Source organism: Pseudophryne corroboree, chromosome 3, assembly GCF_028390025.1.
Source record: "Pseudophryne corroboree isolate aPseCor3 chromosome 3, aPseCor3.hap2, whole genome shotgun sequence".
Classification (NCBI taxonomy): domain Eukaryota; kingdom Metazoa; phylum Chordata; class Amphibia; order Anura; family Myobatrachidae; genus Pseudophryne; species Pseudophryne corroboree.
In genome coordinates this window covers 793,777,286-793,849,374 of record NC_086446.1, presented here as the reverse complement: position 1 = coordinate 793,849,374, position 72,089 = coordinate 793,777,286, and the positions used below count along the sequence as shown (strand labels likewise).

Genomic DNA, 72,089 nt, shown 5'->3' with positions numbered 1-72,089 from the left:
TTTACTCACAGGTGAACGAAGCTTTTCAATCGCTCTGCTGACTGACAGAAAGTGGGAGTTTCTGGGCGGAAACTCGCCGTTTTCAGGGAGTGTGCTAAAAAACGCAGGCGTGCCAGGTAAAAACGCAGGAGTGTCTGGAGAAACGGAGGAGTGGCTGTTCGGACGCTGGGCGTGTTTGTGACGTCAAACCAGGAGCTAAACGGACTGAGGTGATCGCAATCTAGGAGTAGGTCTGGAGCTACTCAGAAACTGCAAGGAAATTGCTTTCGTTAGCAATTCTGCTAATATTAGCAGAATTGCTAATCTTTCGTTAGCAATTGCTAATCTTTCGTTAGCAATTCTGCTATGCTAAAATACACTCCCAGAGGGCGGCGGCTTTGTGTTTGCATTTCTGCTAAAAGTAGCTCCTATCTTCAAGTGTGTGTCAGCAAATACCTTGTTTTTGGTTATGTTTTCTACAAAAGCCAATGTAACATCTTACTTTATTGTATGTCATGTTTTTTTCCCCCCTATATTTTCCATGTGTAGTTTGGACTTGGTGTGTCATAGAATTGTCCTGCAATAATGTATTCCTTTTGCACATTTTGAAAGTTTTAATTTTGACTAGGTTTGAGATTTATGGGGGTCATTCCGAGTTGTTCGCTCGGTAAAAATCTTCGCATCGCAGCGATTTTCCGCTTAAAGCGCATGCGCAATGTCCGCACTGCGACTGCGCCAAGTAAATTTGCTATGCACTTAGGAATTTTACTCACGGCATTTTCATCGTTCTGGCGATCGTAATGTGATTGACAGGAAATGGGTGTTACTGGGCGGAAACAGGCCGTTTTATGGGCGTGTGGGAAAAAACGCTACCGTTTCCGGAAAAAACGCAGGAGTGGCTGGAGAAACGGGGGAGTGTCTGGGCGAACGCTGGGTGTGTTTGTGACGTCAAACCAGGAACGACAAGCAGTGAAATGATCGCAGATGCCGAGTAAGTCTGAAGCTACTCAGAAACTGCTATGAGGTGTGTAATCGCAATATTACAAATACATCGTTCGCAATTTTAAGATGCTAAGATTCACTCCCAGTAGGCGGCGGCTTATCATGAGCAAATCTGCTAAAATTCACTTGCGAGCGAACAACTCGGAATGACCCCCTATGTTATCCATGTGCAATGTTGTGAAAACAGTGGTTGTCATGTTAGAGGCTGGAGTAGTGGAAAGTGGTTTGAAAACCACTTATTACTGAATGTTTTCTTTTTTGACAAAAAAAAGACTATTTGTTTGTTCAGTTTGAGGCTGTATTTGTACCCAGACACAACACTGGTTTTTTTTTAAATAATTTTTTTGATGTTGTATTTTTGGTTGCCTCATATAGTGGTAATGTGTGTTTGGAGTGCCACATCACAGAGCAATTTCTATATTGCATATGTAATATTTGACCTTTCATTACCAAATGAAGATGTGTGTGCTTTTGGTTGTTATTGTCTGTATTTCGACTTGTGTCCTATGTCTGTGTCCTGTACATGTTTTCCAGTGTTGCACTTTCCATAGTGCATATGGCTATTGGACAATCTTTATTGTTTTATGTAGTAGTTTCTTGGTTTATGGTCCTTATGTTTTAAAAAAATGCAAAACACGCTCTTTTTATTTAATTAATGTTTATAAGCATAATGGGTGGATGTATCCACAATAGCATGATTACAGGATTTCTTATTTTGGTTTTACAGTGTTGGAAAAAAGCAGTACTGGTTGTCCTACAGTAACTCCCATGACATCTGATGATGATGACGCGGCGGAAGCAGGTAAAGTGTCCATTGTAGTATAGGGTATGTTTGTAAAGGAATGGCCATAACAACATTTCACTTTCAATACTAGGTCCATCAAAAGAAGTCTGGAGCAGCAGAAGTTGGACTTCAGTAACACAACAGCCAAAAAAAAAATGGGGCAGCAAAGAAAGCAAGGTCTGATGTCCAAGGCCAACCACAGCAGGCTACCCAGCCACGAAGATTATCGACAGTATGTTCGGGCCCCACACTCCAAATTTTGGGCACACCTCCAAGACGTGAACCACACTCCCCTCAGCTTGATTGTGAGTATCAAACTGTAAAAATTCAAATTAAAATATATTACTCAAACTTTTACTTAAACGCATTAAGTCCAAACACATCAAAATATGATATACTTACCGAAGTCAGTAAAAGATGAAATGGAATCCGATCAAAATGGCCTTTTATTATTATTATTATTATTATTATCCTTTATTTATATGGCGCCACAAGGGTTCCGCAGCGCCCAATTACAGAGTACATAAACAAATAATCAAACAGGAAAACAGCAACTTACAGTTGACGACAATATAGGACAAGTACAGGGTAAATAAACATAGCTACATCAGCAGATGACACTGGAATAAGTATCAGGTGGCAGAAGACTGCTGGATTTGGTACATCTGAAGATTATTAAAGTAAGAAAAGGGTAAGCACATGAGGGAAGAGGGCCCTGCTCGTGAGAGCTTACATTCTAAAGGGGAGGGGCAGACAGACAGGGGTGAGACAGATGGGGTACATAGAGAGCGTGGAACAGAGGTTTAGGATGAGATTTGGCTTGATTTGGTGAAGAAGTGGGTCTTGAGAGCCCGTTTGAAGTTTTGTAGAGAGGTGGAGAGTCTGAGGGGGAGAGGTAGGGAATTCCAGAGAAGTGGTGCAGCACGTGAAAAATCTTGGAGGTAGGAGTGGGAGGAAGTAATCCGTAGGCAGGAGAGTCGGCGAGCATTAGCAGAGCGAAGAGGACGGGTGGGAGTGTAAAGCGAGATAAGATCAGAGATGTAGATTGGAGAGGAGTGGGTGAGGGCTTTGTAAGCAAGTGTGAGAAGCTTGAAATGGATTCTAAAAGGGAAGGGGAGCCAGTGAAGGTCTAGTAAGAGAGGAGAGGTGGACGTAGTGCGTTTGGTGAGGAAAATGAGCCGGGCAGCAGCATTGAGGATAGATTGGAGTGGAGAGAGGTATTTGTCAGGAATGCCAGTCAGGAGGAGATTACAGTAGTCCAGTCTGGAGATGACCAGTGAGTGGATAAGAGTCTTAGTAGCATCCTGGGTCAGAAAGGGTCTGATCCTGGAAATATTTTTTTGATGAAAACGGCAGGTTTGTGAGAGGTGCTGAATGTGTGGTTTGAAGAAGAGGGAGAAGTCAAGGATTACTCCAAGACAGCGCACTTGGGGGGTAGAGGAGATAGTAGTGCCATCAATAGTTAATGAGATTGTAGGAGGTGAGGTTATGCGGGAGGGAGGGAAGATGATCAGCTCGGTCTTAGACATGTTAAGTTTAAGAAATCGCTGGGACATCCAGGAAGAGATAGCAGAGAGACAGTTGGAGATACGAGTGAGGAGAGTAGGGGGGAGGTCTGGAGAGGAAAGATAGATTTGAGTGTCATCAGCATAGAGATGATATTGAAAACCAAAAGAACTAATGAGCTTACCTAGTGAGGATGTATATAGAGAGAAGAGGACCAAGGACAGAACCTTGGGGTACCCCTACAGTTAGTGGAAGTGAGGGGGAGGTGGAGTCATGAGAGGAGACAGAGAATGAACGGTCAGAAAGGTAGGACGACAACCAAGAGAGGGCAGTGTCCCGCAGACCAATGGAGTGAAGGATTTGCATTAGGAGAGGATGGTCCACAGTGTCAAAAGCAGCAGAGAGATCAAGTAGAATAAGTAGAGAGTAGTGTCCCTTAGATTTAGCAGCATGGAGGTCATTGCATACTTTTGTAAGGGCAGTTTCAGTGGAGTGGAGAAGACGGAAGCCAGACTGGAATGGGTCAAGCAGTGAGTGTGAGGAAAGAAAGGAAGTAAGGCGGTTGTAGACAATACGCTCAAGGAGTTTGGAGGTAAAAGGGAGGAGAGATATGGGTCGGTAGTTGGAGAGAGTGTTTGGATCAAGGGTAGGTTTTTTAAGAATAGGAGAGATGAGTGCGTGCTTGAAGGCAGAGGGGACAGTGCCTGATGAGAGGGAGAGATTGAGAAGGTGGGAAAGATGGGAACAAGCAGAAGAAGAGAGGTAGTAAAGGAGGCGGGAGGGGATAGGGTCAAGTGGGGAGGTGGTGAGGGGACAGGAATGAATGAGGGCCATGACTTCCTCTCCAGATGCATGGGAGAAAGATGACAGAGTTGGTGCGAGGGATGGGGAGGGTTGGTAAGGGATGGGAGTAGGCTGGTTACTGATGGTCTGGTGTGATGTGATGTCCTGACTTATGGAGTCAATTTTGGATGTGAAGTAAGTGGCAAAGTCAAGAGCAAAGAGTGAGGAAGGGAGACGAGGTGGAGGTGGGCAGAGGAGTGAGTTGAGAGTGGCAAAGAGGTGCCAGGGGTTGGAAGACTGGGAGGAGATGAGGTTCTTGAAGTATGACTGTTTAGCAAGAGAAAGGGCAGCACTGAAGGATGAGAGCATAAGTTTGAAATGGAGGAAGTCTGCCTTAGAGCGTGATTTCCTCCAGTGTCGCTCAGCAGTACGTGAGCATTTTTGCAGATATCTGGTGCATTTGGTGTGCCAGGGTTGAGGTGTTAATTTGCGAGGGTGAATAGTGGTTGGTGGAGCAACAGAGTCAAGAGCAGAAGTAAGGGAAGCATTGTATGTGGAAGTGGCTTGTTCAGGGCATGAGAGAGAGAGAATAGGAGAGAGAAGTGAGTCAAACAGGGAGGAAAGGAATGTGGTGTCAATAGCTTCAATGTTACGCTTAGTGATGGTAGCCTTAGGAGGTAGAGATGGGGAAGTCGAGAAAGATAGGTTAAAGGAGAGCAGGTGGTGGTCAGAGAGGGGAAATGGGGAGTTGGAAAAATCAGAAATATCACAGCCTTGTCCACATCCTGTAAATATATGTATGTCCACTTCAGCCATACAGTAGCACATTGTGTGTAAGATGCTGCAACAGAAACTCATGTTTATTTTGTGAAAATAGTACAGTAATTTTACAATTTAACACATGTGTGTTTGAACTATCATGGCCAAATACATATAAAAACATTACTATGTTTGTTTAAATACAAATATAAGGTAACACATTATAGATTTCAAAGTGTTTTTATGGTGGAGTATGTGTGATCTACAAGAAAACTAATGTGTTTGCTTTCACAATGAAGTAACCAGACCCATTTGCCACAAACAGGCATATGTATGTATTTAAGTTATGAGTGATGATGTTGCTATGCAGGATATCTGGAAGCAACAGTCAATGACATGTGTTCAATGTGTAGTGATTTGTTAGAATTGATCAAACATATGGCTAGCTAATGTTTTTTTAATATAATTTCTGCTTCTAGTCCTGGTAACAGCATCCCTCCGCAACATCAGCAAACAAGCAGCAGTTCTGGTACGACTACTCCAAATATCACGCCAATGTCATCACCACCAAGACGCTCCACCAGAGCACGCCAACATGACAGTGGTAAAGGCAAAGGGCAGGACAAGCAGCCAACCAAAATCAATTAACATTGAAAACTCACATTTTATATTTCAGAGAAGTAATTCAAAATACTTAGTAAGTATATGTTTGTTAAAAAAGATATAACACTTAGCTCCTTGACAATTTGAACAACATCATTAATTAGAAGTGGTACAAACAGCAACAGGAAATTCGTATGCACATTTATTCTTTACCATTGTTGCCATTTTTTGGAGGAGGGAAATGTTTGTGATGCACATAGATGTTAGCAGGAAGTTACCAGACCACTTGATTTTTTTTCTAATCATTACTCTTTCTAGATTCCAATCAATCTCAGATCCTGCACACACAATAATTAGCAGCCAGCAAGAATGTCTTTCGCAGGAAGTAACCAGACCACTTGATTTTTTTCTAATAATTACTCTTTCTAGATTCCAATCAATCTCAAATCCTGCACACACAATAATTGGCAGCCAGGCATAATCATCCATGACCAATGCAACTTACAATGTGAATTAAAACTGGTTTACATTTCTTCTGTAGACGACTTTACAAGAAAAACACAATAGAGTTGTGTAAAAGTGTCCTAATATGTTTGTGTACATTTATAATTTTTCATAACCAAAATGAATGACATTATTGTTGTGGCATGTTTGTGTGTGTAAAAAATGATGAATCATATTTAAAAACCTAAGGCACAACCCACAAAATAAAAAAGATTTTAACTTTTAACACTAATGTGTGTAATAATGGATATATGTTGAAAAATGTGTATTGACTTTTAAAACTCCAAATTTACTCCAGCAAACATAAGGCAATAAATTATTTTGGATGAGACAAGTTTGTGTCCCTTTTATAGGCATGATAAGTCAGGTGTGAATGATTTGTAAGTGTCAGCACATGTAAACACGGCTGAAAAAAGCAGGTCTATTTTTTTGCCGCTTTTTTTACCGAATCGCAAAAAAATACGACCACAATTGAGCACTCAGAAACTAACACCCAAATACGAATGAATAGTGAATTCCCGTATTGTATGAAATAACAGCCGCGTTTGACCGATGGTCTATTCATTCGTATTTCTGAACTTTGCTAATCAAACCATTACGAATAGTCCAAACACTGCCGAGATTGGTGCTTAGTGAATTCCCGGTCAAACTCGAATTCTTAGTAAATATTGGCCCATGTCTGCACCGGCCCCTGACCTCTTGGACTCCTCCACCTTGCGGTTCTCTTTTACAAAGACTGTCCATATATTGGCAATTTTCTTCCGGACCCAGGCCACCGAGGCAGCAGAGTAGGTGGGCTTCGCGTACTTCACCAGGCAGTTATAGGCAGCCTCCCTCTTCTGTTTGCTGCTGTAGTCTGGTGAGGACGTCAGCCACAGACACTCCTCATGGTACAGGCTGATAAAGCCCAATAGGAAATCATGGCTCTCATAGGACATCTGCAGAATGCAAAAAACTAAAAATGAATAAACATGAAAAAAGTTCCATTATTCTGGTTTAATAAAGTTTGTTTTCTAGTTTCTGGTGTGAGTTATCTGAAATATGTTCTGAGAATACATTGGTGTGCAGGGTGCAGCAGCATAATGGTGGGCTGTGGCTTGCATTGGAACAGCATAATGGCGTTTAGGGCATGGCCCGTGGCTTTCAGTGGGGCAGCATTTTGGGCAGTGGGCCGGTATATGGTAAGTGCAGCAGCATAATGGTGGCCAGTGGCGCAGTATAATGGCATTTAGGGCGCGGCCAGTGGCTTGCAGTGGGGCAGCATTTTGGGCAGTGGGCCAGTATATGGTGGGTGCAGCAGCATAATGGTGGCCAGTGGCGCGGTATAATGGCGTTTAGGGTGCGGCTGCCTGGGGTTTGCAGTTCGGCAGCATTTTGGGCAGTGGGCCAGTATAATGATCAGTAGAGCAGCGTAATGGTGGACAGTGGTGGTAAAATAGCATAAATATCATTGGTGACCAGTGGCGCAGTATAATGGCGTTTAGGGCGTTGCCGCCTGGGGCTTGCAGTGGGGCAGCATTTTGGGCAGTGGGCCAGTATAATGATGGGTAGAGCAGCATAATGGTGGGCAGTGGTGGTAAAACAGCATAATAGTCATTGGTGGCCAGTGGTATAGCCTGCCTACCTTGTCCGCTGTTTGGGAGCTCAGCAGCGTGCTTGCAGCCTCCTCTCCGCTCATGTGCGCAGTGGGGGGAAGAGGAGTGTCCAGGAAGTCGGCTCCTGTCTTCACAGATCACACATCGCAGTGTGATAAATCGAAAGTGGTAAAAAACAGCATGCGATCGCACCGCGATTCGATAAAAATAAAGTGCAGCACATACTATCTTGAGACGCGAGATTCAACCGGCGTGACAGCGCATCGCGTCGCAAGGTACCTAAAATGTGCATACAATCCTTCAATTTACCTCACAGATGCGGTCGAAATCGAAGGATAGAACCGATAATCTCACAAGGTCTGTCTGTCTGTCTGTCTGTCTGTCTGTCTGTCTGTCTGTCTGTCTGTCTGTCTGTCTGTCTGTCTGTCTGTCTGTCTGTCTGTCTATCTATGGAATATAGTTATAACACATATGGTCACACTATATAAACCCCCTAATTTACAGTTGTACATAGTTTCTTTGTATTATACAGTAAATGCCATATAAAGCCTCATTACCAGTGATAGGAGCAGCGTGGAGACATTATTGTGTGGGGCCTCTCTCCGCTCCCCCATTGTATTGATTCTCCATTGTTAACCTTTCTTTATCACTTGTTTGGGCTCTGCACACATCAGGAAGAGGCGTTCAGAACAGGCAGAGGCCGCGCTGGCGAAAGGTCAGATGTTGGGGGGAGGGGTGGAGGCGCCATCTTGCAGGAAGGCTTGTGTAATGAACACACAGACAGCGGGAAAAGGTTACAGGAGTACATGGCAGGTGGGAGCCTATCGCTCCTAACAGTGCTGTAAATAAGGACGACCGCGCTGGAAAATGACAGTGTTTACGGTTCCCCGGCACTTCTGTTTGCATTTGCTTTATGTTTTCACAGTGTGCATGGCCAGGACGGGATGAAGTAAATAGATTTGTGGCTGAAAATGTGTCAACTCCCCGTCGTCAATCTGCCTGCGTCCTGATTGTGTTCTTACAGAGGGCCTGATTTGGATTTCTACGCATTACCCCAGGCCACAGCACCCCGGGTGGCCGCCCTGCTACCCCGCAGCTAAAACTGCCACTGTTCCCTGGGCCTGTGCAGTCCCATACTAATCGGAATAAGGACCAGAGTCACGGTAGTGATTTCAGGCTCATGCATGCAGAAGTGTATTAGAAAGTATAGAGCAGGTATGTCCAAACTGCGGCCCTCCAGCTGTTGTGAAACTACATATCCCAGCATGCCCTGACACAGTTTTGCTGTCAGAGAATGCTAAAGCTGTGTCAGGGCATGCTGGTTTGTGTAGTTTCACAACAGCTGGAGGGCCGCAGTTTGGACATGCCTGGTATAGAGGATGTCCCTAGGCTGACTGGGCGGTAGATATTCACGGGTCTATTCATGAAGCAGTGAAATGTATGGAGAAGTGAGCCTGTGGAGAAGTTGCCCATGGCAACCAATCAGCACTGAAGTAACATTTATAATTTGCATACTATACAATTGTACGGAGCAGCTGATTGGTTGCCATTGTCAACTTCTCCACAGGCTAACCTCTCCACTCTTTTCACTGCTTCATGAATAGACCCCGAAACACTAGAGATGAGCGCCTGAAATTTTTCGGGTTTTGTGTTTTGGTTTTGGGTTCGGTTCCGCGGCCGTGTTTTGGGTTCGAACGCGTTTTGGCAAAACCTCACCGAATTATTTTTGTCGGATTCGGGTGTGTTTTGGATTCGGGTGTTTTTTTCCAAAAACACTAAAAAACAGCTTAAATCATAGAATTTGGGGGTCATTTTGATCCCAAAGTATTATTAACCTCAAAAACCATAATTTACACTCATTTTCAGTCTATTCTGAATACCTCACACCTCACAATATTATTTTTAGTCCTAAAATTTGCACCGAGGTCGCTGTGTGAGTAAGATAAGCGACCCTAGTGGCCGACACAAACACCGGGCCCATCTAGGAGTGGCACTGCAGTGTCACGCAGGATGTCCCTTCCAAAAAACCCTCCCCAAACAGCACATGACGCAAAGAAAAAAAGAGGCGCAATGAGGTAGCTGTGTGAGTAAGATTAGCGACCCTAGTGGCCGACACAAACACCGGGCCCATCTAGGAGTGGCACTGCAGTGTCACGCAGGATGGCCCTTCCAAAAAACCCTCCCCAAACAGCACATGACGCAAAGAAAAAAAGAGGCGCAATGAGGTAGCTGTGTGAGTAAGATTAGCGACCCTAGTGGCCGACACAAACACCGGGCCCATCTAGGAGTGGCACTGCAGTGTCACGCAGGATGGCCCTTCCAAAAAACCCTCCCCAAACAGCACATGACGCAAAGAAAAAAAGAGGCGCAATGAGGTAGCTGACTGTGTGAGTAAGATTAGCGACCCTAGTGGCCGACACAAACACCGGGCCCATCTAGGAGTGGCACTGCAGTGTCACGCAGGATGTCCCTTCCAAAAAACCCTCCCCAAACAGCACATGACGCAAAGAAAAAAAGAGGCGCAATGAGGTAGCTGTGTGAGTAAGATTAGCGACCCTAGTGGCCGACACAAACACCGGGCCCATCTAGGAGTGGCACTGCAGTGTCACGCAGGATGTCCCTTCCAAAAAACCCTCCCCAATCAGCACATGATGCAAAGAAAAAGAAAAGAAAAAAGAGGTGCAAGATGGAATTATCCTTGGGCCCTCCCACCCACCCTTATGTTGTATAAACAAAACAGGACATGCACACTTTAACCAACCCATCATTTCAGTGACAGGGTCTGCCACACGACTGTGACTGATATGACGGGTTGGTTTGGACCCCCCCCAAAAAAGAAGCAATTAATCTCTCCTTGCACAAACTGGCTCTACAGAGGCAAGATGTCCACCTCATCTTCACCCTCCGATATATCACCGTGTACATCCCCCTCCTCACAGATTATCAATTCGTCCCCACTGGAATCCACCATCTCAGCTCCCTGTGTACTTTGTGGAGGCAATTGCTGCTGGTCAATGTCTCCGCGGAGGAATTGATTATAATTCATTTTAATGAACATCATCTTCTCCACATTTTCTGGATGTAACCTCGTACGCCGATTGCTGACAAGGTGAGCGGCGGCACTAAACACTCTTTCGGAGTACACACTTGTGGGAGGGCAACTTAGGTAGAATAAAGCCAGTTTGTGCAAGGGCCTCCAAATTGCCTCTTTTTCCTGCCAGTATAAGTACGGACTGTGTGACGTGCCTACTTGGATGCGGTCACTCATATAATCCTCCACCATTCTATCAATGTTGAGAGAATCATATGCAGTGACAGTAGACGACATGTCCGTAATCGTTGGCAGGTCCTTCAGTCCGGACCAGATGTCAGCATCAGCAGTCGCTCCAGACTGCCCTGCATCACCGCCAGCGGGTGGGCTCGGAATTCTGAGCCTTTTCCTCGCACCCCCAGTTGCGGGAGAATGTGAAGGAGGAGATGTTGACAGGTCGCGTTCCGCTTGACTTGACAATTTTGTCACCAGCAGGTCTTTCAACCCCAGCAGACCTGTGTCTGCCGGAAAGAGAGATCCAAGGTAGGCTTTAAATCTAGGATCGAGCACGGTGGCCAAAATGTAGTGCTCTGATTTCAACAGATTGACCACCCGTGATTCCTTGTTAAGCGAATTAAGGGCTGCATCCACAAGTCCCACATGCCTAGCGGAATCGCTCCGTGTTAGCTCCTTCTTCAATGCCTCCAGCTTCTTCTGCAAAAGCCTGATGAGGGGAATGACCTGACTCAGGCTGGCAGTGTCTGAACTGACTTCACGTGTGGCAAGTTCAAAGGGCATCAGAACCTTGCACAACGTTGAAATCATTCTCCACTGCACTTGAGACAGGTGCATTCCATCTCCTATATCGTGCTCAATTGTATAGGCTTGAATGGCCTTTTGCTGCTCCTCCAACCTCTGAAGCATATAGAGGGTTGAATTCCACCTCGTTACCACTTCTTGCTTCAGATGATGGCAGGGCAGGTTCAGTAGTTTTTGGTGGTGCTCCAGTCTTCTGTACGTGGTGCCTGTACGCCGAAAGTGTCCCGCAATTTTTCTGGCCACCGACAGCATCTCTTGCACGCCCCTGTCGTTTTTAAAAAAATTCTGCACCACCAAATTCAAGGTATGTGCAAAACATGGGACGTGCTGGAATTTGCCCATATTTAATGCACACACAATATTGCTGGCGTTGTCCGATGCCACAAATCCACAGGAGAGTCCAATTGGGGTAAGCCATTCCGCGATGATCTTCCTCAGTTGCCGTAAGAGGTTTTCAGCTGTGTGCGTATTCTGGAAAGCGGTGATACAAAGCGTAGCCTGCCTAGGAAAGAGTTGGCGTTTGCGAGATGCTGCTACTGGTGCCGCCGCTGCTGTTCTTGCGGCGGGAGTCCATACATCTACCCAGTGGGCTGTCACAGTCATATAGTCCTGACCCTGCCCTGCTCCACTTGTCCACATGTCCGTGGTTAAGTGGACATTGGGTACAACTGCATTTTTTAGGACACTGGTGAGTCTTTTTCTGACGTCCGTGTACATTCTCGGTATCGCCTGCCTAGAGAAGTGGAACCTAGATGGTATTTGGTAACGGGGGCACACTGCCTCAATAAATTGTCTAGTTCCCTGTGAACTAACGGCGGATACCGGACGCACGTCTAACACCAACATAGTTGTCAAGGACTCAGTTATCCGCTTTGCAGTAGGATGACTGCTGTGATATTTCATCTTCCTCGCAAAGGACTGTTGAACAGTCAATTGCTTACTGGAAGTAGTACAAGTGGGCTTACGACTTCCCCTCTGGGATGACCATCGACTCCCAGCGGCAACAACAGCAGCGCCAGCAGCAGTAGGCGTTACACGCAAGGATGCATCGGAGGAATCCCAGGCAGGAGAGGACTCGTCAGACTTGCCAGTGACATGGCCTGCAGGACTATTGGCATTCCTGGGGAAGGAGGAAATTGACACTGAGGGAGTTGGTGGGGTGGTTTGCGTGAGCTTGGTTACAAGAGGAAGGGATTTACTGGTCAGTGGACTGCTTCCGCTGTCACCCAAAGTTTTTGAACTTGTCACTGACTTATTATGAATGCGCTGCAGGTGACGTATAAGGGAGGATGTTCCGAGGTGGTTAACGTCCTTACCCCTACTTATTACAGCTTGACAAAGGGAACACACGGCTTGACACCTGTTGTCCGCATTTCTGGTGAAATACCTCCACACCGAAGAGCTGATTTTTTTGGTATTTTCACCTGGCATGTCAACGGCCATATTCCTCCCACGGACAACAGGTGTCTCCCCGGGTGCCTGACTTAAACAAACCACCTCACCATCAGAATCCTTCTGGTCAATTTCCTCCCCAGCGCCAGCAACACCCATATCCTCCTCATCCTGGTGTACTTCAACACTGACATCTTCAATCTGACTATCAGGAACTGGACTGCGGGTGCTCCTTCCAGCACTTGCAGGGGGCATGCAAATAGTGGAAGGCGCATGCTCTTCACGTCCAGTGTTGGGAAGGTCAGGCATCGCAACCGACACAATTGGACTCTCCTTGTGGATTTGGGATTTCAAAGAACGCACAGTTCTTTGCGGTGCTTTTGCCAGCTTGAGTCTTTTCAGTTTTCTAGCGAGAGGCTGAGTGCTTCCATCCTCATGTGAAGCTGAACCACTAGCCATGAACATAGGCCAGGGCCTCAGCCGTTCCTTGCCACTCCGTGTGGTAAATGGCATATTGGCAAGTTTACGCTTCTCCTCCGACAATTTTATTTTAGGTTTTGGAGTCCTTTTTTTTCTGATATTTGGTGTTTTGGATTTGACATGCTCTGTACTATGACATTGGGCATCGGCCTTGGCAGACGACGTTGCTGGCATTTCATCGTCTCGGCCATGACTAGTGGCAGCAGCTTCAGCACGAGGTGGAAGTGGATCTTGATCTTTCCCTAATTTTGGAACCTCAACTTTTTTGTTCTCCATATTTTATAGGCAGAACTAAAAGGCACCTCAGGTAAACAATGGAGATGGATGGATTGGATACTAGTATACAATTATGGACGGACTGCCACGGTTAGGTGTTATAAAAAAACCACGGTTAGGTGGTATATATTGTAATACAATTATGGATGGACGGACTGCCTGCCGAGTGCCGACACAGAGGTAGCCACAGCCGTGAACTACCGCACTGTACACTGGTTGATAAAGAGATAGTAGTATACTCGTAACAACTAGTATGACTGACTATGACGGTATAAAGAATGAAAAAAAAACCACGGTTAGGTGGTATATATTGTAATACAATTATGGATGGACGGACTGCCTGCCGAGTTCCGACACAGAGGTAGCCACAGCCGTGAACTACCGCACTGTACACTGGTTGATAAAGAGATAGTAGTATACTCGTAACAACTAGTATGACTGACTATGACGGTATAAAGAATGAAAAAAAAACCACGGTTAGGTGGTATATATTATAATACAATTATGGATGGACGGACTGCCTGCCGACTGCCGACACAGAGGTAGCCACAGCCGTGAACTACCGCACTGTACACTGGTTGATAAAGAGATAGTAGTATACTCGTAACAACTAGTATGACACTATGACGGTATAAAGAATGAAAAAAAAACCACGGTTAGGTGGTATATATTATAATACAATTATGGATGGACGGACTGCCTGCCGACTGCCGACACAGAGGTAGCCACAGCCGTGAACTACCGCACTGTACACTGGTTGATAAAGAGATAGTAGTATACTCGTAACAACTAGTATGACACTATGACGGTATAAAGAATGAAAAAAAAACCACGGTTAGGTGGTATATATTATAATACAATTATGGATGGACGGACTGCCTGCCGAGTGCCGACACAGAGGTTGCCACAGCCGTGAACTACCGCACTGTACACTGGTTGATAAAGAGATAGTAGTATACTCGTAACAACTAGTATGACTGACTATGACGGTATAAAGAATGAAAAAAAAACCACGGTTAGGTGGTATATATTGTAATACAATTATGGATGGACGGACTGCCTGCCGACTGCCGACACAGAGGTAGCCACAGCCGTGAACTACCGCACTGTACACTGGTTGATAAAGAGATAGTAGTATACTCGTAACAACTAGTATGACACTATGACGGTATAAAGAATGAAAAAAAAACCACGGTTAGGTGGTATATATTATAATACAATTATGGATGGACGGACTGCCTGCCGACTGCCGACACAGAGGTAGCCACAGCCGTGAACTACCGCACTGTACACTGGTTGATAAAGAGATAGTAGTATACTCGTAACAACTAGTATGACACTATGACGGTATAAAGAATGAAAAAAAAAACCACGGTTAGGTGGTATATATTATAATAATACAATTATGGATGGACGGACTGCCTGCCGACTGCCGACACAGAGGTAGCCACAGCCGTGAACTACCGCACTGTACACTGGTTGATAAAGAGATAGTAGTATACTCGTAACAACTAGTATGACTATGACGACGGTATAAAGAAAGAAAAAAAAAATACCACGGTTAGGTGGTATATAATTATACAATTATGGATGGACGGACTGCCTGCCGAGTGCCGACTGCCGACACAGAGGTAGCCACAGCCGTGAACTACCGCACTGTACTGTGTCTGCTGCTAATATAGACTGGTTGATAAAGAGATAGTATACAACAATATACTACTATACTGGTGGTCAGGCACTGGTCACCACTAGTCACACTGGCAGTGGCACTCCTGCAGCAAAAGTGTGCACTGTTTAATTTAAAATTAATATAATATTATGTACTCCTGGCTCCTGCTATAACAACCTGCAGTGCTCCCCAGTCTCCCCCACAATTATTATAAGCTTTTATACATTGATGTGCAGCACACTGGGCTGAGCTGAGTGCACACAGACTGAGTCACACTGTGTGACTGCTGTGTATCGTTTTTTTCAGGCAGAGAACGGATATAGCAGAGAACGGATATATTAAATAAAAGTTAACTTAACAACAACTGCACTGGTCACTGTGGTAAACTCTGTCTGCACAATCTCTCTCTCTCTCTCTTCTAATCTATTCTAATGGAGAGGACGCCAGCCACGTCCTCTCCCTATCAATCTCAATGCACGTGTGAAAATGGCGGCGACGCGCGGCTCCTTATATAGAATCCGAGTCTCGCGAGAATCCGACAGCGTCATGATGACGTTCGGGCGCGCTCGGGTTAACCGAGCAAGGCGGGAAGATCCGAGTCGCTCGGACCCGTGAGAAAAAAAGTGAAGTTCGTGCGGGTTCGGATTCAAAGAAACCGAACCCGCTCATCTCTACGAAACACAGGGACTGTCCGTCTTAAGAGTGTATCATGGGAGTGTCGCTAAAGTGACACACAGACACAGACGGCTAACACTCACATAGGAGACCATACTCTGAGGTCTCTGCCCTATAGAGGGTGCAGATTTACCCGCCTGAGTGTGGCATTCAGTGCAAATGTTTGTGCATCTGAGTACGCAAATACTTCATCGACACTCCCACAACACGCCCGTCTCCGTGCCGCTGTTTAGTCAGTGCCCAGGAACTGGCAGCACTTTTCCAAGACATCACAGCAGCCTCTTTGTGTACCTGAAAGATGTTTTTGAGGATTTTCACGAACGCTCAGTAGCAAAATCTGCAACTTCATGACCATCGCCGGTGCGTGCGGTTTCCAATCTATTCACTCCTCATAACAATCGCCAGATTGCGCAGCTTCCCAGGTAGAAGATTAAATCCCTCATTTACACATGTAAGGGTTTATATGCATTTCTCTACAAAGGGTGAACTCTGAATCGATGTCATGTTTTGTGTTGTTAGATGAGTTGCGAAACAAAATGCACTTCATTGAAAGCCTGGATTTATATAGAAATGACCAATGGATTTAAATGAGGCGCAGGAAGGATCAATAAATGTTGGAGGCATACAACACGGTGTCGCAGACTCACAGGTAATGTTCGATTTATGTGGTAAAGCAGCATTTACAGTAACTGTAATGATATATGAGAGTTGGGGGTGGGATGTATTAACACTAAAGGGGGTAATTCACACCTAATCGCTAGGGGGAGTTTTTTGCATCCCTGCGATCAGGTAGTTTCCGCCTACAGGGGGAGGGTATATGGTGTGTGCAGGTGTGCGATCACATTTGTAGCAGAGCTGCACAAACATCAGTCTATGCAGTTTCTTCTCAGCCCAGGACTTACTCACACGCTGCGATGGTTTCCTGCTGATCGGGGCCGGAGCTGACATCAGACACCCTCCCTCCAAACGCCTGGTCCCTTCTGCGTTTTCCCGGACACTCCTACAAAATGGTCAGTTGCCACCCACAAATGGCCTCTTCCTGTCAGTCACCTTGCCATCGCCCATGCAATCGATTTTTCGCACCATCCTGTCGCTGCTCTGCGCTCCCCGTCGCTGTGGACCGACGCACTTGCGCATTGCGGTGCATACTCGTTTGTAGTTCGGATCTGAGCACAGGCTGTGAGAAAACGCACAGCAGCGATCAAGTCTGAATTACCCCCGTAATGTGGTCACATCTGCCGTTTTTGGAGGTTTACCTCCATGCCCATATGTATCAATCTGCGGAAACCAAAATGCCTTAGGTGACGTTGCCTATAGAAGCCTATGGGCTTTTTTACACGCAAATCCCAGGAGAGGGATCTGAAAGATCCCATTCCATGTACCCTGCGGGTAGTGAATGCGCTGGCTGACATAGAGATGATCGCTGGCTGTGGCACTAATACACCAATGTGCAAAGAGACGCAACATCTTCGTTCGCAGTTGGTGCCTATGACACATCGCATCTGCCTAGCCACGCCCTGTTACCCAGGAACACCCCCAAAATTACCGCACTCTACATCCAAATTCGTTCTGCATCCACCAGCGTAACCATCGGTACTACCCGTCGCACATTTAGGTGGCTCACTGCAGTCTCTTTCAATCAGGTAGCCGTGGCCGACAGGGACGTGTGGTGAGCTAAATGGCCTCACCCCACCGCGCGTCACCGGTGGCCGGGCAAGGTGGCTGCCTGAGGTGGAACGTGAACTGACGGAACGCAGTTCCACCCTGTTCTGGCCCACTTTAATCCCTGGGTCCTGCGCAGTCAACCCTCCTATGGTTTGTGAACTACTCTAAATCAGGCCAATCGAACATCTGAGACCGTATCTCAGATAAGGCGCCGGGCCCCTCTCCATCTGCATATGAATTTGCATTGCATCACTAGAGCACGTACGGCCCTGACATGTCTGCATTTGTCTAGCCACCCATCATTACCTCCCTCAAACACTGGCTACCTGTCACTCACTCAGTAGCGGATCTTGCCACGGGCAAACAGGACTTTTGCCCGGGGCGCCATCCGGAGGGCGCCGCACCACGGCAAGATCCGCTGCTGCTGTGCCCCCCGCTGCCCGCTCTGTCCCGCTGCCCCCCGCTGTGAAGGGAACTAGACCCGTAGCGTCTAGTTTCCCTTCGTGGAGAGTACCTTCACTGTGCGGTGCGCGGTGACGTCATCGCGCACTACGCGTCTAGTTCCCTTTGTGGAGAGGACCTTTGCTGTGCGGTGCGCACTGCACATCATTTCAGCGGCGCTACTACTGTACAGGGGGCGTGACTGACCATGTCCCCTGTATGAAGCCACGCCCCTATTGGCCGCCCGGGGCGCTAGAAGCCCAAGAACCGGCCCTGCAATCACTGTATGATGACATCCTGTCGGCACCCGATGTCGCTACTCCATCACCACGCATGCATTATACAGCTTTGGCGCTTGCATACTGCGTAGTAGCAAAAAATTGCTCCACTGCATCGGCAGTCGACATTGCATTCACCTCTGAATCAGACCAATAATCTCTTGGTGCGCATTACAGACACTCATCCGCGTCTGATGAAAGACTTCCTGCAGCAACAGTGGGGATCTCTTTGGCAAAATGTAAAAAATTGCTGTATATGTTGTGTATTAGGAAACATGTTAAACGTGAACTTTCTGCATTTCGTTCCACAATTTAATGAGAGACATTGGAGGATTTGGAGCCCATTTATAATTGGGCTTCGGAACTGATAATTGAGATTTTCTCATGTCCGATGTCCGTGGCAATGAGACATTCTGTAACGCTGGGATGTGTAAAGTAACAGAGATCGCACACATTGTGCTGTAGGACTCCCGGCGGCTTATTGCGCATGCATGGTCATCAGACCCCAGATGCACCAGTGGCCACTGCCAGGTAAGGATCCATATGATACCCTCTACAGGTAAATTCTGCAATAAGTAGCCAAATAGCTATGGCACCACCCTACTGCCCGCCATCCCTTCCACTAACTACTGTTGTCTCAGCAGCACACCCTCCTTCATCCCTGCATGGTCCTGTTCTCTGTTTTATTGCCAATGTGGTTTTTGTGTGACTTTTTATCCTGACTGCCTGATCATGATGATGATGATGATGATGATGAGTACAGTATGATGATCATTCTTTTGTCTCACTCATCTGGTAGTGACCAGTACATTAATAGGAATCTTTCAGACATCTGAGATCTGCAGCATCGCACTATGTCCACCTCCCCTCTCCTACAAACCCTTCACTGGCTTCCCTTCCCTTTCAGAATCCAATTCAAGCTTCTCACACTCCTCTACAAAGCCCTCACCCACTCCTCTCCCATCTACACCTCTGACTTTATGGCCCTCTGCACTCCCACCCGTCCTCTTGGCTCTGCTCATGCACGCCGCCTTTCCTGCCCATTGATTACTTCCTCCCACTCCTGCCTTCAAGATTTCTCAGGTGCTGCTCCCTTTCTCTGGAATTCTCTACCTCTCCCCTTCAGACTCTCCACCTCTCTACAAAACTTCAAACGGGCTCTGAAGACCCACTTCTTCACCAAACCCAGCCAAATCTCATCCTAACCCTCTGTTCCACGCTCTCTGCCTACCCCATCTGTGTCACCCCTGTCTGTCTGTCTGTCTGTCCCTACCCTTGAGAATGTAAGCTCTCACGAGCAGGGTCCTCAACCCTCATGTGCTTATCCATCACTTACTTAAACCGTCTTCAACGGCACCAAATTCCGTGGTTTTCTGCCACCATGATACTAATGTCAGTGTCGTCTACTGATGTACTTATGCTTAGTTACCCTGTATTTGTCTTATATTGGGGGTCATTCCGAGATGATCGTAGCTGTGGTAAATTTAGCACAGCTACGATCATTCACACTGATATGTGGGGGTCACCCAGCACAGGGCTATTCTGCCCCATATGTCAGTGCCGCCCCCCCTTCCCCCGCAGATGTGCAAAGGCATCACACAGCGGTGATGCCTTTGCACTTCAAGAGTAGTTCCCAACCAGCACAGCTTTAGCATGCTGGCCGGGAGCTACTCATCATTTCCTGGGCTGCAGTGGTTGCGTGTGTCGTCATGCAGCTACTGCGGCCTGCCCCCCCATGCCCTCAAAATGGCAGCCAAACGCAGCCGTTCCACCCCGCCCAGTGACCGCCTCTGCCTGTCAATCAGGCAAAGGCGATCGTAGCGGCCCGACGGCCTTCGGCCGTCTGGCATGCGCTGGCGCAGTTCTGACCCAGTTTCACCGATGCGATAAACTGCAGCGTGCGATTGGGTCAGAATGACCCCCATTGTCTTCAACTGTAAGTTGCTGTTTTCCTGTTTTGATTATTTTGTTTATTTACTCTGTAATTGGGCGCTGCGGAACCTTTGTGGCGTCATATAAAAAAAGGATAATAATAATAATAATAATAAATTGAGCAGTCAACAATGGGTCGGACCCAGCTATACCAATAAGTTGTTGTTCTGCCGGGAGAATCTTATGCTATGTCCCTGGAAATCGTTACTGGCAAATGTTCTGTTAGATAGAAGAGGATGACATGCACCAATGGCAGAGCGGATCTGCTAAATAAAGGGGACGGGACCCTTTTTGCATATATTGCAATTATGCAGCAACTTTCTTTGAAGTGCGTGAAACAGGGATCATAACAAAACAAGTTCTGATTGTAACTTTGCATGTGACAAACACAAATAATTTCTGCAGCTGGAAACACTCAATTCTTAATGGGATTTTCGTGGTTCAATAAACCTAAATATTACTACTTTTCAAACACTTAAAATTAGCAAATATAAAATTAAATTGCTTTTCTGAAGCACGCTGAGAATATTCCGTTCCTCAGTTGGTACCAGCGCCGATTGAGATAAGACGGCAAGATTTACTGGTGTTTCCTCCCAGCAGCAACCTGATCTCAGGAACACAAATGTATCAATACAGTAATGATGAGTGTGTGTTGGTTTTTACTGGATGACAAAGATAAATCAACCACGGAACATTATACTGAAAACAATCAGTTCTTTACAGAACATTGTTAGTTACACGGAGTAACTATAGAATCTTCACCGACGCGTAAGTGTCTATTAGCTTTCCCCAGTCTGCGACTTTTATGAAAATGCCGCTACAAAGTCTTTCCCTGGAGAATATCCATGCAAATGAGCCCCCACTTTCAGCGTCTATACACGCAGTAATACCGATTGGGGCGTCTGTATACCTAGTGTAGTTTATGGTGCTATGTAAGCGATTAAGCATACGCATCTGCGCTCAGTAACATGCCTGCTACACTACCATAACACGCCCATAATACGGGTCACATCTGGGTGAGCGCTCAGACACCTCCCTGACACCGCCCAGGATCACCCGCTATATTTTCATACAGTGTTGCAATCGTGCCTATAATTGGAATTGTTATTCTTTACATACACAATCATGTGTGCTACGACATAAAAGATAAAAAATTGTTGTAGTGCGCCAGACATTGGCAGTGTGTGCGACTCGGACGCACTGTGTACATAACGATCATGCGTTACCTAACATCTGCAGGGATATTTATACTGGAAGCTTTATATGCCTATATATTTATACAGAGGGCTGACAGTAGGGGGGGGGGGGGGGGGCTCACTAAGGCTAAAAGGGGCAATCAGGCTGGTGCTATTATACAACAAATAATCTTATGAGCAGTAACAGTCTAATTTCCAGTCAGAGTCGGCCCTAGGCATAGGCAGTATAGGCAAAAGCTAGGGACAACTGAAAAGCCCAGGGACATCTAAATTCTAATTAGCAGTTTTGGGCTGTAGCTTTATTGCACCATTGGTGCCCAGTGCAATAAAGGTTTTAGGCAGCTGCATAGCAGAGGAGCTGTGGCTGGAGACACTTGTGTGGCCTGGGGCTAGAGAGACACTTGTGTGGCCTGGGGCTGGAGAGACACTTGTGTGGGCCAGGGGCTGGAGACACTTGTGTGGCCTGGAGCTGGAGACACTTGTGTGGGCTGGGGCTGGAGAGATACTTGTGTGGCCTGGGGCTGGAGAGACACTTGTGTGGCCTGGGGCTGGAGAGACACTTGTGTGGGCTGGGGCTGGAGACACTTGTGTGGCCTGGGGCTGGAGAGACACTTATGTGGCCTGGGGCTGGAGAGACACTTGTGTGGCCTGGGGCTGGAGAGACACTTGTGTGGCATGGGGCTGGAGAGACACTTGTGTGGCCTGGGGCTGGAGAGACACTTGTGTGGCCTGGGGCTGTAGAGACACTTGTGTGGCCTGGTGCTGGAGAGACACTTGTGTGGGCTGGGGCTGGAGACACTTGTGTGGCATGGGGCTGGAGAGACACTTGTGTGGCCTGGGGCTGGAGAGACACTTGTGTGGCCTGGGGCTGGAGAGACACTTGTGTGGCCTTTGGCTGGAGAGACACTTGTGTGGCCTGGGGCTGGAGAGACACTTGTGGGGCCTGGGGCTGGAGAGACACTTGTGTGGTCTGGGGCTGGAGAGACACTTGTGTGGGCTGGGGCTGGAGAGACACTTGTGTGGCATGGGGCTGGAGAGACACTTGTGTGGCCTGGGGTTGGAGAGACACTTGTGTGGCCTGGGGCTGGAGAGACACTTGTGTGGGCTGGAACGACACAAGGGGGGATGAGTCTGTATGGGATGGGGGGCACAACACAATTGAGGAAGGGGGCCACAGCACCATGAGTCATGTCCGTGCATGAAACCACACCCCTTTCATTATGCCAGGCCCTTTTTTTATGTGCGCATGCCGCATGTGCACAGTGTACTGTAAACAGATACTGTAATATGTATCATTATCTTGATGTCTTATGTAGGTTATGTAAGACTTAATACATCCCACCCTGTGTGACACGGGTGTACGGTATATCTCTCTACTTGCACCTGCAGCGGAACTACAATACCCGGTATGCCTGGCTGGGTGTACTGGGACTTATAGTTCTACAACAGCTGAGGAACCACAGGCAGAATAAGTCAGTGGTGAAGCAATCTCTATAGACTCGGAAGCACCAGATAGATGTGATACCTGGCTCCCGGCACGTATTAAAGCACGGGGACAGGCGCTGTTGGCAGTGTCTCCTGGCAGCGCGTTGGGTGAATAATATCTACACTAGGCTGATGTGATATTGCCATGTACAGAGCTTTAATGGCCGCATAAGAAAATATATGAGAGCAGTTCAGGGCTAATGATCCATTTTAGCTGGCACATTCATTGCAAGTTCTGAATATGAATTACAATCATATTAGGACTGCAGCAAAGACCTTGTAAGAATGAAGCATGTGACTTCTTATGGAGCCATATAAAGTTACATTACTTAAATTGTGATTTAGTCACCTCTTAAAACACAGGTATTACAGAGGACACATTTACACAAGGCACAAAAACAAACAATATTTTTTCTTTAATGGCAGAATATTCCAGCGTCTCACATTCTTTAGGAAAATACTTTATATTTGTACTTATTTAGACTCATTTGCAGTGGTATAAACCTAAAGGAATAAATGCCAGATGGGCACATTGCAGCATGCAAATTACTGTGCAACATGTGAGAACAGGCTTGCAAAATAGTGGGCGTGGCTTTGGTAAAGGGTGGGTGTGGCTATGATAAATTGTGGGTGTGGCTATGATATGTGCGCCTTGAGTCCTATTGGAGAAATAGTGCTATATAAATCAAATACTTATTATTATTATTATTATTATTATTATTATTATTATATGGTGGTTGTGATTAAGGTTAGGTTCAGGATAGTACAGTAATGACTCCAACACTTTTGACTGTGATCTAAATTGCTTATTAGCCTTATTCTTTGAAACACGAATGGATGAGCAGAAGAAGAAGAAGGAAAATGTGTAACATTGAGAATATTAAGATGTTAACAGCATCTATTATGCTCGGACTCGAACAGAACTTGACCCGGAAGCTGGACTCCCAAAAATCGGTAAATGGGTCTTACAAGTACCCTCACTTTCTCCTGCTGCAATTCTAACCTCTTTTCACATTAACCTACTGTATACTAATTTCGGCCGGCACTTATCAAGAAATGACCTATAAACTTTTACATAGGGCATACCTGTCCCCTAAAAAATTAAATTTTATGGGCTTCCCGGGTATGGCAGGATGCTTTTGGGATTATTGGTACATCCAACATTTCTGGAAGGAATTGACTAACTATGGCACTATGGCTTTGCGTATACCGTTCTGCTGCACTGCACTTTGGGCACTTTTTGGGTACTTGGAGGATCAGCCTGAGATCCCCAAGGTAGATAGTAAATTGATTTTACTTCTGGCTGCAGTGGGTTGGAAGGCTATATTGCAACAATGGATTCACGATTCACCACCTACTACAGCCATGGTCACTTCTAGACTGCTTACTGACTCCTATTCACTATGGACTGGCTGGTGGCCACTATGGACTGGCTGGTGGCCACTGTGGACTGGCTGGAGGCCACTGTGGACTGGCTGGAGGCCACTGTGGACTGGCTGGTGGCCACTATGAACTGGCTGGTGGCCACTATGGACTGGCTGGTGGCCACTACGGAATGGCTGGTGGCCACTACGGAATGGCTAAAGGCCACTATGGACTGGCTGGAGGCCACTATGGACTGGCTGGAGGCCACTATGGACTGGCTGGTGGCCACTATGGACTGGCTGGAGGCCACTATGGACTGGCTGGATGCCACTGTGGACTGGCTGGAGGCCACTATGGACTGGCTGGAGGCCACTATGGACTGGCTGGAGGCCACTATGGAATGGCTGGAGGCCACTATGGACTGGCTGGAGGCCACTATGGACTGCCTGGTGGTCACTATGAACTGGCTGAAGGCCACTATGGACTGGCTGGATGCCACTGTGGACTGGCTGGAGGCCACTATGGACTGGCTGGAGGCCACTATGGACTGACTGGTGGTCACTATTGACTGGCTGGAAGCCACTGTGGACTGGCTGGAGGCCACTGTGGACTGGCTGGATGCCACTATGGACTGGCTGGAGGCCACTATGGACTGGCTGGAGGCCACTATGGACTGGCTGGTGGCCACTATGGACTGGCTGGAGGCCACTATGGACTGGCTGGATGCCACTGTGGACTGGCTGGAGGCCACTATGGACTGGCTGGAGGCCACTATGGACTGGCTGGAGGCCACTATGGACTGGCTGGAGGCCACTATGGAATGGCTGGAGACCACTATGGACTGGCTGGAGGCCACTATGGACTGCCTGGTGGTCACTATGAACTGGCTAGAGGCCACTATGGACTGGCTGGATGCCACTGTGGACTGGCTGGAGGCCACTATGGACTGGCTGGAGGCCACTATGGACTGGCTGGTGGTCACTATTGACTGGCTGGAAGCCACTGTGGACTGGCTGGATGCCACTATGGACTGGCTGGAGGCCACTATGGACTGGCTGGAGGCCACTTTAAATAAAGAATCTTTAACACCTGCCTTATTTCAGTGCTGAGGTAAATACATTCAGACACTACCTCTATCAACCAAACTGGTGGTTCAACTTTGTTTCCAACATACAGTACATCATGGTATTCCTGCAATTTGTTGCATGCTCAGAATCCTATTCCCCTCTAATTCTTTCTCCTTAAGGCCTTCTTTCTGTCTTTTCTCCTTTTTGTATGCACTTTTTACTTTACCATCCCCTCCCTCATGTTCCCCTCTTACAGTATGTTTCTTTCTAGCTACTGATCTGCTCCATGGATGTATTGACGACGCATGGACTCTGGGTAGTCACTGACTGTGATTGTATTTTTATCGCTCTTTTTGTGTATTTTTTTCCATGATCTGTTGTTCTCCTGTTTCATTTAATTTTTTTTTATTTGTTATCTTAATAATTTTTTTTGATTTGTTATCTTTTTCATTTGTTATCTTAATAATCTATAGATAGAAGTAATTGAGAATATGTCCTCTCACCGTGTTCTACAATATTTTGTAGAGATGCCTGTGAACCATTGTGTTTGCTTTTGGCAAAGCCACCCTCAATGTTTTGGTTTTAGTTTAGACAAAACCACCCTCAAGTGTTTTGATTTGTATTCATATTTAGGTTTGTTTTTGGATTTCTTTAAATTGATAAAAATGGCTAACATCATGTAATTTAGACCTACCTGTTCCTACAGTATTATTAACATCAAATACATTCATTTCCAATTAATTTTGACAAACTCACAGCTCACAATATAATTCACCAATATTGGCCAAAGGCTGCAGCAAGCTGGCTGGCTGAACAAAGTGACAGAGCAGCTGCACAAACACACGGCAGTTTAAAAGAATACAGCACATCTGTGAAACAATGCGGCACAGCAGCGGCAGACAGGAGGGTTGTTCAATACACTCTACGACCCTGTAGAATGGTTTCATTAATCAAGAACAACATTAGATCAAAGGCCCCAGACCAGTACAGGTAAATCAAAGTATAGTATTTAATACTATTTATGTAGTGGAAGCAAGGTAAAGCATTGATCGATTGATTATACCAACAGAAAAGCAGTTATCACTATAAAGAAAAGAAAAGCACAGATCTGGGCTTGGCAAACATGTAGTGTGGATGCAAGGTACAGCATGCAGTTGATTGATTGATTGATTGATTCATTCATTTGATTGATCAATGATACAAGCATTTTGTTATGCACACCAGTGCCTGCAGGAAAGTACTGGTGTCAGAACTGTTATGCACTCCAGTGTCTGCAGGAATGTACTGGTGTTTGAACTGTTATGCAAAACAAATGGACTCACAGACAAACTGGGGAATATGACATAACGTACACAGAAGGTAATAGGGTAACAAAATACACACAAAGTGAACAGAGAAGCCCAGAGGCTAAGGAACTGGGTATCTCCCTTGTATTAGAACTGCACAGATGGAAAAAGCAAGATGTTGTGTTTTAATACGTAGAGAACCTGAAATGCTGTTGCTAAGGGCAACAGCAAAACCCTAAAGGGTTACCAACAGGTGTGGCAGTAAACTCCTTGGTCAGAGATGGAATGATAGACACAAGGAGAGTCTCCACAATCCTATTTCTCACTTGCAGTGCACAGGTTTTAGCTTACTGCCACTAAACTGACCCCTGACACCTAGCACAGTGAGACAGGATTAGACAGGCAAGTCTTAGAATACAGCCGCAAACTTGCTAAGTTCACAGAGTAGTAACAGAACCCCAGCAAGCTAAACGACTGACTCCAGTCTTACTGCTAGGTCTGGATTGGCAGAGTGTAATACCAAATCCCCAGGCCTATTTGCAGTAAGCAACAAACAAATACAAAGCTACACAGTACTGGCTAACTTTCATGAACTGACTAACCAACAAAGATTCAGCAGCATCTGCTTACCCTGAAAAGAGGCCTTATAAAGCAGGTGCTGTCCACGCCCCACTCAGACCTCACAGACTGTGAGCACAAAAACCAGCACCGGATCCCCTGCCGTGCACAGAGCCTATAACCACTGCACAGCAAAAGACCCGAACCGGAGTATCAGCTGCGCTCAGGTTACTCCACTAGCACTTGTCTCCCGGTTGCCATGACGACGTGGCAGCACAGGGCAGGAGACCCTAACAGTACCCCCCCTCTGACGAGGGGTCAAAGAACCCCTACCACCGGGTTTATCGGGGAACTGCGAGAAGAAAGAGCGTATCAGTCTGGGGGCATGAAGATCACAACTGCGCACCCACGACCGCTCCTCCGGGCCATACCCCTTCCAGTGCACCAAAAATGACAGCCGACCCCGAACCACCTTGGAGTCAAGAATCCTTTCAACAACAAACTCCCTCTGGCCACGTATCAGAAGAGGGGAAGGTCTTCCACTGGAAGAAGGATTACTAATCGCCCGTTTTAAAAGGGAACAATGAAATGTTTTATTGATACCCAAAGAACGGGGCAGATCTAACTGAAATGCCACCGGATTGATAACCCTGGTGATCTTATAAGGGCCGATGAACCGGGGCCCTAACTTATGAGATGGCTGTCTCAACTTCAAATTCTTGGTAGACAACCAGACGAAGTCTCCTAATTTGAAGCTGCAGGGTCTTTTCCGCTTATCAAAAACCCTTTTGGTCACTAATGACACAGACACAAGGGCTTTCTTCACTTTCCGCCAAATACCTCTAAGGACCGAAACCACAGAGGAACCACCAGGCGTGGAGTCCAGGGGGTCAAAAGAATTGGCCTTAGGATGATGCCCATACACACAAAGGAAGGGAGAGATCCCTGTAGCAGAGTGAGCCGCGTTGTTATAGGCAAACTCCGCCATGGACAGATGAGCAACCCAGTCAGTCTGACACTTGGAGACATAACACCTGAGGAACTGCTCCAAGGACTGGTTCACCCTTTCAGTCTGCCCATTAGACTGCGGATGGTAGCCTGACGACAAGCTGACAGAAATCTGGAGATCGGAACAAAATGCCCTCCAGAATTTGGCCACAAACTGGGATCCGCGGTCAGAGACCACATCAAGTGGCAACCCGTGGAGACGCACAACATGCAGCATAAATAATTCAGACAGGCGTCTGGCTGATGGCAGCCCAACCAGTGGAACGAAGTGCGCCATCTTCGAAAACCTGTCAACGACAACCCAGATGGCTGTCATCCCCGAGGATTTGGGCAAGTCCACCACAAAATCCATTAAAATGTGGGTCCATGGCTTAGATGGGATAGAGAGTGGATGTAATGGGCCAACAGGAACCCCTCTAGGAGTCTTATTTCGGGCACAGATGTCACATGCCCGAACCCACTGATCCACATCCTTAGCCACCGAGGGCCACCACACCGCCCTAGATAGCAACTCCCGAGTTCTGGCAATACCCGGGTGACCTGCCGACTTCTTGGCATGGAATTCTAGGAACACTCGCTGTCTTAACCTAGGAGGCACAAACAAAAGACCTACCGGAAGGTCTGGAGGAGCCTGCTCCTGTGCTCTAAGGACTAATGATAAGAGGTCCTGGGTAATGCCCACTTTGATACATGATGGGGAAACAATGGGCAACGGCTCCTCGGTGGTCTCCTGGATTGGAGCAAAACTCAGCGAGAGCGCATCAGCCTTGATGTTTTTTGACCCAGGGCGATATGTTATCAAAAAATTAAAGCGAGCAAAAAACAAAGCCCATCGTGCCTGCCTGGCATTGAGACGCTTCGCTGACTCTAAATATGCCAGATTCTTATGGTCAGTGAGAATTGAGACCACAAACTTAGCCCCCTCAAGCCAGTGTCTCCACTCCTCGAGTGCATCCTTAATAGCCAACAATTCCCGGTTACCCACGTCATAATTCATCTCGGCAGGCGAAAATTTACGGGAAAAGTAAGCACAGGGATGAAGGCGATTATCAGACACTCCCATCTGAGAAAGCACTGCCCCAATACCCATCTCAGAGGCATCCACCTCCACCACAAAAGGACGCTCTGGATCTGGGTGTCGCAGCACCTTGGCCGAAACAAATGCCCTTTTGAGACGGGCAAAAGCCGCTTTAGCCTCACAAGACCAGTGAGCAACATCCGCCCCTTTCTTAGTGAGTGCCACCAAGGGCGCCACTATAGACGAAAATCCAGCGATAAATCGTCTATAAAAATTCGCAAAGCCCAGGAAACGCTGAAGCGCCTTCAAACTAGTGGGCTGCACCCAATCCAGGACTGCCTGTACCTTGGAACCCTCCATTTGGAAACCTTCTGGGGAGATAATATATCCTAGAAATGCGATTTGCTGAACTTCAAATTCGCACTTCTCCAGCTTTGCCCCAAGCCGGTGGTCTCTGAGTTTCTGGAGGACTAAGCGTACATGCTTCCGATGTTCCTCCAGGGAATGGGAGAAGATTAGGATGTCATCTAAGTATACAGCTAAGAATCTATCCAAATATTCCCTGAGCACATCATTCATGAAATCCTGGAAGACTGCCGGGGCATTACAGAGCCCAAAAGGCATCACCAAATATTCATAATGCCCTGAGTGGGTATTAAAGGCAGTCTTCCATTCATCCCCCTCTCTTATTCGGATTAGATTGTACGCACCGCGTAGGTCAATCTTAGAAAAAATGGTGGCAGTACGAAGCTGGTCAAACAAGACCGAAATGAGAGGCAGTGGGTATGAGTTTTTAATCGTGATACGGTTCAATTCCCTGAAGTCGATGCAGGGTCGCAACGAACCGTCCTTTTTACCCACGAAGAAGAACCCCGACCCAACTGGAGACTGTGAAGGTCTGATAAATCCCTTAGCCAAGTTCTCCTGAATGTACTCTGCCATAGCCTGAGTCTCAGGACGTGACAGGGAGTACAACCTGCTCTTGGGAAGCTTAGCATTTGGCAACAAATCAATGGCACAGTCATAGGGGCGATGGGGAGGTAGTACCTCTGCAACTTTTTTGGAGAACACGTCCGCAAAATCTGCATAACACCCTGGCAATCCTGGCAAACTTAGCTGCGAGAGCCTGACTGGAAGGCTCAAGCAACTCCTGAAACAATCAGTACCCCAACTAAGAATCTCCCCAGAGACCCAGTCAAATTGAGGATTGTGGGCCCTTAACCAGGGTAACCCCAACACCAATGGGGCAAAAGTACAGACAGTCACATAAAAGGACAATTTTTCAGAGTGTGTGGCTCCAATAAACAAAGAAATCTGGCTAGTGCAAGAGGTAATTTTACCTTGGGATAATGGTTCCCCGTTTAACCCACAAATCTCAATTTCCGATGCCAAGGGTACTAAGGGAACAGAGTGTTTCAGGGCGAATTGGCGGTCCATAAAAACCCTGTTGGCCCCACTGTCCACAAAGGCCTCAGTCTTGACAGTTTGACCGAGGATCTTCAAGGTCACCGGAATGATAAAAGTCTTCTTGGGAAATTCTGACTTCTGGCCTGACAGGATATTTCCCATCAGCCTCAGGCCCTGTAGTTTTCCGGCTTTTCTGGGCATGATACTACCACATGACCTTTATTCCCACAGTACAAACACAACCCCTGCTGTCTCCTCCGCGTCTTCTCACGCGAGGAGAGGCGGGTAGCCCCAATCTGCATAGGCTCCTCAGAAAATTCCTCAGAGTCTGAGGTTCCCTTGGGAAGGAAGGAAATCTCAGTCTCCCTTTCAAGCCTACGCTCTCTCAGCCGTCTATCCACCCGGATGGATAACTGCATGAGCTGATCCAAGCTATCAGGCAAGGGATATTGTACCAGTTGGTCCTTTATCTGGTTAGAAAGACCTCTTCGGTACTGGTGTCTCAGGGCTGGGTCATTCCACTGGGTATCATGGGCCAACCTCCGAAACTCCGTACAGTAAACCTCAACTGGCCTTCGCCCTTGCTTAAGGATCGAAATCTGAGCCTCGGCTGAGGCCGTCTTGTCAGGGTCATCATACAACATGCCCAGTGCCGTAAAAAAAGCATCAACACTTTTAAGCGACGGACAGTCAGGCTGCAACCCATATGCCCAGACCTGTGGGTCTCCTTGTAGCAAGGAAATCACTATGCCCACCCGCTGAATCTCCGACCCAGAAGACTGAGGCCTAAGCCGGAAGTATAGCTTGCAGCTCTCCTTGAAACAAAAGAACTGCGAGCGATCTCCAGAAAAACGATCCGGGAGATTTACTTTCGGCTCCTTAACCCCTGCAGGTGCTGCTGCTGCGGGAGCTCCGCCAGCAGCCTGGGAGGTGTGCATTTTAATGGACAAATCATTAAATTGTCGAGTCAGGACCTGCACCTGATCGACCACCTGTTGCAACGTATTTTGAGGGGTATGCTCCATATTCCCACAAAATTTCAACAGGAGTATTAGGCTGCTGAATATGTTATGCACACCAGTGCCTGCAGGAAAGTACTGGTGTCAGAACTGTTATGCACTCCAGTGTCTGCAGGAATGTACTGGTGTTTGAACTGTTATGCAAAACAAATGGACTCACAGACAAACTGGGGAATATGACATAACGTACACAGAAGGTAATAGGGTAACAAAATACACACAAAGTGAACAGAGAAGCCCAGAGGCTAAGGAACTGGGTATCTCCCTTGTATTAGAACTGCACAGATGGAAAAAGCAAGCTGTTGTGTTTTAATACGTAGAGAACCTGAAATGCTGTTGCTAAGGGCAACAGCAAAACCCTAAAGGGTTACCAACGGGTGTGGCAGTAAACTCCTTGGTCAGAGATGGAATGATAGACACAAGGAGAGTCTCCACAATCCTATTTCTCACTTGCAGTGCACAGGTTTTAGCTTACTGCCACTAAACTGACCCCTGACACCTAGCACAGTGAGACAGGATTAGACAGGCAAGTCTTAGAATACAGCCGCAAACTTGCTAAGTTCACAGAGTAGTAACAGAACCCCAGCAAGCTAAACGACTGACTCCAGTCTTACTGCTAGGTCTGGATTGGCAGAGTGTAATACCAAATCCCCAGGCCTATTTGCAGTAAGCAACAAACAAATACAAAGCTACACAGTACTGGCTAACTTTCATGAACTGACTAACCAACAAAGATTCAGCAGCATCTGCTTACCCTGAAAAGAGGCCTTATAAAGCAGGTGCTGTCCACGCCCCACTCAGACCTCACAGACTGTGAGCACAAAAACCAGCACCGGATCCCCTGCCGTGCACAGAGCCTATAACCACTGCACAGCAAAAGACCCGAACCGGAGTATCAGCTGCGCTCAGGTTACTCCACTAGCACTTGTCTCCCGGTTGCCATGACGACGTGGCAGCACAGGGCAGGAGACCCTAACACATTTATACCTATAAAAAAAACAGAGACCGTCAACAATGCACTAGTAAGTTCAAACGCAGTAAAGCACAATGAAAAGAAAAGTGGTGCATTCTGGAATTAGTCTTGGGTCTCCAAATTGACTTTTTTTCCCTCCCAGTATTTAACAGTACTGTATGACATGCTAATTTGTACATTGTCATTAAAATAATCCTTCGCCATTCTATTGATGCTTATTATATCAGATTGAGTCCTGCTAGAGGTGTTAATAATTGTGGGCAATTATTTTAAGATGACTGAATTGATTGATCATCATTGAAGCTGGAGACTTTGTTGTGTAATGTGCCACTTGAGCTGACAACTTGCTTGCAAGGAACTCATTGCATTTCTTAAGATCTGTGTCATTTGGAAAGAAAGATTTTGCAGAGGATTTAAAATTAGGATCTAGCATGGTTGCCAAAATGTAATGATCCAATGTCAAGATGTTATAATCCTTTGTGTTCTGGCAAAATGAAAAAATACATTTATATACTGTACAAGTCCAACATACTTAGCAGGATCACTTTGTTTCATCTCTTCCTTCAGCTTCTCTTACTGCTTTTCCAGTAGTTTAATTAGGGGAATCACCTGACTCAGGGTGGCAGTGTCTGAACTCACTTTATTGATTACTATTTTAAATGGTTTCAATAGCTTCCATAAAGCCAAGAGTATTCCCCACTGTGCTGGACTAAGGTAACATGTTCCCCCATTCTCTATCTCATGCTCTGATATGTACGCTTGGATGGCTTATTGCTGTTCCTCCAGTCACTGAAGCATAAGACGGAGGAATTTTCTTCCAGCTTCTGCAAACTTCTACATGCTGTTGCTGACTGACATTTTTCATCAGTAAATTTTCCTCTAGTAGTAAGGACTAATGTTTTCTTAACACTGTGAAATTATATTTGAGGTGTCCTTTCGTACACCTTCTTTCCCCAGTGACCACCTACAGTAGTTGTTGAAGAAAGACTATGGCAGCAGCTGTAGCACTAGTACTGGGTTGCTCCAGTTCTTCTATAGACTGATCCATGAGTGGATTTACTCTTTAAAACCAGGACAGGAATAAAGCTAATGGTGTTGAACTTAACTGCCACCACCCCAAGTGACCGTACAATGAGATAGGGTAAATTGGGACGACTGTTACCTTTACCATGCAGATTTATTAAGAGAGTGAAGAATTTTGTTGACTCCAGCATAAATATAATTTTTCTTGCCACTTTTGATTTCTGGGGGAAGAATAATGTTGGATACCTTGCACCCAGTAACACAACCCTAATATACACTGTGTCACTGTTAATGATAATAGCACACTATGCAAATGATTTAAATTGGCTAGAAAAGAGGTCTCTTTTAAAAGAATTATTTAGTAGTAAAGAGGACGGGAGTACCACTTACCCAACCCTAATATAGTAATTGTTTTGGGGTGCAGATATTAATAGGGGGATACAGGGCCATCTTAACAGTAGTGTAGGCCCCTGGGCTCAGCAAGACGCTGGGCCCCATACCCATCCTTCAGAGGTAGGGATGGGGATGCTATCAGCGGCAGCTTTGATGTCCCTCGGGAGGTAGGGGGTGCTCTATCTTCTGCACAGCATGTAGGTCCTGGAGCAGTAATTTCTGCTAATTTCGCCTTTACTGCACAGATGGGGCTAAACTGTAGAAGGGGGCATTGGGCTGAATGAAGGGGCCCTGGTACATGACTTCAAGGGTGGTATGGGGTGTTTAATACGTAGGGAAGGGGTGGATAGTGGAGTGGGCTTATAATTTTTTGGTGGGAGGGCATCTTGCTTGACTGCAGATATCTCAAGTTCCTGAAAATCTATTTCTTAGCTTTAAATGGGATAAAAAAAAACTAGAGCGTCCCACCTTTCAGATGGTTCTGGGGACTTGGGGTTCAGAGATCAGGAGCCGGAGCAATTCACCAACGAAAATCTAAAACTGCATATTAGGCGTGTGGAGCTGGAGCAGGGACCTTCTGCTTGAAGGCTGATATCTCTGGTTCCAGGCATAGTAGAGACAAGCTGCTAGTGTTCACTGAAAGTGGAGAGTCGAAGCTTTTGGAGACTACCCTCATAAAAACTCTTAAGTTAGACAGAACCCGAGATATCTGGCTGGGAAGAGCAATTAACAGGCTTGGATGGGGACCACTGCTTCCAAGTCGGATATCTCTGGTTCCCCAGGGCCGATTTTCAAAAAGCTGGTACCCCTGGAAAGAGGGGATCCTCAGCTATCAGCCTATGGCCCTTAAACTCCTGGGGCCCTTGGGCAAGAGCCCATTGAGCCCATACGAAAAGACGACCCTGGGGGGATACCATCGTACACAGAACAGTCATATAAGGTGCATCTAAAGGCTACACACACTTCTTGCAATATTCAATATTTTTTTATTGAATTAGAAATGACTGCAGGGTTTTTTTTCACACGACAGGAACATTTTCTTTTTTTTTATTATTATTTTTTATGATAGTAAAACACTCAAAAGAGGTCACCCTCTCCCAATCACCCACTGCCTCTCCCTGTCACCCTCTGCCTCTCTGTGTCACCCTCTGCTCATTACCCTTTGCCTTTCCCTATAACCCTTTGTCTCTCCCTGTCACCCTCTCCCCATCATTCTCTGCCTCTCCCTGTCACCCACTGCCTCTCTCTGTCATCCATTGCCTCTCCCTTTCACCCACTGCCTCTCTCTGTCATCCATTGCCTCTCCCTGTCACCTTCTGCCTCTTCCTGCCATTCTTTGTCTCCCCTCCCCCTAAAAAGATTGTTCTCTCATACCTATACAAACTTATCTTCTGTACCGCCTCATGCAATAGGTCACACACAATGTACCCAATGTACAGGATAGGGCTGATCCTGTGTTAGGCACATCTCTGTCATGGATGCCAGTTTTAGCATATATTGCATGCACATAGGTGAATTTACTCATTATCTCCAGCAATTCCGAATTGGGCAGATCTTTCGGCAACTAGGTGGCATCCATGGAAACGCATGCAAGAGATCTGTAGGTAAAAGAGCGAAGAGTGCTTTGTAAATGAGACCAGAGGATATAGTGCTATGGAAAAGAGGAGAAAGGCTTAGTACATCTTAGTACATCTCCCCCATCACCTCCCACTTTACCTGTCCTCCAATACTTTCTCCTCTTATATCCTCTCTTCTAGCACTCTCCCCTCTTCCCTCCTGTCTCCTAACATTCTCTCTTCTCTTCTCTTCTCTTCTCTTCTCTTCTCACAGACTCTCTTCTTCTCTCCTGTACTCTAATACTCTCTCGACTCTTCTAATCTAGCCCTCCCGCTTCTTCTCTCCTGTCCTCCAGCCCACTCCCCTCTTCTCTCCTCTTTTAATTTCCTTTCCTCCCTATTTTCTACTTACTCCCTCTCCTCTCTTCTATTGCTATTTTCCCTCTAGCTCTCTCCCCTCTTTCTTTTCTGCTAGCAGTCATGTACCTCTTATAATCTCTTCTCTCTGGTCCTCTAGCACCCTCCCTTCATCTCTCCTGTCCACCAGCACTCTTTCTTATTCTATTTCTCCTCTAGCACCCCCCTTTTTTCTATCTTCTCTTATTTCCCTATATTTTCTCCTCTAGTACTCTCCCCTCTACATTCGGCTAATGCTTTATTTTTCCCCCAGGCACTCTGCCCTCTTCTCTTCTCTTCTCTTCTCTTCTCTTCTCTCTTTTCCTCTAGTACCCTCTCTGTGTTTCTCCCTCCCTTCTAGACGTCTCTATGGCTGTAGAGTTTAATTTCCTTTTTTAAATACTGTACTAAGTAGAATTCATAAATTGGATCATTTTTAATTTTAAACAAACTGTAAAAACTTTGGGAGATGGAAATCTAACACTTCTCCTTGGTACTAGGGGGCTAGGTTGGATAAGGTTTTGTCAAACATATCACTAGAATAAATAATTGACATCTAATCCAAATAACTTTGAATTATGTATGCTCTATGGCATTTTGTTATTAAAATGTGTTAAGATTAATTTCCACATCTGCGCTATCCCATAACCTGGATCACTGACGCATGAGGCGTTTCTGGGAACCTCATTTACCATCAAAGTGCTCTGTAAAACTTTAGTCTACAGAAAACTTTGCTCTTGATTCTGTAAAACTGTAACTGGCAATTGATTTGTATGAAATATCTGCCGGCAGCTGATGCATATTAAAGCAAAAAGAAATACTAGTGCTTTGACATAAGGAGTACAGACAAATTCTGATGTGTAAGAGCTAAATTGGATGCTGCCGAATTCTGTTCTCTGGTGAGAATTCTTAGCCCCGCTCAAAGCTCTACCTATTTGATCTTCATGGTCTGTCACAAAGGGATCACCACACTGTGCAATGGAAATGAAGACTTTCTGAGGTTTAAAGGAAAACTAAAACAGTGCACTTACAAAGTTTAGCAGGGAAAAGTATTTTCAGAACGGTGAGGACTATTCTGAGGTTATTCTTGCTTATTTCTATATGGGGTAACAATCTGACAATCTACGTGCCTATGAATATGTGTATATCTGCATTCCATTAGCATTATTAACAACAATTAAACATTAATATAATGAATGTATACCAAAGTCAGGCCGTGCACCACTTAGGTTAATGGTTCTAGAGATGAGTAATTGACTTGTGGTCTCCTAGGTAACACATGTTTGTAAAGACTATTGGAATGAAACACTGTGGTGTAACTAGTCTGTTCTTATTGAAGCTTTAGGTTGACCTCAGCCACCTTTTAGTCACCGACTACAAGATATCAGGTATGTCTTTTGCCTTGAATAATGACATGGGGATTATTACAAACCAGTGTCCTTTTTTAGTACCTTTGGAATTTTGTCTTGTGCATTTATATTATAAATAAAAGCTTACAGATATTTTTTTAATAGATGGATTTAGGGTTGCTGGCAGATTGGTAGAAGTGAGTAAATTGTGAGAAGTATTTTATTTTAATCCTATGCTTTTTTGCATTAAACAAATGTCAAAATATGCAGACAAATCTCTTATTTATTGATAACATTGTGCACCTATGTACCGTGGGCCTGATTCATAGATGGGTCGCATATGCAGCGGCGGTGCTAAAATCACGCTGTAAAGCTGGAACGCCCAGAAAACCCATTTTCTGGGGTGCTTGCTGTCCCCGCCCCATTACCACCCACAAATGCCAGCAACATGCCAATCATGTAGCAGCATTTGGGGCACTGCAAAGAACATTGTAGAATCAGATCAGCACACGCGCAGTGAGGCTTCTGCGCATACGCAGATCTCAAATCATTGGAAATGTGCGCAAACATCGAGATTACATACAACTAGAGATGAGCGGTTCAGTGCGATACTTTGGCGTGTGGAGTTGAAACCGAGTCCTGACTCGGGTCCAGTTTGGGTCATACTGTATCACGTATCTAAAAAATTAATTTATAGGGCTAGATGCATCATCGCTTGGAAAGTGATAAATGGAGAGTGAAAAATGACCAGCCAATCAGCTCCTACCTGCCATGTCACAGGCTGTGTTTGTAAAATGGCAGTTAGGAGCTGATTGGCTGCTACTTTTTCACTCTCTATTTTATCACTTTGCAAGCGATGATGCATCTGGTCCTGAGTGTTTTTATAGCATGGAAGTCCCTTGCGATTTAAGGAGCCATTTCACACTGGAAGTGATTGGAAATGATGAATGCTATTGATGTTAGTAACACTCAGAGCCGTAACTAGGTGTGTGCGGAGTGTGCTTTGCACACAGCGCACCTGTGGAGGTAGCGCATCTGGCGCCGAGTCCCGGATTGGCCACAACAGGCAGGTTTGGAGAGTCCCTCGTTGTGCTGCGGGGGAGATAGCCGGCAGCCGAGGACACAAGGAAGAGGCAGCGGGCAGCATGACAGCTCCGGAGCGCTGGTGGGTAAGTACTGACGGGGATGGGAGCGGTAAATGCCGTCTGATCAGTGAGGCCAGGAGCAGGCACAGGCCAGCGCTGTCTGCTGAGGAAAGGAGAGCAGGCAGCGCTGGCGATAGAGTCCACGGTCCACCGCTGCGGCGTCAGCCGGGACACTTGAGGGAGAGGCAGCGGCCACAAGCCAGCGCTGTCCTCTGTGGAGAGGAGGCAGCGCTGCGATGGAGAGTTGACTGCTGTGCTGCGGGGCCAGCCGGGAACCATGACACGAGGAAGGGACAGAGGGCAGCGGGACAGCTCCGGAGCGGTGGTGGGTAAGTAATATTGACAGGGCTGGGAGCGGTGAAAGCTTTCTCTATTTTGGAGGTGACAAGTAGCCATCACCTCTCACATAGCATCTACTAGATACTCTGCCTGACAATGCTTTCAAACCTGCACTGTATGTGAGTCTTGGACACACTCCCTACTGCCACCTCTCCAACTACTCACTGCCTACAGCTAGTTAGTTTATAGTCATGAGCATTGTGCACATTACTGCATAATGACCTTCAATAATTTTAAGTCTCACTCTTTGGATCTGCTAGTTGGCCAGAATCTATACTACCACTATCAATTCTAACCTTCCTGGCTCTTAACTCCACTGATGTACTGTACTTTCCATCCTCCTGTCATACTGTACCACCTCTTCCGTCTCTACACACCTGTCTGATCTTATCTCTTCAGTCACTTAACTTTCTGTTGTCTGCTTGATATCACCCTTATAAATTAACCTTTTTAACTCTCAAACATTGGCCCTCATTCCGAGTCGTTCGCTCGGTATTTTTCATCGCATCGCAGTGAAATTCTGCTTAGTGCGCATGCGCAATATTCGCACTGCGACTGCGCCAAGTATCTTTGCTATGAAGATAGTAGTTTTACTCACGGCTTTTTCATCGCTCCGGCGATCGTAATGTGATTGACAGGAAATGGGTGTTACTGGGCGGAAACACGGCGTTTTATGGGCGTGTGGCTGAAAACGCTACCGTTTCCGGAAAAAACGCAGGAGTGGCCGGAGAAACGGGGGAGTGGTTGGGCGAACGCTGGGTGTGTTTGTGACGTCAAACCAGGAACGACAAGCACTGAACTGATCGCACAGGCAGAGTAAGTGTGGAGCTACTCTAAAACTGCTAAGTAGTTTGTGATCGCAATATTGCGAATACATCGGTCGCAATTTTAAGATGCTAAGATACACTCCCAGTAGGCGGCGGCTTAGCGTGTGTAACTCTGCTAAATTCGCCTTGCGACCGATCAACTCGGAATGAGGGCCATTAATTTGACATGTAAATTTTTATGTCAGCCAGCCTGGAGGGTGGGGGGGTAGAATTTTTTTTCAAAACATGAGAGGAGGAAGGGGGGGAGGGGGGGTGCCGATGCTGTTTCTTGCACACAGCACCAAAATGTCTAGTTACGGCACTGGTAACACTGTAGGAACAACAGGTCCAAAAACGACACAGTTCTAGATGTTTTTATCAATTTTACAGAGATACAAAACCAAAACTGAACCAAAACACATGAGGGTTGTGCACATCTCTTCATACAACTATGAGTCAAGCCCTGCACGTATGTATGTATGTATGTATGTATGTATGTATGTATGTATGTTGTATGCACTGCACTTTTGTTTCCAGATGGTCGCCACCTGCGGACCATGGGGGTAATTCCAAGTTGATCGCAGCAGGAATTTTGTTAGCAGTTGGGCAAAACCATGTGCACTGCAGGGGAGGCAGATATAACATGTGTAGAGAGAGTTAGATTTGGATGTGGTGTGTTCAATCTGCAATCTAATTTGCAGTGTAAAAATAAAGCAGCCAGTATTTACCCTGCACAGAAACAAAATAACCCACCCAAATCTAACTCTCTCTGTATATGTTATATCTGCCCCCCCTGCAGTGCACATGGTTTTGCCCGACTGCTAAAAAATGTCCTGCTGCGATCAACTTGGAATTACCCCCTCTGTTTAAAACAATCCACGGTACGGCACTTGTACAGCAAATACAGAATGTCTATCTACCTAACATCTAGCTTTGCTCTATTGCGGCCAGATGTATTTCTCGCACATACCAGATTGATTTGTGCAGCCGAGCAAATAATTGCTGGTAGAAAACTTATGATCAGTATTCTAACCCGCACTGTATCCAATTACTTACAGGACTCGCAAAATACACTTTTCTGGTGAAGCCGAGCCTCAATCCATCCCATAATGTATAACACATTTCACTTAACTGAAAGTGAGAGTAAATGTTTAGTAAATCAAATCACAATCAGCGTTTAAAATCTTTTTGGCAATATATTTTCACCAATACCAGCGGACAATCTATTGTGATTTAACTTCTCCATTGTACGGCAGCTCTTAAAACCGGCAATTAGGGAAAGCAGAAAATCTGTATTGGGGATCTCACACTCCCGGCTTGGCGGTGATGATCCAGAATGTAATAAAACAATACAATTTACAGACCCTTGATGAAGTCTGGAGGAATTATTTTCTTTTTGGGTCTTAAACTATGATGTTTTTTGGAATAAAATAAATAGACTTTTACAGCCGAGAACTTAATCTTAGACGAGGGATGGGGAGTTTGCGCTTTCATCAGAGAAAAAGGATTTTAGATAGAATTTTTCTTTTTTTGGATAAACTGATTTTATTGAAAAATAATGAGGCTAGAACAAACAAGTACAGCACAGGATATGAAATAATAACAGGGGAGTCAGAATAGTTACCGCACCAATATTGTACATGAAACCAATGCAGAAGAGTTCATTTGGATACACACTATAGGATTATCTGTCCAATCTCTTCGGTTGGAGCAAAAATCTGGTAATCTATGGGAGCAAATAACAATCAACCATTTGCTCCCAAACACTGGAAAACAGACACAATTGGTCATTCAGACAAATTGGTTAAATCTGTTTGATTTAACCAATTTGTCCACACAACTGGTTTTGTCCATTTTCCAGATTTTGGAATCTAATGATTGTCATTTGCTCCCAGACATTACCAGATTTGCATTTCAATGAACATGTATTTTGTGGAACCGCACTAGATAATTATTATTGCTAGCGTATAGAAATAAATGTAAACAATGACAGACCAATATACATGCAGTTGTTAAGTAGATATAGAACTGCTAGTGATTGGCGGTGCTCCCAGGAATTTTGTAGGTTATACTACAATTAGAAAGGACAAGAGGGAAAGACAAAAAACCCTTGTTTGGGAGCACTCATTTGAAAAGATAGAAATGATATGTATAATGAAAAAATATTAATACATAACCTTTATTTTAATCCTTGAATAAAAAGAGAAAAATGTTGGACAAAAATTAGGGCTCGTGTGTGTAAAAATCTTGTTTAACCTTTTTAGCAAATGAGGTACAAGATGAAAAAACGGTGAAAATATCAGTGCAGTAGTAAGGGATACCAGGTGGTCTCATTGAGATACAGGGTATCCAGAAAGTCACTGTAATAGCCTGAATTAGGATATCAATGATGGAAGCAGTATGCACAAATACTGGATTGGATCAAAATAAATCTCAAAAAGGAATGCGAAAGAAGTGAAGCAAGGACTGTGATCAAACTTCCCTTGGTGGAAGGGGGAGGGGTGGTTGGGGAATTGAATGTGGTGGGGTGAGTAACACTGGGCCCACTGTACCTGGTATTCTCAGGAGGTTTCCCGTCCTGGTACTGGCCAGGCCGTACCTGATTCGCTTCCGAGATCAAAATGGAATCGGGCGTATTCGGGGTAGTAAGACAGTGGGCCGTGATCAAAAATATAAAAACGGGAAGAAAGAGGGCGAGACACTTCTATTTTATGTACTCTTGTGAGTCAATACCACGATGGTCTGCGACAGTTTTTCCAGATAGGAGAATGTGTGTGAGAGGGTTTTGTAGGATGTATAATTCTCTCTTAAAAGTGGCCCACTGCACCTGGTATTCTCAGGAGGTTCCCCTTCCCAATACTGACCAGGCCATACCTGCTTAGCTTCCGAGATTGGACAGGATCGGGCGTATTCAGGGTAGTATGACCGTGGGCCGCAAATAAGGGGGAACAGGGGGTCACATTCTCCTTACTGTATTTCACATATCTCAGCACAAAATAGTATGGAATGGTATTTACAGAAAGGAGTGTTGAGGAGTCTGCGAGTGCAGAGTTGCTGATAAATAGGAGAAAAACCCACAATACAATATTATGAGTTCAAGGCTGACTCATAAGGGTATTTTTTAAACATAGATTGTGCAGTATTGCTTATTCCAAGTGCGGGGTTGTTTGCTGAGTGGGGGAGACCCACAATGCAAATTGTGAGCTCAAGGCTGGCTCACCGGAATTATAAAGCACCAAATGTGCAAAATTCCTTGCTTCTAGGAAAAAATAATGATGAAATAAAAATGAAACTAAGTAAGTAGCTGCATGCAGATTCTAGAGCTCAAGGCTGGCTCACAAATAAAAACATAAATGCATTCTCTTGAGAGCTGACATGTCAGTGCAGAATAATCGAAAGTCTTTGGCACTTAGATGCTGCTATTCATAGAGAACAGAAAAAGTGATAATAATACACTAATGTGCACACTTAATGGCAAGGCTGTAAATGATATCCATGAAGGCATAGGCGGGGAAGTAATAAGATAAAGTATACAATCCTATTAGTTCTATTAACGCTGCTCGTTTTGCTGTATAATTTTAAATGCAGAGAGCAGGTTGTATAGTGAATCAAGTCCTGAGTAATCTACGATATGTTACCGCTGCCGCAATGCGTGCGGCCAGTGTTCTCCAGGGATCCACCAACGTTCCCCCGCTGACAGTGAGAGACACGGGCGCCCGCTTCCGGATTGGGCGTTGCCGCGGTGACGTCACCGAAGGACGTCTTTCTCGACGTACGTTTCACCGGGGTGGGCTTGGTCACGAGAGCCTCTCTCTATTGCTCTCCAGTGACCAGTATATGAGTACTGAGCTGACCAATGGGATTATCGCTGAGGTGATGGATGTGTGGTTGGGCCAATAGGGTAATTGCAGGAGTAACAGGTGCGGCCATTTTGGAGAAGGGAAAGGGCTATCTGGAATGAAATGAGAGTGGGGAAAAGAAATGAATGTGCTGAAGCAGAGGTGAATATGGGTATTGGTGGTTAAGAAGGGGAAATGGAATGAAATGGGAAGGTGGATTGGGTGAAAATAAATATTAATGTAAATATAAATGAAAATAAATATAGATATAGATAAAGATAAAAAATAAATAAATAATAAATAATAAATAATAAAAATAAATAAATATAAATAAAAATAAATATAAATATAAAAATAAATAAAAATAAAAATAAAAATAAATATAAATAAAAATAAATATAAATAATAATAAAAATAAAAATAAAAATTAATATAAATAATAATAATAATAAAAATAAATATAAATAATAAAAATAAATATAAATAATAAAAATAAATATAAATAATAATAAATATAAATAATAATAATAATAATAATAATAATAAAAATAATAAAAATAAAAATAAAAAATAAAAAATAAAAATATAAAAAAATTAATGGATGTGAATAAAATAGGAAATGTGAGGATAAATGGATGTGTAGGAATGGGGAATGTGGGGAAATGAGGAAATGAGGAAAAGATGGATGTGAAAGAAAAAAAGGGGAGTGAGTGAAAATGTTGTTTGGTTGCGGGAAACTGGGATTAGGGTAGATGGAGGTTGGGGAGGGGAAAGGGTGGGGCAAAGTGGTGTGTGTGTGTATGTAGGCGTGATGGAGTGGTGGAGAAGCTTGAAGTGTGAGTATTGGAATAGAGGGGAGAGGGGTGAGGGGAATGGCGAAAGAAAAAAATGAAATGTGAATGTAAATATTGGGGGAGAAGAAGGGGGGAAAAAGAATGAAATGAAATTATTGGTGAAGGATTTAGTGAATGATGGGTTGTAGGGGAAAGTGGGAAAGAGGGAAGGGGGGGAAAGGTAAAAAGGAGAAGAAGAGAGAGAAGGTAAAGTGAGGAGTGAAAACAGGACAGGGTATACCTGGAGTGAAGGTGGGGATCAAGTATTTTAATGGAGCTGATGAAAGTTAGAATGATGTTCCAAACTGGAAATTAGGTACGGAGAAAGATGCTATAATTGATATTTTCGTTCAGGCCTTTGGGCATGAGGGTGTCCAATTTAAAAATCCATTCTGATTCCTTCTTCTGAAGTGTCATGTTGTAATCTCCTCCTCTCAGGCCCATTTTTATGTGTTCCAGGCCTGAAATGTTAAGGTCCTCTACTCGGCTGTTGTGAAATCTTAGAAAATGTCTGGCAACTGTGGTGAGCTTCTTGAACTGGGCTAGATCAGATTTAGCGTTTCTCACTGTGCTCATATGTTCAAGTGCCCTCACTTTAAGCATGCGAGATGTCATGCCCACATATCTCAGGTTGCATGTGCATGTGATGCAGTAAATCACGTTTTCTGTTCTACAGTTGAAGAAGTCCTTTATTTTGATCTTTTGATCAAATCTGTCCGTTACTTCTGTTAAATTTGTGATATGTGGGCACAACTTGCAGTTGCCACATGGATAGCTGCCTTTGAGGGGTCTTGGTTTGGAGGGATGTGAAAAGTAACTTCTTACTAACTTGTCTTTGAGGTTCGGTGCCCTTCTCCAACTCATGTTGATGTTCTGACCTACATGGTCCGAGAGATCCTCATCCATTTTGAGGATGTGCCAGTGTGTTTGCAAAATCTTTCTGGCGTCCTTCCAGTTTGTGCAGAAGTCTCCAATGAAGCGTAAAACATTCTTGTCTGCTTTGGTTTTCTCAGCCGGGAAAATCAGCGACTCCCTTTCCACTTTTTGTACTTCAGATTTGGCTTTTTTGATAAGTCTATTACTATATCCTCTCTCCTTGAGTCTAGTTGCCAGTTCAAAGCTTTTTGTTTGAAATGTAGAGTCTTCTGTACAATTTCTTTTTAACCTGAGGAATTCGCCTTTAGGAATGTTCCTAATGGTGGGTGGAAAATGACTGCTGGTTGAATGGAGCAGACTATTGGTTGAAGTTGCTTTTCTGAAAATCTCTGTGGCTATGGTGTTGGTCTCATCTCGGTATATCCTAAGGTCAAGGAATGGGATACTGGAATTACTGCTGGTATATGTGAACTTCATGTTGATCTGATTATCGTTGAGGCAACGGATGTATTGATCCAGTTTGTCTTGAGTACCATCCCAGATCATGAAGATATCGTCGATGTAACGTATCCAGATTACAATGTGATTGGTGTACTCTTCTTGATCGTCACTAAATACAAGTTCACGTTCCCACCAGCCTAGAAAGAGGTTTGCATAGGTGGGGGCACATGCCGCCCCCATAGCTGTGCCTCTAGTCTGAATATAGAAACGGTTGTTGAATAGAAAGTAGTTGTGATTCAACACGAATTTGAGTAATTCCAGGAGGAATTCTTGGAAGTCACCAAAGCCTTCCATGTTTAAGAAGTAATTGACTGCTGTCAGGCCCAAATCGTGTTGAATGGATGTATATAAGGATTCGACATCTAATCCCACCAATATGTGGGAGTCCTCCAAATATATGCCTTGAATTTTCTTGAGTACATCTGTCGTGTCTTTGACGTATGATGGTAGGCTGAGGACATGTTGTCGCAAGTGAGCATCCAAGAAACAGCTAGCTTTTTCCAGAAGGCCCCCATTGCCCGATATGATAGGACGTCCTGGTGGGTTATCTACATTTTTGTGGACCTTAGGTAGCAGATATAGTGTTGGTGTTCTAGGATGTGGTGTATTCAGATATTCCCATTCTATTTTGGTAATAGTGCCGTGCTGCAGATGCTTATCAATGATCCGAGAGTAAAGAATAGAAAAGTTCTGTGTTGGGTCGAATAAAGTCATCTTGTAGCAGGAGGTGTCCTTGAGTTGTTTGTTGGCTTCCTTAAGGTACAATGTGGTAGGCCAAATAACTATGTTGCCTCCTTTATCCGACATCTTGATCTGTACATCATCCCATTCTTGTATTTCCTTCACAGCTTCCTTCTGTTTTCTGGACAGGTTGCCAATGATTTTACGTGATTTCTGACGTCGGTAGAGTGTGTCAAAATCTCTTGACACCAAGTCAAGAAATACTTTTATTTCAGGACACTGGTTATCCGGTGGATAGAACGTTGATTTATTTCTGCAGATGGGGCGAGCAGATGTGGAGGGTTGTTCATCGGAAAGTTCTTCTAAAATGGCTAAAGCATCCTGATCCTGTTGTGATAAATTACATGTGTCATTATCTGGCAGAAAAGTATCTCTGTCTTTTTTGGAAAAATGTTTCTTGAGTAGGAGTTTACGTCCAAAAAGACGGAGATTGATTTCCCACTTGAAACGGTCAAAAAGATTGGTTGGTGAGAAAGAAAGGCCCTTTTCAAGAACACTGGTTTGATCCTGTGTGAGAACATGTGTAGAGAGGTTGATTATTCTAAGCTTGGGATCTTTATTGGTTATTTCTGTTTCCTGGAGGGGTATCGTCTCTGCTGTGGTGAGCGCCATCTTTGTCTTGGTGTTCTTCCTACCACCCCGCCTGGTTTTTGTTTTGCAGGGTATCCACGGGCTCTGCCCCTGCCTTCCTCTAAAAAAGAGGCCGAAGAAGATGTTGAGTGAAAACTGGAATCTCTCCTGCGATCGAAGGGATCTCTTTGTTCTGAGTTGGAGTCTGGGTGATCCTCAGTATCTGATGGTTCGACTTCAGAGGATGATGGTGTATATTCTCGTCTTGTCACGTCTCTCCTACGGATTTGTTGAGTCCATTTAAAGATATGTCCAGTGGTAAAATCCCGCTTGTCTCTTGCAAACTTGGTCTTTTTTCTTTCAATGATGTTGTCCTCATACGACTCTAGATCCTTTTTAATTTTGCCAAAAAGATCTTGAAAAGCGGGATTTCCTTCCCATTGTTCTAGTTTCTGACCAAGATTGTCAATCTCTTTAGTACACTCTTCAAGTATTAGATGATTGTGTTTTATTAGGATACCCATCAGATCCTGAGAGCATTTTAGGAGACATAATTCCCAATCTTTGCGTAGATTTTCTGTGGACAGTTCGAATGAGGGAAAAAGTTTTGGTCGTAGGCCTCGTGGGGATATTTTTTGTCTGCAATAATGTTCTAAGCTAGTTAGATCCCAATCAACTCTGATGCGTCTCTGCAGGGTTCTCTTCAAAAGGGAGAGGTCATTTTCCCAATTAGCCTCAGGGATGGGATCGGGAATCTTGATGGGAAAAATGGTATCTAAATCCTCAATTGATCTTTTATTCTTCAGTTCAGTTTTCAAACTGAAAGTACTCATATTTTGGTTAGTGAAGTCGAGAGAGAGGTGGTGTATCTTGATTTTCTTTTTAAACAGGTGTATAAAGGAAAAACGCCCAAGATAGATCAATAATGAAACAAATGTTCTATTTGTGGCCTGGGCTAAGGGCCAGGGTATCTGTGCTGGGTCCAAAGAGCTGAGGAAAAGGCCTCAGTACCAAGGAATGTATAAGAACATGTATTTTGTGGAACCGCACTAGATAATTATTATTGCTAGCGTATAGAAATAAATGTAAACAATGACAGACCAATATACATGCAGTTGTTAAGTAGATATAGAACTGCTAGTGATTGGCGGTGCTCCCAGGAATTTTGTAGGTTATACTACAATTAGAAAGGACAAGAGGGAAAGACAAAAAACCCTTGTTTGGGAGCACTCATTTGAAAAGATAGAAATGATATGTATAATGAAAAAATATTAATACATAACCTTTATTTTAATCCTTGAATAAAAAGAGAAAAATGTTGGACAAAAATTAGGGCTCGTGTGTGTAAAAATCTTGTTTAACCTTTTTAGCAAATGAGGTACAAGATGAAAAAACGGTGAAAATATCAGTGCAGTAGTAAGGGATACCAGGTGGTCTCATTGAGATACAGGGTATCCAGAAAGTCACTGTAATAGCCTGAATTAGGATATCAATGATGGAAGCAGTATGCACAAATACTGGATTGGATCAAAATAAATCTCAAAAAGGAATGCGAAAGAAGTGAAGCAAGGACTGTGATCAAACTTCCCTTGGTGGAAGGGGGAGGGGTGGTTGGGGAATTGAATGTGGTGGGGTGAGTAACACTGGGCCCACTGTACCTGGTATTCTCAGGAGGTTTCCCGTCCTGGTACTGGCCAGGCCGTACCTGATTCGCTTCCGAGATCAAAATGGAATCGGGCGTATTCGGGGTAGTAAGACAGTGGGCCGTGATCAAAAATATAAAAACGGGAAGAAAGAGGGCGAGACACTTCTATTTTATGTACTCTGGTGAGTCAATACCACGATGGTCTGAGACAGTTTTTCCAGATAGGAGAATGTGTGTGAGAGGGTTTTGTAGGATGTATAATTCTCTCTTAAAAGTGGCCCACTGCACCTGGTATTCTCAGGAGGTTCCCCTTCCCAATACTGACCAGGCCATACCTGCTTAGCTTCCGAGATTGGACAGGATCGGGCGTATTCAGGGTAGTATGGCCGTGGGCCGCAAATAAGGGGGAACAGGGGGTCACATTCTCCTTACTGTATTTCACATATCTCAGCACAAAATAGTATGGAATGGTATTTACAGAAAGGAGTGTTGAGGAGTCTGCGAGTGCAGAGTTGCTGATAAATAGGAGAAAAACCCACAATACAATATTATGAGTTCAAGGCTGACTCATAAGGGTATTTTTTAAACATAGATTGTGCAGTATTGCTTATTCCAAGTGCGGGGTTGTTTGCTGAGTGGGGGAGACCCACAATGCAAATTGTGAGCTCAAGGCTGGCTCACCGGAATTATAAAGCACCAAATGTGCAAAATTCCTTGCTTCTAGGAAAAAATAATGATGAAATAAAAATGAAACTAAGTAAGTAGCTGCATGCAGATTCTAGAGCTCAAGGCTGGCTCACAAATAAAAACATAAATGCATTCTCTTGAGAGCTGACATGTCAGTGCAGAATAATCGAAAGTCTTTGGCACTTAGATGCTGCTATTCATAGAGAACAGAAAAAGTGATAATAATACACTAATGTGCACACTTAATGGCAAGGCTGTAAATGATATCCATGAAGGCATAGGCGGGGAAGTAATAAGATAAAGTATACAATCCTATTAGTTCTATTAACGCTGCTCGTTTTGCTGTATAATTTTAAATGCAGAGAGCAGGTTGTATAGTGAATCAAGTCCTGAGTAATCTACGATATGTTACCGCTGCCGCAATGCGTGCGGCCAGTGTTCTCCAGGGATCCACCAACGTTCCCCCGCTGACAGTGAGAGACGCGGGCGCCCGCTTCCGGATTGGGCGTTGCCGCGGTGACGTCACCGAAGGACGTCTTTCTCGACGTACGTTTCACCGGGGTGGGCTTGGTCACGAGAGCCTCTCTCTATTGCTCTCCAGTGACCAGTATATGAGTACTGAGCTGACCAATGGGATTATCGCTGAGGTGATGGATGTGTGGTTGGGCCAATAGGGTAATTGCAGGAGTAACAGGTGCGGCCATTTTGGAGAAGGGAAAGGGCTATCAGGAATGAAATGAGAGTGGGGAAAAGAAATGAATGTGCTGAAGCAGAGGTGAATATGGGTATTGGTGGTTAAGAAGGGGAAATGGAATGAAATGGGAAGGTGGATTGGATGAAAATAAATATTAATGTAAATATAAATGAAAATAAATATAGATATAGATAAAGATAAAAAAATAAATAAATAATAAATAATAAAAATAAATAAATATAAATAAAAATAAATATAAATATAAAAATAAATAAAAATAAAAATAAAAATAAAAATAAATATAAATAAAAATAAAAATAAATATAAATAATAATAAAAATAAAAATAAAAATAAAAATAAATATAAATAATAATAATAAAAATAAATATAAATAATAAAAATAAATATAAATAATAAAAATAAATATAAATAATAATAAATATAAATAATAATAATAATAATAATAATAATAATAAAAATAAAAATAAAAAATAAAAATATAAAAAAATTAATGGATGTGAATAAAATAGGAATTGTGAGGATAAATGGATGTGTAGGAATGGGGAATGTGGGGAAATGAGGAAATGAGGAAAAGATGGATGTGAAAGAAAAAAGGGGCAGTGAGTGAAAATGTTGTTTGGTTGCGGGAAACTGGGATTAGGGTAGATGGAGGTTGGGGAGGGGAAAGGGTGGGGCAAAGTGGTGTGTGTGTATGTAGGCGTGATGGAGTGGTGGAGAAGCTTGAAGTGTGAGTATTGGAATAGAGGGGAGAGGGGTGAGGGGAAGGGCGAAAGAAAAAAATGAAATGTGAATGTAAATATGGGGGGAGAAGAAGGGGGGAAAAAGAATGAAATGAAATTATTGGTGAAGGATTTAGTGAATGATGGGTTGTAGGGGAAAGTGGGAAAGAGGGAAGGGGGGGAAAGGGAAAAAGGAGAAGAAGAGAGAGAAGGTAAAGTGAGGAGTGAAAACAGGACAGGGTATACCTGGAGTGAAGGTGGGGATCAAGTATTTTAATGGAGCTGATGAAAGTTAGAATGATGTTCCAAACTGGAAATTAGGTACGGAGAAAGATGCTATAATTGATATTTTCGTTCAGGCCTTTGGGCATGAGGGTGTCCAATTTAAAAATCCATTCTGATTCCTTCTTCTGAAGTGTCATGTTGTAATCTCCTCCTCTCAGGCCCATTTTTATGTGTTCCAGGCCTGAAATGTTAAGGTCCTCTACTCGGCTGTTGTGAAATCTTAGAAAATGTCTGGCAACTGTGGTGAGCTTCTTGAACTGGGCTAGATCAGATTTAGCATTTCTCACTGTGCTCATATGTTCAAGTGCCCTCACTTTAAGCATGCGAGATGTCATGCCCACATATCTCAGGTTGCATGTGCATGTGATGCAGTAAATCACGTTTTCTGTTCTACAGTTGAAGAAGTCCTTTATTTTGATCTTTTGATCAAATCTGTCCGTTACTTCTGTTAAATTTGTGATATGTGGGCACAACTTGCAGTTGCCACATGGATAGCTGCCTTTGAGGGGTCTTGGTTTGGAGGGATGTGAAAAGTAACTTCTTACTAACTTGTCTTTGAGGTTCGGTGCCCTTCTCCAACTCATGTTGATGTTCTGACCTACATGGTCCGAGAGATCCTCATCCATTTTGAGGATGTGCCAGTGTGTTTGCAAAATCTTTCTGGCGTCCTTCCAGTTTGTGCAGAAGTCTCCAATGAAGCGTAAAACATTCTTGTCTGCTTTGGTTTTCTCAGCCGGGAAAATCAGCGACTCCCTTTCCACTTTTTGTACTTCAGATTTGGCTTTTTTGATAAGTCTATTACTATATCCTCTCTCCTTGAGTCTAGTTGCCAGTTCAAAGCTTTTTGTTTGAAATGTAGAGTCTTCTGTACAATTTCTTTTTAACCTGAGGAATTCGCCTTTAGGAATGTTCCTAATGGTGGGTGGAAAATGACTGCTGGTTGAATGGAGCAGACTATTGGTTGAAGTTGCTTTTCTGAAAATCTCTGTGGCTATGGTGTTGGTCTCATCTCGGTATATCCTAAGGTCAAGGAATGGGATACTGGAATTACTGCTGGTATATGTGAACTTCATGTTGATCTGATTATCGTTGAGGCAACGGATGTATTGATCCAGTTTGTCTTGAGTACCATCCCAGATCATGAAGATATCGTCGATGTAACGTATCCAGATTACAATGTGATTGGTGTACTCTTCTTGATCGTCACTAAATACAAGTTCACGTTCCCACCAGCCTAGAAAGAGGTTTGCATAGGTGGGGGCACATGCCGCCCCCATAGCTGTGCCTCTAGTCTGAATATAGAAACGGTTGTTGAATAGAAAGTAGTTGTGATTCAACACGAATTTGAGTAATTCCAGGAGGAATTCTTGGAAGTCACCAAAGCCTTCCATGTTTAAGAAGTAATTGACTGCTGTCAGGCCCAAATCGTGTTGAATGGATGTATATAAGGATTCGACATCTAATCCCACCAATATGTGGGAGTCCTCCAAATATATGCCTTGAATTTTCTTGAGTACATCTGTCGTGTCTTTGACGTATGATGGTAGGCTGAGGACATGTTGTCGCAAGTGAGCATCCAAGAAACAGCTAGCTTTTTCCAGAAGGCCCCCATTGCCCGATATGATAGGACGTCCTGGTGGGTTATCTACATTTTTGTGGACCTTAGGTAGCAGATATAGTGTTGGTGTTCTAGGATGTGGTGTATTCAGATATTCCCATTCTATTTTGGTAATAGTGCCGTGCTGCAGATGCTTATCAATGATCCGAGAGTAAAGAATAGAAAAGTTCTGTGTTGGGTCAAATAAAGTCATCTTGTAGCAGGAGGTGTCCTTGAGTTGTTTGTTGGCTTCCTTAAGGTACAATGTGGTAGGCCAAATAACTATGTTGCCTCCTTTATCCGACATCTTGATCTGTACATCATCCCATTCTTGTATTTCCTTCACAGCTTCCTTCTGTTTTCTGGACAGGTTGCCAATGATTTTACGTGATTTCTGACGTCGGTAGAGTGTGTCAAAATCTCTTGACACCAAGTCAAGAAATACTTTTATTTCAGGACACTGGTTATCCGGTGGATAGAACGTTGATTTATTTCTGCAGATGGGGCGAGCAGATGTGGAGGGTTGTTCATTGGAAAGTTCTTCTAAAATGGCTGAAGCATCCTGATCCTGTTGTGATAAATTACATGTGTCATTATCTGGCAGAAAAGTATCTCTGTCTTTTTTGGAAAAATGTTTCTTGAGTAGGAGTTTACGTCCAAAAAGACGGAGATTGATTTCCCACTTGAAACGGTCAAAAAGATTGGTTGGTGAGAAAGAAAGGCCCTTTTCAAGAACACTGGTTTGATCCTGTGTGAGAACATGTGTAGAGAGGTTGATTATTCTAAGCTTGGGATCTTTATTTGTTATTTCTGTTTCCTGGAGGGGTATCGTCTCTGCTGTGGTGAGCGCCATCTTTGTCTTGGTGTTCTTCCTACCGCCCCGCCTGGTTTTTGTTTTGCAGGGTATCCACGGGCTCTGCCCCTGCCTTCCTCTAAAAAAGAGGCCGAAGAAGATGTTGAGTGAAAACTGGAATCTCTCCTGCGATCGAAGGGATCTCTTTGTTCTGAGTTGGAGTCTGGGTGATCCTCAGTATCTGATGGTCCAGTTTGGAACATCATTCTAACTTTCATCAGCTCCATTAAAATACTTGATCCCCACCTTCACTCCAGGTATACCCTGTCCTGTTTTCACTCCTCACTTTACCTTCTCTCTCTTCTTCTCCTTTTTACCTTTCCCCCCCTTCCCTCTTTCCCACTTTCCCCTACAACCCATCATTCACTAAATCCTTCACCAATAATTTCATTTCATTCTTTTTCCCCCCTTCTTCTCCCCCCATATTTACATTCACATTTCATTTTTTTCTTTCGCCCTTCCCCTCACCCCTCTCCCCTCTATTCCAATACTCACACTTCAAGCTTCTCCACCACTCCATCACGCCTACATACACACACACCACTTTGCCCCACCCTTTCCCCTCCCCAACCTCCTTCTACCCTAATCCCAGTATTTATTTATTTTTATTATTTATTATTTATTATTTATTTATTTTTTTATCTTTATCTATATCTATATTTATTTTCATTTATATTTACATTAATATTTATTTTCATCCAATCCACCTTCCCATTTCATTCCATTTTCCCTTCTTAACCACCAATACCCATATTCACCTCTGCTTCAGCACATTCATTTCTTTTCCCCACTCTCATTTCATTCCTGATAGCCCTTTCCCTTCTCCAAAATGGCCGCACCTGTTACTCCTGCAATTACCCTATTGGCCCAACCACACATCCATCACCTCAGCGATAATCCCATTGGTCAGCTCAGTACTCATATACTGGTCACTGGAGAGCAATAGAGAGAGGCTCTCGTGACCAAGCCCACCCCGGTGAAACGTACATCGAGAAAGACGTCCTTCGGTGACGTCACCGCGGCAACGCCCAATCCGGAAGCGGGCGCCCGCGTCTCTCACTGTCAGCGGGGGAACGTTGGTGGATCCCTGGAGAACACTGGCCGCACGCATTGCGGCAGCGGTAACATATCGTAGATTACTCAGGACTTGATTCACTATACAACCTGCTCTCTGCATTTAAAATTATACAGCAAAACGAGCAGCGTTAATAGAACTAATAGGATTGTATACTTTATCTTATTACTTCCCCGCCTATGCCTTCATGGATATCATTTACAGCCTTGCCATTAAGTGTGCACATTAGTGTATTATTATCACTTTTTCTGTTCTCTATGAATAGCAGCATCTAAGTGCCAAAGACTTTCGATTATTCTGCACTGACATGTCAGCTCTCAAGAGAATGCATTTATGTTTTTATTTGTGAGCCAGCCTTGAGCTCTAGAATCTGCATGCAGCTACTTACTTAGTTTCATTTTTATTTCATCATTATTTTTTCCTAGAAGCAAGGAATTTTGCACATTTGGTGCTTTATAATTCCGGTGAGCCAGCCTTGAGCTCACAATTTGCATTGTGGGTCTCCCCCACTCAGCAAACAACCCCGCACTTGGAATAAGCAATACTGCACAATCTATGTTTAAAAAATACCCTTATGAGTCAGCCTTGAACTCATAATATTGTATTGTGGGTTTTTCTCCTATTTATCAGCAACTCTGCACTCGCAGACTCCTCAACACTCCTTTCTGTAAATACCATTCCATACTATTTTGTGCTGAGATATGTGAAATACAGTAAGGAGAATGTGACCCCCTGTTCCCCCTTATTTGCGGCCCACGGCCATACTACCCTGAATACGCCCGATCCTGTCCAATCTCGGAAGCTAAGCAGGTATGGCCTGGTCAGTATTGGGAAGGGGAACCTCCTGAGAATACCAGGTGCAGTGGGCCACTTTTAAGAGAGAATTATACATCCTACAAAACCCTCTCACACACATTCTCCTATCTGGAAAAACTGTCTCAGACCATCGTGGTATTGACTCACCAGAGTACAGAAAATAGAAGTGTCTCGCCCTCTTTCTTCCCGTTTTTATATTTTTGATCACGGCCCACTGTCTTACTACCCCGAATACGCCCGATTCCATTTTGATCTCGGAAGCGAATCAGGTACGGCCTGGCCAGTACCAGGACGGGAAACCTCCTGAGAATACCAGGTACAGTGGGCCCAGTGTTACTCACCCCACCACATTCAATTCCCCAACCACCCCTCCCCCTTCCACCAAGGGAAGTTTGATCACAGTCCTTGCTTCACTTCTTTCGCATTCCTTTTTGAGATTTATTTTGATCCAATCCAGTATTTGTGCATACTGCTTCCATCATTGATATCCTAATTCAGGCTATTACAGTGACTTTCTGGATACCCTGTATCTCAATGAGACCACCTGGTATCCCTTACTACTGCACTGATATTTTCACCGTTTTTTCATCTTGTACCTCATTTGCTAAAAAGGTTAAACAAGATTTTTACACACACGAGCCCTAATTTTTGTCCAACATTTTTCTCTTTTTATTCAAGGATTAAAATAAAGGTTATGTATTAATATTTTTTCATTATACATATCATTTCTATCTTTTCAAATGAGTGCTCCCAAACAAGGGTTTTTTGTCTTTCCCTCTTGTCCTTTCTAATTGCATTTCAATGAGCCAGATTGGACAGATAATCCTTAAATGTGTATTCAGCTATAGATACTAAAACAATGTTATCAGTCAAATTTAAATGAAAAGTTTAAGGAGAGGGGAAGTATAAACCCTGGGCAAGCCAAAGGGGGGTGTGGGTAGGGGGGAAGGGATAAGTGGGAGGCTCAATTATGGCAATATGAGGTGGGAAACGATATGAGGGGATGGTACACCACTCAGAGCAACCAAGAATGTGACTAAGGGGTCATAAGTCAAATGATGGGGGTGGGGCTAGTGGATCCACTACCTTTTGCTTTGGATCTTTGAACTGTTTGACAGGGTTCCTACGCCATCATGGAGAGAGAGAGAAAGAGAGAGAGAGAGTCTGTTAGGTCAAGTTGGTAAAGAAGATCTTTCCAACCTGGAATGTCCAACTCTCAAGTTCAGAAATGTGTAGAAAAATGACAAGCCAGCTGAGGTACAGGGAACATCCATCTCCTCATTATGTGTACAGTAACTTGAAGATTGACGGGACTGCCCCAAAGGTAATTCACATTATTTCTGCAGAGGTCATCTGTGAGTGGTTTCAATGCTTTGCATTGTTGCAACCATGGCCATGAGAGATCTTGGCATATCTGGATTCTTTCTCCCTTTACATCAATACAATCCAATAAGTACAGTACATTCTGATAAAGCTAAATATTTATCTTATATAAAACCCTTTGTGAGGTCTAAGAACACTGTACGCTATTCACGTATGGAGTACCGTAAGGGTATGCTCGTTGCGTAGCAATCGCTTAGCCGTAGTCGAGACGCTCAAGCGTCACGTTCGCTCACGGCCAAGAGATCACAGGCAGGCACGCTATTGGCTGCCGTCTAACGTAATGATTCGCTATAGCGTAGCGGACGCTCGGGACCACGAGGAGATCACCAGCGGCGCTGACGCTCACAATGTTAAACCTTTATATCTAAACCATAAACAGTATATTATGCAGTAAAACCTTAGTGTAGAAATAGGGTGTAGATGCAACCTAGTGTAACCTTATTAACCCAAATGCTGTTCGAGCGTCACCGACGCTCTGAGAATACTAAACACTATAAGAAATACACAGATACCTGGGTTTAGGGTCCAACGCCTAATAAATATATATTATGAATGATATACTTGCAAAAGAATTAACACAATACATGTCATACACTACAATATAACATAGACTACCTAACCAGATAACTACACAGGAAATACAATACAATACAATTACGTTTTAAGGGAAAATAAGAGAGAAAGAGGAGAAGAGAGAGAGAGAGAGAGAAATGGCCCACAATAACAGTAAGAACAATATGGTTGCGGAGAAACACTTACGCACAAGGGGAAACGATCGCATGCGCCTCTGGACATCCAGCTCCCGATTTTCAGCAATGATAACCGTTGAAGAGTGAGCTGGATGTGATCGGCTTGTCTATTTATGCCCCACACACAATACAATTCAATGGTCCCTACAATCTCATTGTTCATTGGACACAGGAATTCGGCTTCGCATTATAACAAAAGGTCATAGGTTGATTCATACAGGTGGGCTGTGACTATTTCCAACAGCTCAGGTGGGAGGGAAACTGAGTTTCCCGCCGCATGGATAATTAAGTGCAAATAATAGTAAATGGACATAAACTTCTTATGTCCATAACTATTCGCACGAGCGATTAATCCCCTCCAAACCAACACCGGAATATTGCTCTTTAAATGTTCTTCCGATGGATACTAAACACCACTGTATGACTCCTGTTAGACACTTCGTACAATACAAAGAGGGATCCCTCTGTCCAGGAACATTCTATATTAACTAAACTTTCAGAATCTATCAAAGGGACCATGATCTACAAAATACATTATATAGTGAAAATATGCAACGATTGAGTCGCACGCTACGATCACATAAACTCTACCGTAAATACGCATACCGTGCGCCAGCGGGTGCCCGCGACTGTGAGTATGCGCACGCACGGGAGAGCGTACGCATGCGCAGCGCGGACGTGTATGAGGTGCAAATATGGCAGTGTGTATAGAGATATTTTTCTGACTTTGACAGTCCACCCTTTGGCAGTCAACAATAACTGCCACTTCCTAAAACATTTCAAAAAGAGAAAAATATATGTCAGGGGTTAATACATTTACATGGTTGGGTAGGGAGGAGAGAGGAGAAGGTAGGAAAAGGGTATGACCTAGTGAGATAGCAGAAGCATGTGTGTATGAATCCGTGCTTGGGGGTCATGTATCATCGTGCCGTACGTGTTTTAAATCAAGCTTCGAGGTATTGCGAAGTATACATTTGAATTCCTTCTTATCCCGCGGTACGGGTCTGTGGATGGGCTGTCAAACTTTACCGAGCTCTTTTCGGCTGTGGTTGTAACAAAATGGGGAGCACATTTTAGTTGATGATACATGAATGGGGGAATATGTGATTGCTGATATCTGTGCCTGTATTCCATATACTATGTGTGTAATTACCTGAAGGTTGTAGAGATGAAGAAAAGACATAATTACGGTAAATGTAGTGGTATTCTATGTCAGGTAAATGAACATTTGTCGGTTGAAGTCTTGTTCGGTGTCTGTTGAATGCAGTCTTCTTTGTGCTTTTGCCCATTAGGTGCGAGCAAAAAGCTTTGTCAATGTCCATAGATTTACAAAAGTGTTGGGCTAGCGTAATTTTAAAATTTCTAGGGAAACTGGGGATCTATGGCAAAGTTCATCAAAAATCTGCGTATCAGGTTGTCAAAACTTCTTCTTTAATCAATCTGTTGTCTGTATATCGGCTCATCAAATTCCTCGTCCAAGTGGGTCTTTTTACCTTGGAGGAAACGGAAAAACAGGTGAAAGAAACGGACCGTAGAAATCGCATTTTCATCACATCATTGTTTCTACATTTGGGTCATAAATCAAATCCATTGGAATTACAGTTTCCTCACTCCCTAAACTCATCACCCTGGTACTTCGTTTACACTTCGTTAAAGCCTGACCGCATCTAAATATCAAGCCAATCGTTATGATAACACCTAAGATACATAGGAGAAACTTCCCAACATCCATTATGACTCCTTGAGCCCAGTCTCCTAAACCAGAGAACCAATTTCGCGGGTTCAACCATGACACCCAACCAGTCAGCTCATTACCTACAGCAGCAAGAGTGAGATTGTGTCTCCTGCGAAATTCCCACTTCAGTTGGAGAATATCGTCCATCTTTTGGTCTATGACCTCGACCGGGTCCTCGGTGCTATTCGTAATATATGTGCAACATTTCACGCCGTATTGTGTTGCCAGTGTGACACAATATCCACCTGTTACTGCTGTGAGATAATTGAGAATCATTCTATGCTGAACTAGTTCTGTTTTATAAGCTTGAAGTTCTCTTCCAGTATACCTAAACGTGTCATCATACATTTCTGTGATATTGTCTAACAAATTTGCGAGCGCAGATATGTATTTATAATTCAACACTCCTCTGGCGGTGCGAGTGATGTCTAACGCGATTAGAAACTGAATCCCGGTGGATTCATGGATCATGTCAGAGGCCGGATGCTCTGTTCTTTCTATCAGGTGCCGTTTAACTACGTGCTCGTAATGGGTGTGAGTATAAGGAGTTTGGGCAACACGGTGTATGTCTTTCATTTTGTCATGTGATACAGTCATTACTTCAGGCAGTACTTTTCCAATATAACACAATCCTTCAGAGTTTGGGGCAAGCCACTTATACGCCTTTCTCCCGCATATGAAATATGCATCATCGGGGAGAACATATGGGACGGAGTAGGACATAACCATATTACACACCTTCCATGTGAAATCTCCTAACCCTAATTCTTCCATCTGCTTAGTACACGTATCAGGTTGTACGATATGTGCACAGTATCCTGGTGATACCTCTCCAACTCTCGTAATCCTATTTCCTAAGGTATACCTATATCGGAAAGATTTTCCTCTACTGGCTATGTGGCGTATAAGCTCTGTATCTGTAGGCATTCTATCTGCTCTATGCGAAAAGGTCATGGTTTGATTACTCCATGACACTTCCCAATTTCCCGGCTTTCGGGGATTGGAGATGTTAAAACATAATAGGGACCTATCCACATGGTATTGGTGGAGCTTCAAACTAGGAGGGCTGGAGATATTAAACCTCCTGTCCACCGGTCTCCCACCGCTTAACTCAAGTACCTCCCCTAACGTTAAAGGAAATGGTACTAGCCCTGATTTGCTATGACCTTGAGGTACTTGAGAGCATACCCAACAATCTGTTTTATTTAACACACTACCCACTAAGGAGTGATAGTCACTCAATGGATGCCGGTCCATGTGGATATTAAAACTGGATTGGCATTTCTTAATGCACCCATCCTCCACTACGTTGTTACAGAGCCTACAGATACAGTTTTCTTCAGCTAACAATCCTTCACAATTCCTTCTATTGTCAATGCTATCGGATCGTTTTCTGATACTCGCCTTTACTTGTTGGTTAAGTTGTTCTTGGAAAATTACGCCTCCATCTTTATCATCAGAACCCATTCCAGAACCCCTCTCGACCTCCATGGTACTCTCGCCGGAACAGACTGCTCTGGTCAACATCATGGTCAACAGGAAAATCCGGATCACAGTCTCTTGGGGCAAGTCCATCTTGTAGGAGGAAACGGAGAAGAATGAGAAGGGGGAAAAAAATAATTTGAGGGAGAGGGGATGGGAAGTTGGAGAAAAACAATAAAAGGGAACAGGGGATCGACAACTGCTTTTGGTCTTGTGATTTTCAATGCTCAGGTGCCGCCTCAATCCTCCTGGAACAGACACTCCATTGATACAACCTCTACCGTCTGTTCCTTATCACGGGACCTCTCTGGATCAGCAACCTTCTTACAGTGGGACGAATGAACCCAAGTCTCTCTCTCAGCAACCTTCAATGCTGTAGTGCTAGTCAATAAGACCTGGTATGGTCCTTCCCATCTGTCAATAAGGCAACCTGAGCGTAGAAAATTCCGTATCATTACATAATCCCCAGGTTCAATGTCATGACAATTACTATCTGGTAAATCAGGAATCACCAACTTCAGATTATCATTTTGATTCCTTAACTGTTTACTCATGTTAATCAAGTATTTTACAGTCACTTCATTGTTTCACTTAAAATCATCCTGAGGGTTAATCATAACATGCGGTTGTCGACCAAACAAGATTTCAAAGGGAGACAGATTAAGAGGGGACCTGGGAGTGGTTCTGATGCTGTACAGTACAATGGGTAAAGCTTCTGGCCATGTCAATCCTGTTTCTGCCATAACTTTGCTCAGTTTATTTTTAATAGTGCTGTTCACTCTTTCTACCTTCGCACTCGCCTGTGGACGGTATGGAGTGTGCAGCTTGCTATCAATTCCCATCAACTTACACATTCCTTGAAAGACATCACCTGTAAAATGGGTACCCCTATCACTTTCGATAATTCTAGGGATACCATATCTACATACAAATTCCTGCACAATTTTCTTAGCAGTAAACATAGCGGTATTTGTGGCCACCGGAAATGCTTCGACCCAATTTGAGAAAACATCTATACAAACAAGTACATATTTCAAATTTCGACAAGGGGGTAATTGAATAAAGTCAATCTGTATTACCTGGAAAGGGCCGCCGGCAGGTGGGATATGACATGGTTCTGTAGGTATTGCCTTTCCGATGTTCTTTCTCAAACAGGTAAGGCATGACATTGCTCTTTTACTCGCATGAGATGAAAATCCTGGGGCACACCAATATGCTCTTACCAACTTGCACATACCTTCCTTGCCCAGATGAGTCAGCCCGTGAGCTGCCTCAGCTAAACATGGAAGGTATGCTCTGGGGGCCACTGGTTTACCGTGTCCATCCGTCCAGAGTCCTGAGGACTCCTGGCCATATCCTTTTGCCTTCCAGACTGCCCTTTCCTGTGTGGAACACAAATTTTGCATCTCACACAACTTCTGTGTGTTGATGGTATTAAATACCATCAGTTGTGTGGTGTCTGTCTGTCTGGGGGTACCAGCTGCTAACTTAGCAGCTTCGTCTGCTCGGCTGTTACCAAGTGATACTGGGTCCTGGCTATATGTGTGTGCTTTACATTTGATAACAGCCACTCTGTCGGGTTCCTGTATCGCTGTTAGAAGCCTTTTTATGTGAGCTGCATGCGCTATCGGTGTACCAGCTGCCGTCATGAAATTTCTGAGGCGCCATAGGGCTCCGAAATCATGGACTACCCCGAATGCGTATCTAGAATCGGTGTAGATATTGGCTGATTTGCCCTTAGCCAATTCACATGCTCTGGTTAGGGCGACCAGTTCAGCAACCTGGGCTGAGTGAGGTGGGCCTAGCGGTTCCGCTTCTATGGTGCCTTGGTCGTCTACGACTGCGTATCCAGTACACAAGTCTCCCGAGTCTGACTGTCTATGACAACTACCGTCCGTGTAGAACGTAAGTTCTACATCTTCCAGTGGGTTGTCACTGATGTCAGGCCTTGCGGTAAAATTTTGGGTCAAATATTCCATACAATCATGTGTGTCTTCCTTTGTATTAAATCCTCCTTCCCCACCACTCTCATCCTCCACCCTTTGTGCCTGTCCAGGCACACCTGGGAGATACGTTGCAGGATTTAATGCACTGCATCTCCTTATGGTGATGTTTACGGGGGCCATTAGTGCCAATTCCCATCTTGTAAACCGCGCTGATGAGACGTGCCTGGTTTGGGCAGAATTCAGCAAGGCTGACACTGCATGTGGTGTATGAATTGTGAGGTTGTGACCTAGCACTACATCTTCGCTTTTCGTTACTAGCAATGCTATCGCAGCAACGCTTCGCAAGCATGTGGGGAGGGATCGCGCTACCGTGTCTAGCTGAGCGCTGTAATATGCTACTGGCCTGCTGGCATCACCGTGCTTTTGGGTTAGTACGCCTGCCGCGCAACCAGCACTTTCTGTTCCGTATAGTTCAAAGGGTTTCCCATAGTCTGGCATACCTAATGCTGGTGCCTGCGTTAGGCACTGTTTAAGTCTCTCAAATGCTGTCTCAGACTCGTCTGTATGCGAAATCCGATCAGGTTTGTTTGAGGAGACCATCTCCTGCAAGGGTAACGCTAGAATGGAAAACCCTGGGATCCAGTTACGGCAATACCCACACATTCCTAAAAACGTTCTGATCTGTTGCTGGGTTTGTGGCAGAGTCATGTCTCTAATTGCTTGAATTCTATCAGCGGTCAGGTGTCTCAGTCCTTGTGTTAGACAGTGTCCCAAATATTTTACCTTAGTTTGGCATAATTGCAACTTGTCTTTGGAAACCTTGTGTCCAGTGTCTGAAAGATGAAACAGGAGCTGTTTCGTATCCTTCAGGGATGCTTCCAATGAATCAGAACACAGTAGTAGATCATCCACGTACTGTATTAATACTGATCCACTCTCTGGTTGGAAAGACTGTAAACAATCATGCAAAGCCTGGGAAAATATACTTGGACTATCTATGAATCCTTGTGGTAATCGAGTCCATGTGTATTGGACTCCTCTGTATGTGAATGCAAACAAATATTGGCTGTCAGGGTGCAGAGGTACCGAAAAGAAAGCGGAGCAGAGGTCAATAATAGTGAAAAATTTCGCAGTGGGAGGGATTTGCATTAGGATGACAGCTGGATTTGGCACTACGGGGAACTGACTCTCAACTATTTTGTTAATCCCCCTTAGATCCTGCACTAGCCGGTAACCCCTCCCCCCACTCTTTTTCACAGGGAAGATGGGACTATTGGCAGTGCTGGACGTTCTTACCAGAATGCCCTGTTGTAGCAAGCGCTCTATTACTGGGTAAACTCCTAACTCCACCTCTGGCTTCAGAGGGTACTGTGGGATTTTTGGAGCTATCCTACCATCTTTTACTTGTACAACTACCGGAGCTACGTTTGCCATTAATCCAGTGTCCTGTCCATCTTTAGTCCAAAGTGACTCTGGTATCTGAGATGTCATTTCTTCTACTTGGGAGGGAGTCCTATTTGTCATAATGGTATGTGACATTAATTTTGATGGGGAGTCTAACATGTCTCGCACTTCCTGAGCGTGATTCTCAGGTATGTCCAAGAATACACCTTCAGGAGTACAATAAATGACGCACCCCATTTTACACAGTAAGTCTCTTCCCAGGAGATTGGTCGGTGCCGATGCAGCCAGCAAAAAGGAATGCTTGGTATGTAAAGGCCCTATTGTAATCTCAGCTGGTTTGCTAACAGGGTAATGCTGGACTACTCCTGTTACTCCCATGGCTGGAATTGTCCTACCAGTGGTTCTCATGCCCACTGTCGAATTTATCACTGATTTGGCCGCCCCTGTATCTACAAGAAAGTTTAATGATTTACCAGCTACATTGATTGCAATTTCTGGTTCACTCCCAAGATTTGCAATCAATTTTACTGGCTGCAGATTACAGGTATGGCCACACCCCTATTGGGTATGGTGACCTCCCTGAATCCCGCTGGCAGCAACTACTTGTGAGGGAGTTAGCTGGGAACTACCAGAGGCGTGCCAGTCTCTGTTCGGGGGGTATCTTTTTGTTTCCCCTGTATGTGGCTCATAACTCCGTCTCTGTGGACCCTGATCCCAATGTCGTGTGTCGTGTCGTTGTCTAGGCAGTTGATAAGATTTTTGTACATTTCTCGATCTACAGTCTCGTGCAAAGTGTCCCTGTTTGTGACAAAAATAACATGTTACCACATTTGACTTACCCACAGGGTTTGGTGATATTAACACAGGCTGTTTTGTGGTCAGGGCCTGTATACTTACTGACATTAACTTATCACCTTGTGACTCCCTGTGTCTGGTGATATTCCGGTCGTGATCAATAGCAGCCTCTCTCAAAGTAGCCACAGACAGACCTCGCCAACATGGTTGTGTGGTCTGTACCCTAGTCTTTAATGACTCTTTTAAACCATCCATCAGTACCGATACTGCTACTTCTCGATGGTTTATGTTTGTTTTAATGTCCTCTATGCCTGTGTATTTTGCCATCTCTGATAATGCTCTGTGAAAATACTCTGCAGCTGTTTCTGACTCCTTTTGTTTAATAGAGAATATCTTGTTCCATTTAACTACCGCTGGGAAATACTCCTTTAACTGTAAGCTTATTCTTTTTACATTATCTTTGTTGTACACATCTGTAAGAGGTACATCCTGATCTAATCCACAGTCAGCTAAAAATTGAGTTGCGTCGACATTGGAGGGTAAACAAGCTCTTAGCAGTACTTGCCAATCTTTATTATTGGGCTCTAAAGTGTTTCCTAGGTCTCTGATGTATTTTTGGCTAGCAACTAAATCTTTTCTAGGGTCAGGGAATTCAGACACTATGGTCCTTAATTCCATTCGGGTAAACGGGCTATACATGGCGATGTTCCTAACAGGAGTGACTCCTGAAGTGTCCGTTTTCCCATTTGGCACTACTATTACCTTAACAGGATTAATTCTAACAACATCATTCTGTGTAGATTCTGCAGTTTGTGGTGAAATAGTTTCAGCATAGTGTATGGTGTCGTACTTACCCGTTGATACGACCTCACCTGTCCCTCCGCTAGGGGGCTTTGTTACTAATCTTATGGGTTGGGCCGTGCCTACTGTTGTTTCTGATATGGTGGCTGCTAGAGAGAGCGCTGATATTGTTGCCGATTCGTCCTCTTGATCACACTCCTGGGGAAAGTTCAAAACAGGGTACAACTTGCACGGGTTAATACTTGCATTGGTTAATTGGTTAACATTATCTTTAACATTTACACAGTTGCTAAGTGTTTGTTTGTTACACCTTAGTGCGTCATTCTCCGCAACCAATTTCTCTCCTGATATGTATGGTGGCGGTGGGGCCGTGGCTATCAGTTTCCTGATCGAGCCAGATCCCGCCGCCTGAGCCAATCCTCTCTGTATGTCACCCTCCTGTTGCCACAGCTGCAAATAATCATAATGCTTGATTCGTCTCTTTGCTGATTTAATGAGACATATCCTTCTCCTTAAATTCGTTAACACTTCTGTGCTGAAGCTACCTACTCTTGGGAATTTCTCCCCGTCATGTACTGTCATTCTCTCCCATTCATCACATAAAGCTTCTGTGTGACTTCCGTACTTTTCACACATTACGTACCTTGCCGACCCGACTGGTCGGTTTATGGAATCAACCCGAACCGAGGTTGATCGCCCCCTTCCTGAACAACTGGCCCCCATAATTTGCAGGTGTTACGGACCCTTACAAAAAACCAAGATATTCACGATAGGTTGACGGTAAGGTTTACCGAGCACCTTACTCACTCTGCCCACACCGACCAATACGACCTGATCACACCGATATGGTGCTGGCGTACTCGACCCAGGGCACCTATTAACCTTTGTTTACTGGAACATGCGAGGGATATCCGCAGAACACTTACTCTTTCCAGTAAAGGTGAGGTTGTTGGATAATTCCTGAGTGACCAGCGAACTTCCCTTTGTAAAAATAAAAAATTACACAAATCACGTCAGAATGTACAAATAGCGTTTATGACCTTCGTACACAAATAGTACCGGTCAGGTTTACTAATGCACACAATTACGTGCGGTACAATCGTTCAGCACATAAGCAACTAATCTTATGTACGGAGCGACCAGCGGAATCGAAAATTGCGGCTGCGAATTCCTTCAGCAAGAGCTTGTATGGCCTATATGGGTGTTGCACCAACCCTTTTTTGGTGTTGTGCCTGTGGACTGTATAGCGGACTTCCTTGTCTGCTGTACCTAGACCTCCTGGTCTGTTATTACCTCCTGGTCTGCTACAGTATGACCTCCTGGTCTGCTATACTCTAATGCTCAAATTTTATGTTTAACCAAGGATGCCTCCCTAGCCACCGTGCATGTCACTTACACGTATGTACCTCACGAGAACTCGATGATTTCTTTTGGTTCAACCTCAAAATTGTATGTAAAAACACTCACTCACCACATGTACACTTTTGTTTCTATTTCTATTTCTGCGCAGAAATTTCTCTTTAGACCAGATGTGTTACAAATTAGGAGAAGGATCTGTTAATTTAAATTTCGAATTTAAAGTAGATTTGCGCTATTTATCGCCTGTTGCGTTACTTAAAAATCAACACTATCGTGTGACTTAAGTTACGTGGGCGTACCCAGACGCTCCGTTGCGTAATTTACGCTGCGTGCGTCGGCCTTTGCGTACGCGAGTCTCCCTATGTTAGAGACACGTGTACACCAATCTTTGTCTACCATAACACAACTAACACGTTTTATCAATGTAGATGATCCTCGATCATCTACCGCACACCACACCAATCTCTCCTTTTACCTTTAGGTAGAGCTGTGTGTATTTCTATACCTTAACTGTATTACCTTTACTCTTTAACTATGGAATAGCGGCAAATCTCTCTTAGTACGTTTATCAATTATACAATGGCAAACAGGAGAGTGATATATGAAAATACACGAATGAAAATAAATGCAGATATGCGTGCGTGTGTACGCAAGACAGAAATAAACAGTTTTAAAAAGACACTATCGTTTTGTTCTTACCTCCGGTCCCGGATTCCTTCAGCACCCTTTACTAAGCGAAGCAGACGCTTATCCAAACAGCACTACGAGGAATATGACCTCCCGCCCTTTGCTGCTGGATAATGTCTGCTGAAATTACCTAGTGCAGATATGTGAAGGACGGGCGAGCCGCCAATTGATAAAGCTAAATATTTATCTTATATAAAACCCTTTGTGAGGTCTAAGAACACTGTACGCTATTCACGTATGGAGTACCGTAAGGGTACGCTCGTTGCGTAGCAATCGCTTAGCCGTAGTCGAGACGCTCAAGCGTCACGTTCGCTCACGGCCAAGAGATCACAGGCAGGCACGCTATTGGCTGCCGTCTAACGTAATGATTCGCTATAGCGTAGCGGATGCTCGGGACCACGAGGAGATCACCAGCGGCGCTGACGCTCACAATGTTAAACCTTTATATCTAAACCATAAACAGTATATTATGCAGTAAAACCTTAGTGTAGAAATAGGGTGTAGATGCAACCTAGTGTAACCTTATTAACCCAAATGCTGTTCGAGCGTCACCGACGCTCTGAGAATACTAAACACTATAAGAAATACACAGATACCTGGGCTTAGGGTCCAACGCCTAATAAATATATATTATGAATGATATACTTGCAAAAGAATTAACACAATACAAGTCATACACTACAATATAACATAGACTACCTAACCAGATAACTACACAGGAAATACAATACAATACAATTACGTTTTAAGGAAAAATAAGAGAGAAAGAGGAGAAGAGAGAGAGAGAGAGAGAGAAATGGCCCACAATAACAGTAAGAACAATATGGTTGCGGAGAAACACTTACGCACAAGGGGAAACGATCGCATGCGCCTCTGGACATCCAGCTCCCGATTTTCAGCAATGATAACCGTTGAAGAGTGAGCTGGATGTGATCGGCTTGTCTATTTATGCCCCACACACAATACAATTCAATGGTCCCTACAATCTCATTGTTCATTGGACACAGGAATTCGGCTTCGCATTATAACAAAAGGTCATAGGTTGATTCATACAGGTGGGCTGTGACTATTTCCAACAGCTCAGGTGGGAGGGAAACTGAGTTTCCCGCCGCATGGATAATTAAGTGCAAATAATAGTAAATGGACATAAACTTCTTATGTCCATAACTATTCGCACGAGCGATTAATCCGCTCCAAACCAACATCGGAATATTGCTCTTTAAATGTTCTTCCGATGGATACTAAACACCACTGTATGACTCCTGTTAGACCCTTCGTACAATACAAAGAGGGATCCCTCTGTCCAGGAACATTCTATATTAACTAAACTTTCAGAATCTATCAAAGGGACCATGATCTACAAAATACATTATATAGTGAAAATATGCAACGATTGAGTCACACGCTACGATCACATAAACTCTACCGTAAATACGCATACCGTGCGCCTGCGGGTGCCCGCGACTGTGAGTATGCGCACGCACGGGAGAGCGTACGCATGCGCAGCGCGGACGTGTATGAGGTGCAAATATGGCAGTGTGTATAGAGATATTTTTCTGACTTTGACAATTCGATGCAGGATCTCTTTCTTCCACGTAAAGTAGATGATATGACCTCAGTCTTTAAGGTTCTGTCTGTAGGTCATTTTATGACCAAAGATTTTATTGACTATCTTTGTTAAGGCATCTACCAGACCAGATTAGGGGATATCCTTAGGAAGACCTCTGATCCATACATATTTATATCTCCCTTTTGCACAAAGCATCCATCCTGGATTTTAGGTGGATATCTGTAGCTTGCAAAGAGATGATATCTTTCCATTTGTGGAAGAGATCATATGAGATTTCCCTTCCCTTTTCTAAGTGGTGACTCCATCTGAAAGATCCCTCGGAATGTCAGCAACCTTCTTCCTAGCATCTTCCTGTACTGTACATCTTAAGTTGGAAGTGTTTTGATGTATAGTAGGTGAGAATTTCCATAATTTGTTGAGGGTCAGAAGTCTGAGCTACCAGTTTGAGGTTAGATAAGGGCAGAGCTCTAAATATTTAATCAACCCCTCACATTTCTTAATATTTTTGTGTGGTAGCATTTAGGCAGTCTTGGGCTGAGTGTTTGGCGGAGCTTGTATCTAGGTATCACAGTTGCAGCAAGGCCTTTGAGGCAAGCCATGGCTGCTGTAGGGATGCTTGAATACCACAACAAAATGATGTGACTACAGTAAATTAGCTGGACCAGGCTGGATAGAAGAGGCATCTCTGACTGTCATCTGTGTGATTTTGTAGCAGAAGAGAGCCCATAGGCAGAAAAGCAAGGTCAGTGATGACAGATAGTGGTAGGTAAGGTGCCCCAATAGATGTCTGGAGCGTCTGTTGGTCAGTTGGTCCTGCTTACCCCAGAGGGCCAGTAGGTATTGCCTTACAGAAAGGGGAGAGTCTGTGGCTGCCAGATAGTGAATGTCTGTGCTCATACCATATTTTGTCTCTAAGTCCCAGGCACTGGGAATTATCGGTGGGGCCAGTTTGATTGTCCCTGGTTCCACAGATGTTGCAAAGGACCAAGTCTACACCTCTTTTACAATTATATACATGGCATACCTATAGTAAGACAGTGCTTCAATAGTTGCCTCCACAGCTGCTGTCCTCCGAGCAATCCTTGTGTTTTATCCACAATTTAATTTACCTCAGTAACAGTTCATAATCAATAATGATCACAACACCACCTTGGCAATCCTCTCCACATAAGCTCCACTAAGACTCGTCTCTGTACCTTGCCTAACTTACAACTATCATAACCCTCCCAAATAAAGAGCACATCCTTGTACTGTCTGAACACCAGCCGCTTCCTTCCTAATGAGTGGCATTGCTTGCATTCAGGTCTTCATCAGGACTCTCCGGACATTAGGTGACTGTCCTGCTGTTCCACGTATGGAACATTTGCTGGATGCTGGGAGTTAGATCTGTCCGTAGTAAGACCATGGTGAGTAAATACTGCACCGACCAGTACCACGTTTCTATGGTACCTTTGACAATAAGAAGAGGTGGGTTTGAGGGCAACCTTGCACTTCAGAATCCTGGAGAAGGGGGTTTCTTGAAAAACACATTATGGGAGTTTATTTTTAAATATTAATTTTGTCCAGATGCTTCATGCTTTAGGCCTAATTAGCAAACATAAAGATAATAGATATGACAATATTGGTATTTTATTGTATACACCGCATTGATATAAATATATATTTAGATTATGGGCACCATATCACTCGATATCAGACACAACAAAATTTTTCCGACAGCTCCGTGATTTGACTGTTTACGATAACGAATATTGTCTTAGAAGAATCCAAGAGCCTGTAGATAGATTTCACCTCTAAGGTCAGAATTCTGTGAAAGGAAAGGATAAAAAAAACAGTTGTGTTCCTTGGGCTCTGCGGCCACAAGCTGACATTGAACTCTTCAGAAAGGCGCGCGGCTCCTCTCACAGTCAGATGTCCCGAAACTTTCACCGCAAGTCATTAATTAGCTGTCACTTTGAGTGATTCTTTGGAATGACCAAAAATGTTTCAGACCGGGCTCCACTCCCTGGTGTGGAACTGGGGCACGGAGCTGTTTCTCCTGCAATTCCAATACCACAACAAATCTTCAAGGATTCCCCGTGGCGCACACGTCAGCTAGCAGGGCATGGAGGACTATTAAGCAAGCCGTGTAGCACTTACAAAGTAGGAGTCATGATGTAGCGGGCGCTGCAGTGTGACAGAATATTATGTGTCCACAGAGGGGATAGGACACTTGGCAGGAAATGTGTCAGAGAATGTAACAGTTACAGTAATTAAGCCCAGAAAAAAAAGGCAGATAGTAACACAGTCGCACATACTGATTCATGTTTGTAAGTAAAGCAAAAAAAAAGCAACTAACTTCAAATCTGGAACAAACCATGCTGCCATGCAAGGGGAGAAAAGTCATTTATATTTTCTCTATGCAGGGTAAATACTGGCTTCTTTTGTATGTAGCCCGCAGATGGCTTTATTATTAAACTGCAAGTTAGATTTCAGTTTGAACATACCCCATTCAAATCTAAATCTCTCTGCACATCTTACATCTGCACCCCCTGCAGTGCTGCATGGTTTTGCCCAGTTGCTTGCTTTTTTTGGTTTTCTTAAAACATGAATCATGCGAGGCATGTATATACAAGTTGCTGTTGGGAAAATATAAACATTTTCATGGGGGTTACTGTATCACTGCTTTATCCAAAACTGTGTTCTGACATTTTAGTTAGAGAGTCTAATATGGGATCCGGTCTGAAGATCGACAGTGTCTAGGTCGACAATGTTTAGGTCGACCACTATAGGTCGACAGTCACTAGGTCGACATGGATGGAAGGTCGACAGGGTTTCTAGGTCGACATGTGCTAGGTCGACAGGTCTAAAGGTCGACATGAGT

At 44.3% G+C, this 72,089-nt stretch overlaps 6 pseudogenes; 2 read left to right on the top strand and 4 right to left on the bottom strand.

Annotated features, from left to right (window-relative positions):
- Positions 1 to 42,102: 42,102 nt before the first annotated feature.
- On the bottom strand, positions 42,103 to 42,221 carry LOC134898065 (5S ribosomal RNA; annotated as a pseudogene).
- A 156-nt stretch (positions 42,222 to 42,377) lies between these two features.
- On the bottom strand, positions 42,378 to 42,495 carry LOC134897031 (5S ribosomal RNA; annotated as a pseudogene).
- Positions 42,496 to 48,568: 6,073 nt separating this feature from the next.
- On the bottom strand, positions 48,569 to 48,687 carry LOC134898063 (5S ribosomal RNA; annotated as a pseudogene).
- A 156-nt stretch (positions 48,688 to 48,843) lies between these two features.
- On the bottom strand, positions 48,844 to 48,961 carry LOC134896709 (5S ribosomal RNA; annotated as a pseudogene).
- A 6,289-nt stretch (positions 48,962 to 55,250) lies between these two features.
- LOC134896708 (5S ribosomal RNA) lies at positions 55,251 to 55,368 on the top strand (annotated as a pseudogene).
- Positions 55,369 to 55,524: 156 nt separating this feature from the next.
- On the top strand, positions 55,525 to 55,643 carry LOC134898062 (5S ribosomal RNA; annotated as a pseudogene).
- Positions 55,644 to 72,089: the final 16,446 nt, after the last annotated feature.